Consider the following 56,967-nt stretch of genomic DNA (forward strand, 5'->3'; position numbering starts at 1 on the left):
TTTGGAAGCACCGACAACGAAAAGGCACCACATTTGGAAGCACCGACATCTAAAAGACAGCACCGCCATCGAAGAGGCAGCACATTTTGGAAGCACCAAAAACGAAAAGGCCGCACCGTCATCGTAAAGGCACGGACCGCCAGACCGGGTCATGTCAATATCAGACATATAGACCATGAACTCAGTACACACAGGAAAAAGGAATGTACACGCAGGAAAACGGAACGTACACGCTGGAAAACGGAATTTACACTCAAGAAAACGGAATGTACACCCAGGAAAACGGAATGTACACCCAGGAAAACGGAATATACACACAGGAAAACGGAATTTACAATCAGGAAAACGGAACGTACACGCAGGAAAAACGGAATGTACGCGCAGGAAAACGGAAGGTACATGCAGTAAAACGGAACGTACACACAGGAAACGGAACGTACACACAGTACACACAGGAAACGAAACGTACACACAGTACACACAGGAAACTGAATGTATACACACAGTACACACACAGGAAACGGAACGTACACACAGTACACACAGGAATCGAAACGTACACAAAGTAGTAGTATATGAATGGGGCTACTGGGACTGGGTTCTGGGTGTGGAACCGGAGCCGGTGTCCGCCATATTGGATTCTGACGTCACGGCGGCCATCTTGGATGGTTGTGACCTTGACCTTTGACCTTGACCTTGAATTTGATCCTCAAAAATCGCCAAAATCCTCAAAAATTGGGCAAAATTTGCCCAAAATTCCTCAAAAATCGCCAAAATTTCCATTTTATTGGAAAAACATTCCACCAAAAAATCTGAAAAAATAAAAAAAAATAAAACAATTCCCTTTTCGAGGGAAAAATTCCCATTTCGAAGGAAAATTTCCCGTTTTTAGTCCTTAAAAATCCCAGTGGCTAGAAATGTCCATATAGCGGCTTAAGCATCCATGTCTACAGCCGCAGATAAGCCTCTGACGTCATATTGGATGATGACGTCACCGTTGCAGTTTCCGTTACGCCCGCCATCTTTAACTTTTTCATTTATTATCCGATTTTAATGAAATTTTTTTTAAAACTTATAAAAAAATTCAATTAATAAAATGTTAATAAAATATTTATAAAAAATATACTTTTACGACACGGAGTTCGGAGACCTTGGTTCGAACCCGGTGAGGGCAAAAAAAATTAAAAATGGCGACAGGCTCCTTCCTTAATGGTGGCTGCAGGCAGACTGACTCCCACCACTTTTCTTAAAGCAGATATATCGTCACCTAGTATGACGTCATGTCCGCCATCTTGTCTTCGTTGCTGGAGACCACCATCTTGTTTTCGTTGGCGAGAGTGCGCTGACGCCATGTTAGTTTAGTTCTTATCCGCTAGAGTGCAGTAATCATTTATTATTGCTGTGACACCCACCATTTTGAAATTTGGACGCCATATTGAAAATCCGTAATTATTTAGCTAGAAATTCGGGAAAAATTTCTAAATTCGTTAAATAAATCACTCATTAATTTACATATTGATTCGATCCGCTCCTGTCCTTGGTTCGATACTTGATCGATGCAATAATGTTTAATTTTATGTAAAAAATAATAATTTCAATAAACCATGTTCAACATTCGTAAAGAGACTCTAAATCCTCTACGACCACCATCCTATCATACATCAAGACCACCATATTGGAAATGCGTAATTTTAATGCTAGAGATCCGGGAAAAAGTTCAGAAATCATTAAATAAATTTCCGATCAATAAACTGATTAATTAGATCGACTAAGGTCCTTGGTACGATCCCAGGCCGATACAAAACAACTTTAATATTTTAAAAAAGCACCACTAAAGTGTAAGGTTCGAGGAATTAAACACCGCAAGTTCTTTTACAAACATAATATTTATTACATAATTTCTATTCTACTACAGGATCACTTACGAAAGCCAGCAATCTTATAATCATTTAGTTCCGCAGCGGTGTGAAATGACTAATTCTTAGCTCCAATCGGTTTATACTAGACAGAGTCCAGCCAGAACCTTTACAGACATAGTCCACCTCTTCTTGACAGAGTTTCTGGATACCGTTTTTAACAGTTTGCTTCACATCGTTAGAACTGTAAATTACTGCAGCCGATGTCTTGAATGCACACTTATTCACTTTGTCATCGAACGGATATGGCTTTCCATATATACAGTCCAACCACAAGTTATATTTCAAAGGTCCGTTTGTTGCTACATCATCAGTAAGCTGATTGATTATCTTCTGTCTGATATCGTCAAGAAAATTACAAATGTCCTTCGACTCACCGAACGTATTTAGATAATAGTAGTCTTTCAAAGTTCCACGAAATGCAGACTGCGCCAAGTAGAAGCCATTATCGTTCACTTGTAATGCTCCGAACACAGTCTTAGGTTTAGTTCCATGTTCAGACGTCATAACAATCGGTTGCTGGGCATCTGTTTTTTTGGTTGTACGCTTTCGTGTCTCCAATCTAAAGCGAGGAGCCGAAATGTCGGCAGGTAGTTCAGCAGTAGGAGCACAGACTCCACCTTTACATTTTTTCGCATGATGTCGCAAACTATCAATTCGAGTAAACCATTTAAGGCACTCATCACATCGAAACTTCATGCGAGAAGGATTCTTGGTGCATTTGCTCCGCTCATGTCTTCGTGCATCATAGGAAAATGCGGACGACGTATCACAGTACCTGCAAGGATATCGTGGTGATGAAGACGATCCTTTCAGACCCGATCCAGATACAGACGTTGCAACAGTAGTACCATTTCCAGGCATTCTCTTATGCACATCGATGCATCGTTGTTGCGCCGAAACCTTTACTTTCTGCCGCACAGCAGGACCTTTGCATGCCTTCATGTGCGTTTTCATATTATCTTTTCTGGCAAACTGCTTATGACATTTCTCACAAACAAACATTTTACGATATAGGTTATTGGCACATTCGCTCCTCTCGTGTCGCCGGGCATTGCTGTTGTTTGAGAAAATCTTGTCGCAGTAACAGCACCGATGTTCGCTAGTTGTCAAATCAGCATCCATTGAAGTCTCCATCGAGGTCGTATCGTCGATCGTCGTGGTTTCCTGCACATCCAGCTCAGTAGTCATTAAGCTATCTTCTGCTGGTGGTATCACATCTGTTGAAATCTCCTCCAATGTCGACGTCGTCGTCGTTGCCAACGGGATCTGCTCCACCATTGTCGTCGCTGACGTCAAGGTTCCCGTAGACGATGGTACAACGTCCATCGAGTTCGGCGTTAAAGTCGGTAAATATGCCATCGAGTTCTCAAGAACAGGTAATTACACGACTTATGCACCAGATGAAATAATCTAGGTGATCCTTACACCGTCGACGACAGTAACAAACTGAGCGACCTGCTGTCTAGGACTCGCTTATATACATGCACCGGATGGAATAATACGCAAGTCAAATCAAGAACCATTTACTATAATACTAGAGTCAAAACAACATTAAAAATAGAAGGACCATCAACGAAAAGGCAGCACATTTGGAAGCACCGACAACGAAAAGGCAGCACATTTGGAAGCACCGACTACGAAAAGGCAGCACATTTGGAAGCACCGACTACGAAAAGGCAGCACATTTGGAAGCACCGACAACGAAAAGGCAGCACATTTGGAAGCACCGACAACGAAAAGGCAGCACATTTGGAAGCACCAACAATGAAAAGGCAGCACATTTGGAAGCACCGACTACGAAAAGGCAGCACATTTGGAAGCACCGACTACGAAAAGGCAGCACATTTGGAAGCACCGACTACGAAAAGGCAGCACATTTGGAAGCACCGACTACGAAAAGGCAGCACATTTGGAAGCACCGACAACGAAAAGGCAGCACATTTGGAAGCACCGACAACGAAAAGGCAGCACATTTGGAAGCACCGACAACGAAAAGGCAGCACATTTGGAAGCACCGACAACGAAAAGGCAGCACATTTGGAAGCTCCATCAACAAAAAAAAAAAGGCAAAAAGGAAGCACAAGTTACGAGATCTATGTCTTAGTTAGAAATCAGAATACAAGAAATAAAAACATTAAATTCTTATAATTTAAATAATTTATTTTATTGCTTTACACTATACAAATGCAAGTAAAACAAGCCATTATTGTATGTAGCCAGCATTCCTCAGTTCCTTGAGTATGAAGGATATTTCTTTGATGCACGAATAGTTTCCTGCACAAAGCGAACCATGTAGAAGTCTTAGCCGGTCAACCAATATGTTTGGATCTTTCCATGATGTGTAATCATTCTCTTCTACCACCATCTTCCTTGCACCTTTATAATTATTATGATCTCTGGTGTCTTCCGTTTTACCACCAACCGCAGGGTAACTTTCATGTTTGAGACGGTGATCATCACAAGCTTGATCAGATTTATTTAATATATCACGTCGTTTCCATCGTTTCGGTCTCAGGACACCGCCACATTCTTCAATCTTGGCAGCTTTAGGTGCTTCATCATAGTCTATGTCTTTGTAAACAGCCTCAGAGTCACTGTAACAATCACCGTAGAAGGAATCGTCTTCACCCAATTTACCGTAATAATTCGATGTTGATGATGTTGAAGTGTCTTCATCGTCTTCATGCTTCCTTTTTAGGAGTCCATCATTTTTACAAAGTAGGAAAGATCTACTTGAATTCGGCTGGAATATATTCTCACTTTTCACGTTAAGGATTCTTCCATTGTCTTCATTCTTCCGTAAATCATCAACCTCCTTCAATTTAAGTTCGTTGTCGAGATCGGAAGAGCCAAGAAAATTATTGGCGTAATGCAGATCACTCTTCCTTAGGCTAGTAGATTCATCGTTGTCCTCTAGCCTGTACGCAGGCTTGGCGCTACAAGTTCTGCCATGTCTTTTTAGGCTCTCTCTCCGCGTAAACGACTTGCTACATCTAACACAACTTATCATATTGCGCAGTGGATTTTTAACACAGTCATTCTTCTCGTGTTGTCTTTTATTCTTTCTCAAGATAAACTCTTTACTGCAAAACTTACACCTATGTTCTTTCGATACAGCGTCAGATCCCAAATCGGAATTCATATTAGTTACTGAGACTAACGTCAGATACCAATTGAGTGTTTTAAATTAGATCCAATACTTAAATAGAAATATTTTCATATTTCATCAGCGAGAATTAATATATCTCATGCAAAAGTACTTTATGCATGTAGTTCTGCTTTTCAACAACAGATGTCGCCACATGTTGCTTGCAGGTAAATAATATTTAGTTCTTTTATACGGGATGCGGGATGCTCACTAACGATCGCAAAAGAAGGATGGCTTCGCTAGACTCCAAGGAAAAGGAAGTTCGTCTTGCATGTTGGTGCTCCACAGATGTCTCATGGCGTAATATTAATTTGACTGAGTAATGATATTTTTTAATTCCACCTGATAAAAATATTGCAAGTTTTGATTTAGTAGCAGAAATTATCGAATTAAATGTAACTCCAAATAAAATGACATGTCTCATTAGTCAAAAAAAAATCCATGCAGACAGCGGTTTCTCAGAATAGTCAGAAACACTTGAAGAAACCACAGGAATGATTGCAAGAACACGGGAAAAACCATCAAAATACTGACAAGAATAATCAGGAGCACACGGGAAAAACCATCAAAATACTGACAAGAATAATCAGGAGCACACGGAGAAAACCATCATAATATTAACAAGAATAATCAGGAGCACACGGAGAAAACCATCATAATATTGACCAGATTAATCAGAAGTACTCGGAGAAAACCACCACATGTTTTCTTTGATATCATAAAATAACAGGAAAAAATATTTAAAAATAAAAATAAATTAATAAAAAAATGCATAAACAGTTTCTGCTAGCTTGTAAACTTATCATTGTTGAGCAAAGATAGAGTTCTTGTACAAGCCAGAAATTTATGTATTTTTTTATTAATTTATTTTTATTTTTAAATATTTTTTCCTGTAATTTTATGATATCAAAGAAAACATGTGGTGGTTTTCTCCGAGTACTTCTGATTAATCTGTTCAATATTATGATGGTTTTCTCCGTGTGCTCCTGATTATTCTTGTTAATATTATGATGGTTTTCTCCGTGTGCTCCTGATTATTCTTGTCAGTATTTTGATGGTTTTTCCCGTGTGCTCCTGATTATTCTTGTCAGTATTTTGATGGTTTTTCCCGTGTTCTTGCAATCATTCCTTTGGTTTCTTCAAGTGTTTCTGACTATTCCGAGAAACCGCTGTCTGCATGGATTTTTTTTTTGACTAATGAGACATGTCATTTTATTTGGAGTTACATTTAATTCGATAATTTCTGCTACTAAATCAAAACTTGCAATATTTTTATCAGGTGGAATTAAAAACTATCATTACTCAGTCAAATTAATATTACGCCATGAGACATCTGAGGAGCACCAACATGCAAGACGAACTTCCTTTTCCTTGGAGTCTAGCGAAGCCATTCTTCTTTTGCGATCGTTAGTGAGCATCCCGCATCCCGCATGAATGAACTAAATATTATTTACCTGCAAGCAACATGTGGCGACATCTGTTGTTGAAAAGCAGAACTACATGCATAAAGTACTTTTGCATGAGATATATTAATTCTCGCTGATGAAATATGAAAATATTTCTATTTAAGTATTGGATCTAATTTAAAACACTCAATTGGTATCTGACGTTAGTCTCAGTAACTAATATGAATTCCGATTTGGGATCTGACGCTGTATCGAAAGAACATAGGTGTAAGTTTTGCAGTAAAGAGTTTATCTTGAGAAAGAATAAAAGACAACACGAGAAGAATGACTGTGTTAAAAATCCACTGCGCAATATGATAAGTTGTGTTAGATGTAGCAAGTCGTTTACGCGGAGAGAGGGCCTAAAAAGACATGGCAGAACTTGTAGCGCCAAGCCTGCGTACAGGCTAGAGGACAACGATGAATCTACTAGCCTAAGGAAGAGTGATCTGCATTACGCCAATAATTTTCTTGGCTCTTCCGATCTCGACAACGAACTTAAATTGAAGGAGGTTGATGATTTACGGAAGAATGAAGACAATGGAAGAATCCTTAACGTGAAAAGTGAGAATATATTCCAGCCGAATTCAAGTAGATCTTTCCTACTTTGTAAAAATGATGGACTCCTAAAAAGGAAGCATGAAGACGATGAAGACACTTCAACATCATCAACATCGAATTATTACGGTAAATTGGGTGAAGACGATTCCTTCTACGGTGATTGTTACAGTGACTCTGAGGCTGTTTACAAAGACATAGACTATGATGAAGCACCTAAAGCTGCCAAGATTGAAGAATGTGGCGGTGTCCTGAGACCGAAACGATGGAAACGACGTGATATATTAAATAAATCTGATCAAGCTTGTGATGATCACCGTCTCAAACATGAAAGTTACCCTGCGGTTGGTGGTAAAACGGAAGACACCAGAGATCATAATAATTATAAAGGTGCAAGGAAGATGGTGGTAGAAGAGAATGATTACACATCATGGAAAGATCCAAACATATTGGTTGACCGGCTAAGACTTCTACATGGTTCGCTTTGTGCAGGAAACTATTCGTGCATCAAAGAAATATCCTTCATACTCAAGGAACTGAGGAATGCTGGCTACATACAATAATGGCTTGTTTTACTTGCATTTGTATAGTGTAAAGCAATAAAATAAATTATTTAAATTATAAGAATTTAATGTTTTTATTTCTTGTATTCTGATTTCTAACTAAGACATAGATCTCGTAACTTGTGCTTCCTTTTTGCCTTTTTTTTTTTGTTGATGGAGCTTCCAAATGTGCTGCCTTTTCGTTGTCGGTGCTTCCAAATGTGCTGCCTTTTCGTTGTCGGTGCTTCCAAATGTGCTGCCTTTTCGTTGTCGGTGCTTCCAAATGTGCTGCCTTTTCGTTGTCGGTGCTTCCAAATGTGCTGCCTTTTCGTAGTCGGTGCTTCCAAATGTGCTGCCTTTTCGTAGTCGGTGCTTCCAAATGTGCTGCCTTTTCGTAGTCGGTGCTTCCAAATGTGCTGCCTTTTCATTGTTGGTGCTTCCAAATGTGCTGCCTTTTCGTTGATGGTCCTTCTATTTTTAATGTTGTTTTGACTCTAGTATTATAGTAAATGGTTCTTGATTTGACTTGCGTATTATTCCATCCGGTGCATGTATATAAGCGAGTCCTAGACAGCAGGTCGCTCAGTTTGTTACTGTCGTCGACGGTGTAAGGATCACCTAGATTATTTCATCTGGTGCATAAGTCGTGTAATTACCTGTTCTTGAGAACTCGATTGCATCTTTACCGACTTTAACGCCGAACTCGATGGACGTTGTACCATCGTCTACGGGAACCTTGACGTCAGCGACGACAATGGTGGAGCAGATCCCGTTGGCAACGACGACGACGTCGACATTGGAGGAGATTTCAACAGATGTGATACCACCAGCAGAAGATAGCTTAATGACTACTGAGCTGGATGTGCAGGAAACCACGACGATCGACGATACGACCTCGATGGAGACTTCAATGGATGCTGATTTGACAACTAGCGAACATCGGTGCTGTTACTGCGACAAGATTTTCTCAAACAACAGCAATGCCCGGCGACACGAGAGGAGCGAATGTGCCAATAACCTATATCGTAAAATGTTTGTTTGTGAGAAATGTCATAAGCAGTTTGCCAGAAAAGATAATATGAAAACGCACATGAAGGCATGCAAAGGTCCTGCTGTGCGGCAGAAAGTAAAGGTTTCGGCGCAACAACGATGCATCGATGTGCATAAGAGAATGCCTGGAAATGGTACTACTGTTGCAACGTCTGTATCTGGATCGGGTCTGAAAGGATCGTCTTCATCACCACAGTATCCTTGCAGCTACTGTGATACGTCGTTCGCATTTTCCCATGATGCACGAAGACATGAGCGGAGCAAATGCACGAAGAATCCTTCTCGCATGAAGTTTCGATGTGATGAGTGCCTTAAATGGTTTACTCGAATTGATAGTTTGCGACATCATGCGAAAAAATGTAAAGGTGGAGTCTGTGCTCCTACTGCTGAACTACCTGCCGACATTTCGGCTCCTCGCTTTAGATTGGAGACACGAAAGCGTACAACCAAAAAAACAGATGCCCAGCAACCGATTGTTATGACGTCTGAACATGGAACTAAACCTAAGACTGTGTTCGGAGCATTACAAGTGAACGATAATGGCTTCTACTTGGCGCAGTCTGCATTTCGTGGAACTTTGAAAGACTACTATTATCTAAATACGTTCGGTGAGTCGAAGGACATTTGTAATTTTCTTGACGATATCAGACAGAAGATAATCAATCAGCTTACTGATGATGTAGCAACAAACGGACCTTTGAAATATAACTTGTGGTTGGACTGTATATATGGAAAGCCATATCCGTTCGATGACAAAGTGAATAAGTGTGCATTCAAGACATCGGCTGCAGTAATTTACAGTTCTAACGATGTGAAGCAAACTGTTAAAAACGGTATCCAGAAACTCTGTCAAGAAGAGGTGGACTATGTCTGTAAAGGTTCTGGCTGGACTCTGTCTAGTATAAACCGATTGGAGCTAAGAATTAGTCATTTCACACCGCTGCGGATCTAAATGATTATAAGATTGCTGGCTTTCGTAAGTGATCCTGTAGTAGAATAGAAATTATGTAATAAATATTATGTTTGTAAAAGAACTTGCGGTGTTTAATTCCTCGAACCTTACACTTTAGTGGTGCTTTTTTAAAATATTAAAGTTGTTTTGTATCGGCCTGGGATCGTACCAAGGACCTTAGTCGATCTAATTAATCAGTTTATTGATCGGAAATTTATTTAATGATTTCTGAACTTTTTCCCGGATCTCTAGCATTAAAATTACGCATTTCCAATATGGTGGTCTTGATGTCTGATAGGATGGTGGTCGTAGAGGATTTAGAGTCTCTTTACGAATGTTGAACATGGTTTATTGAAATTACTATTTTTTACATAAAATTAAACATTATTGCATCGATCAAGTATCGAACCAAGGACAGGAGCGGATCGAATCAATATGTAAATTAATGAGTGATTTATTTAACGAATTTAGAAATTTTTCCCGAATTTCTAGCTAAATAATTACGGATTTTCAATATGGCGTCCAAATTTCAAAATGGTGGGTGTCACAGCAATAATAAATGATTACTGCACTCTAGCGGATAAGAACTAAACTAACATGGCGTCAGCGCACTCTCGCCAACGAAAACAAGATGGTGGTCTCCAGCAACGAAGACAAGATGGCGGACATGACGTCATACTAGGTGACGATATATCTGCTTTAAGAAAAGTGGTGGGAGTCAGTCTGCCTGCAGCCACCATTAAGGAAGGAGCCTGTCGCCATTTTTAATTTTTTTTGCCCTCACCGGGTTCGAACCAAGGTCTCCGAACTCCGTGTCGTAAAAGTATATTTTTTATAAATATTTTATTAACATTTTATTAATTGAATTTTTTTATAAGTTTTAAAAAAAATTTCATTAAAATCGGATAATAAATGAAAAAGTTAAAGATGGTGGGCGTAACGGAAACTGCAACGGTGACGTCATCATCCAATATGACGTCAGAGGTTTATCTGCGGCTGTAGACATGGATGCTTAAGCCGCTATATGGACATTTCTAGCCACTGGGATTTTTAAGGACTAAAAACGGGAAATTTTCCTTCGAAATGGGAATTTTTCCCTCGAAAAGGGAATTGTTTTATTTTTTTTATTTTTTCAGATTTTTTGGTGGAATGTTTTTCCACAAAAATGGAAATTTTGGCGATTTTTGAGGAATTTTGGGCAAATTTTGCCCAATTTTGGAGGATTTTGGTGATTTTTGAGGATCAAATTCAAGGTCAAGGTCAAAGGTCAAGGTCACAACCATCCAAGATGGCCGCCGTGACGTCAGAATCCAATATGGCGGACACCGGCTCCGGCTCCACACCCAGAACCCAGTCCCAGTAGCCCCATTCATATACTACTCACAGTACACACAGGAAACGGAACGTACACACAGTACACACAGGAAACGAAACGCACACACAGTACACACAGGAAACGGAACGTACACACAGTACACACAGGAAACGAAACGTACACACAGTACACACAGGAAACGGAATGTACACACAGTACACACAGGAAACGGAACGTACACACAGTACACACAGGAAACAGAACGTACACAGAGGAATCGAAACGTACACGCAGGAAAAACGGAACGTACACGCAGGAAAACGGAAGGTACACGCAGGAAAACGGAATGTACACGCAGGAAAACGGAACGTACACGCAGGAAAACGGAATGTACACGCAGGAAAACGGAACGTACACGCAGGAAAACGGTTCGTACACGCAGGAAAACGGAATGTACACGCAGGAAAACGGAATGTTCACGCAGGAAAACGGAATGTACACGCAGGAAAACGGAATTTACACACAGGAAAACAGAAAGTACACGCAGGAAAACGGAACGTACACGCAGGAAAACGGAACGTACACACAGGAAACGGAACGTACACGCAGGAAACGGAATGATCACAGGCTCCAAAATTCATTGGCTCCAATATTCATTGACTCCAATATTCATTGGCTCCAATATTCATTTACTCCAATATACATTTACTCCAATATTCATTGGCTTCGATATTCATTGGCTCCATCAGTCATTGTCACCATCAGTATTTTGGCTCTAAATATATTTAGCTAGAATTCTTCGAATCTAAGAGACTATGAGGCCACATGGCTACGAGTCTAAAATGATCTATATATTTACGAGTTATACACGGCTTGCGAGGCTAGAGCTACGAAGCTTCTAGTTCACAAGTTTACGTGACTGCGAGGATACAGGACTACAAGTCTACATGAGTACTTGACTACGAAGCTACTCGTCTACAAGGCTCCAATTGCAGCATCTGTCTTCGTCAGAATTTTCTCTCTTGCTCCAACTGCACCACCACCATTATGTTATAAGATTACATGGATACTTGCTTACGTAGCTTAAGGTCTACGAGGCTCCAATGCATCATGACTACGCGACTTCAAGCAATGAGGTTACGAGACTACGTGAATACGAATCTTCAAGTTTACGAGACTGCGAGGCTACAGAGCTACGAAGCCTCTAGAAAACGAGTTTACGTGTCTGCATGGATACAGGAATACAAGTCTGCATGAGTTCTTGACTACGAAGCTACTCGTCTACAAGGCTCCAATTACTACATTTGTCTTCGACGGAATTTTCTCTTTTGCTACATCTGTTCCATCAGCATTATGTTATAAGATTACAAGGCTACTTGCTTACGTAGCTTCAAGTCTACGAGGCTCCAATGCATCATGACTACGAGACTACGTGCCATGAGGTTACGAGACTATGCGATTGCAAGTCTTCAAGGTTACGTGATCGCGAGGCTATAGGACTACCAAGCTTCCAGAACGTATGGTTACGAGACTGCATGACTAATTGGCGGCGCGGCTACGTAACTTCATGTCTCTAACTGACTACAATAGCACTATTCAGTGGTGAGAGTTAATTTATCTCATGCAAAGGTACTTGCTGCAAGTAGTTCCGCTTTTCATCATCAGATGACGTCACGTGTTGCTTGCAGTTAAATAATATTTATTTCTTATATGCGGGATGCTCACTATCGATCGCATAAGAAGGATGGCTTCGTTAGTCTCCAAGGAGAAGGAAGTTCGTACTTCCTGCTAGTGCTTCTCAGATTTCTCACGGTCCGCCATCTTGGATTGCGACGTTACGGCGACCATCTTTGATGGGTGTGACCTTGACCTTTGACCGAAACCGCAGGAATGATCGCAAGCACTCGGATTAATCATCAAAATATTGATAAGAATAATCAGGAGCACACGGAGAAAACCATCACAATATTGATAAGAATAATCAGAAGCACACGGAGAAAAACGACACATGTTTTCTTTGATATCATAAAATTACAGGAAAAAAAATTTAAAAATAAAAATAAATTAATAAAAAATTTAAAAAAATTAAAAACTGATTCTGCTAGCTTGTAAACTTATCATTGTTGAGCAAAGATAGAGTTTTAGTACAAGCCAGAATTTTATGTATTTTTTAATTTTTTTTTTTTTTATTAATTTATTTTTATTTTTAAATTTTTTTCCTGTACTTTTATGATATCAAAGAAAACATGTGTCGTTTTTCTCCGAGTGCTTCTGATTATTCTTATCAATATTGTGATGGTTTTCTCCGTGTGCTCCTGATTATTCTTATCAATATTTTGATGATTAATCCGAGTGCTTGCGATCATTCCTGCGGTTTCGGTCAAAGGTCAAGGTCACACCCATCAAAGATGGTCGCCGTAACGTCGCAATCCAAGATGGCGGACCGTGAGAAATCTGAGAAGCACTAGCAGGAAGTACGAACTTCCTTCTCCTTGGAGACTAACGAAGCCATCCTTCTTATGCGATCGATAGTGAACATCCCGCATATAAGAAATAAATATGATTTACCTGCAAGCAACACGTGACGTCATCTGATGATGAAAAGTGGAACTACTTGCAGCAAGTACCTTTGCATGAGATAAATTAACTCTCACCACTGAATAGTGCTATTGTAGTCAGTTATAGACATGAAGTTACGTAGCCGCGCCGCCAATTAGTCATGCAGTCTCGTAACCATACGTTCTGGAAGCTTGGTAGTTCTATAGCCTCGCGATCACGTAACCTTGAAGACTTGCAATCGCATAGTCTCGTAACCTCATGGCACGTAGTCTCGTAGTCATGATGCATTGGAGCCTCGTAGACTTGAATCTACGTAAGCAAGTAGCCTTGTAATCTTATAACATAATGCTGATGGAACAGATGTAGCAAAAGAGAAAATTCCGTCGAAGACAAATGTAGTAATTGGAGCCTTGTAGACGAGTAGCTTCGTAGTCAAGAACTCATGCAGACTTGTATTCCTGTATCCATGCAGACACGTAAACTCGTTTTCTAGAGGCTTCGTAGCTCTGTAGCCTCGCAGTCTCGTAAACTTGAAGATTCGTATTCACGTAGTCTCGTAACCTCATGGCTCGTAGTCGCGTAGACTAGTTGTAATGGAGCCTCGTAGACTTGAAGCTACGTAGGCAAGTATCCATGTAATCTTATAACATAATGCTGTTGATGCAGTTGGAACAAAAGAGAAAATTCCGTCGAAGACAGATACGGCAACTGGAGCCTTGTAGATGAGTAGCTTCGTAGTCAAGTACTCATGTAGACTTGATGACCTCTATCCTCGCAGTCACGTAAACTCTTTTTCTAGAGGCTTCGTAGCTCTGTAGCCTCGCAGTCTCGTAAACTTGAAGATTCGTATTCACGTAGTCTCGTAACCTCTTTGCTTGAAGTCGCGTAGTCATGATGCATTGGAGCCTCGTAGACTTGAAGCTACGTAAGCAAGTATCCATGTAATCTTATAGCATAATGGTGGTGGTGCAGTTGGAGCAAGAGAGAAAATTCTGACGAAGACAGATGCTGCAATTGGAGCCTTGTAGACGAGTAGCTTCGTAGTCAAGTACTCATGTAGACTTGTAGTCCTGTATCCTCGCAGTCACGTAAACTTGTGAACTAGAAGCTTCGTAGCTCTAGCCTCGCAAGCCGTGTATAACTCGTAAATATATAGATCATTTTAGACTCGTAGCCATGTGGCCTCATAGTCTCTTAGATTCGAAGAATTCTAGCTAAATATATTTAGAGCCAAAAGACTGATGGTGACAATGACTGATGGAGCCAATGAATATTGAAGCCAATGAATATTGGAGTAAATGTATATTGGAGTAAATGAATATTGGAGCCAATGAATATTGGAGTCAATGAATATTGGAGCCAATGAATTTTGGAGCCTGTGATCATTCCGTTTCCTGCGTGTACGTTCCGTTTCCTGTGTGTACGTTCCGTTTTCCTGCGTGTACGTTCCGTTTTCCTGCGTGTACTTTCTGTTTTCCTGTGTGTAAATTCCGTTTTCCTGCGTGTACGTTCCGTTTTCCTGCGTGAACATTCCGTTTTCCTGCGTGTACATTCTGTTTTCCTGCGTGTACGAACCGTTTTCCTGCGTGTACGTTCCGTTTTCCTGCGTGTACATTCCGTTTTCCTGCGTGTACGTTCCGTTTTCCTGCGTGTACGTTCCGTTTTCCTGCGTGTACCTTCCGTTTTCCTGCGTGTACGTTCCGTTTTTCCTGCGTGTACGTTTCGATTCCTCTGTGTACGTTCTGTTTCCTGTGTGTACTGTGTGTACGTTCCGTTTCCTGTGTGTACTGTGTGTACGTTCCGTTTCCTGTGTGTACTGTGTGTACGTTTCGTTTCCTGTGTGTACTGTGTGTACGTTCCGTTTCCTGTGTGTACTGTGTGTACGTTTCGTTTCCTGTGTGTACTGTGTGTACGTTCCGTTTCCTGTGTGTACTGTGTGTACGTTTCGATTCCTGTGTGTACTGTGTGTACGTTCCGTTTCCTGTGTGTGTACTGTGTGTATACGTTCCGTTTCCTGTGTGTACTGTGTGTACGTTTCGTTTCCTGTGTGCACTGTGTGTACGTTCCGTTTTACTGCATGTACCTTCCGTTTTCCTGCGCGTACATTCCGTTTTTCCTGCGTGTACGTTCCGTTTTCCTGATTGTAAATTCCGTTTTCCTGTGTGTATATTCCGTTTTCCTGCGTGTACATTCCGTTTTCCTGAGTGTAAATTCCGTTTTCCAGCGTGTACGTTCCGTTTTCCTGCGTGTACATTCCTTTTTCCTGTGTGTACTGAGTTCATGGTCTATATGTCTGATATTGACATGACCCGGTCTGGCGGTCCGTGCCTTTACGATGACGGTGCTGCCTTTTCGTTGTCGGTGCTTCCAAAATGTGCTGCCTCTTCGATGGCGGTGCTGTCTTTTAGATGTCGGTGCTTCCAAATGTGGTGCCTTTTCGTTGTCGGTGCTTCCAAATGTTCTGTCTTTTCGTTGTCGCTGCTGTCTTTTCGTTGTCGGTGCTTCCAAATGTGCTGTATTTACGTTGGCGGTGCTGCCTTTTCGTTGTCGGTGCTTCCAAATGAGCTGTCTTTTCGTTGGTGGTGCTGTCTTTTCGTTGTTGGTGCTTCCTTTTTTGTTGATTGCGCGTAGCACAAAATGTAGTGATTGAATATTTACTAGTTTATCACCTCTTGGTGTTACTAAAATATTTTACAAGGTTACTTGGTCCTTTAGAATGTATAAAAATGTCACGATGGATTATGAAGGTCGTGTGGTCCTGAAATGACTAGTCTATACGTCTGATAATGACATGACTCGGTCTCATGGAGTGAAGACAATTGATCTATATGTGTGGGTTTGTACATGAACGGCTTGTATGTTATTCAGATTATTGAAAAATTAGACTTTCATAATAGGCTAATCGGCACTGTATTAATTCGTTGGTCCGGTATATTGACTTGAGTTGATTTTCGTAGAGTGAATGATTAATAAACTCCGCGAAAGGTAATGGAAAACAGAACCTAACATTTATTTAATAATTAGTTACAACTGTCTCTGGTCAAGAATCGAACCGTAGACAGGGATCCATCGATTCAATTTGTAAATTAATAATTGATTTTTTCGGAGACTATTGGAATTTTTCCCGCATTTCTAGCTAAATAATTACATGATTTCAAGATGGCGGTCAAATTTCAAGATGGTGGGCACCTCAGTAATAATAAATGATTACTGCACTGTAGCATGTTAGAATAAAACTAGCATGATGGTAAGACGAGTACACACAATATGGTGTCCTCCAGCAGACGAAAACATGATGGTGGCAATGACCACTAGCATGAACTGAACATAAAATGACGGATCCGTGATGGACATCAAGGTCAAATTTCAAGGTCAAGGTCAAAGTTCAAGGTCAAAGGTCAAGGTCAATTTTCAAGGTCAAGGTCAAAGTTCAAGGTCAAGGTCAAAGTTCAAGGTCAAATTTCAAGGTCAAGGTCAAAGTGCAAGGTCAAGGTCAAAGTTCAAGGTCAAGGTCAAAGTTCAGGGTCAAGGTCAAAGTTATGGTGAACAGAACATTATACTAACATGTCTCCAGCATACTCTAGCAGACGAAAACAAGATGGTTGCCTCCAGCGGACAAAGACAAGATGGCGGACATGACGTCATACCAGCTGATGGTAAATACCTAGTTATTGGTGGTGGTAGGTCTGTCTGTAGGTGGCTTCTGTGGAGGAAGGATCTGATTTTTTTTTATTTTTTGCCTTCACCGGTTTTGAACCAAGGACGGGAATCGATATAATGAATCAGAATTCTATTAAGTTAATTTTTTGATGAATTTTGGAATTTTTCCCGATTTTCTAACATAAAAATTACGGATTTACAAGATGGCGTCTAAATTTCAAGATGGTGACTAAATTTCAAGATGGCGACCATAACGATAATTGCAACATTAATAGGATCCAATATGGTGGTCGTAACATAAAGTGTAAGAATGACATGGTACTCAACCAAGATGGCGGGTGTAACGAAATATGCAACATTTATATAATCCAAGATGGCGACCGTAACGATAACTGCAAGAGTGGTTTTTAATATTTTTTTTAATTCGATCAAATAATTTTTTTAATGATTTTTAAATTTTTTCCCGATTTTCTAACATAAAAATTGCGGATTTTCAAGATGGCGGGCGTAACGAAAATAGCAACGGTGACGTCATAATCCTAAAAGAGGCTTAACTGAGGCTTGAGTTAAGGATGCTTAAGCCTCTATCAGGAATTTCGTGGTTTTTAATGCAAAACGACTTTAGTGGTTTTTCGAAATCCTAATTTTCCCTCGAAACGTGAATTTTTCCCTCGAAAACGGGAAATTTTTTCTTAAAAAGGGATTTTTTGAGTCATTTTGAGTCAATTTTGAGGAATTTTGAGGAATTTTGAGTCAAAAATGGCCGCCGTGACGTCACAAATCCAAGATGGCGGACAGACAATCACAATCCGCACAATCCACAACCTGAATCCTGTCCCAGCTCCGGCTATTATATACTACTACAATGAATTATAAATTAAAAGTTCAATAACACAAATTTATTATGCATGACACACCCATACAGGGCACTAGTGGTGACATTGGCTTTTATTTCATCTCGAAGCTTCGATCAAAAGGGTATGGTGTTAATGTGGTTGCATTAACATGACTCGTTAAGACTCTGTGGTCTCTAGTTAAACTAATTGCGTAGGCATGCTCGGTGTTCTATCTTGAACGAAATTTCTGTGCAGTGTATCGCAGCATTGATGGTTACGTGAGGGTCATTCCTTAATGTACGTGCTACGACCAAGACAATTATCCCAATACACACCCTAACAAAACACTAAAGACCCATTGCACATGGATAATCATTATGTAGTATGCATATAATTAAGGTGGCACGCGACCTTAAATTAAACTAAAGCCACACGAGCAAAAGGCAATCCCCGAAAGTCCTCGGGAAGAATTAAGCTAAAATTGGGAGATCTAACTTACATGTTTTGTTTAACCAGTGGCCCAGTGCAGGCGAAACTGCAAATGCCTGAGTGGCTAGAGTCTGTTAGCTGAGGTCTGGGGTCACTACCCACACCAAGACTAAATATAATAAATTTATGTAAAAAAATTAAATGTCCATATGTGGGCACACATTAATAAGCTATGTGGCCAGTGATTTCAAGCTGGCCAAATCAAACAAGCCGCAAGTCAAACACAAAAGGATTTGGAAAAGAGTTACACTACAACTGAAGATGGATGGTGAAACAAAGGTTGAACCTCCGCTTCAATAAGTCCACTTCTTGCGATGTTGCCGATGCAGCGACAACCTACTCACACTACAGCTCACAGAGCCCCTGCCTCCCATACCACACCCACGACGATCGCTCTTTAGCACGGACCTCCTATGCAGTGACTCCGACAGCGATGTTGCGGCGACGTCCCGGCGGCTCGTGGGCCCTGTGGCTGACGACTGTGACCACCATGTCGACCAGTAGCTTCAGGGGACCCCCTTCTCTGCTCAACACTGCCTTCTCCATCGCCATCGCCAACCATCTTCATCGAGTCACCGAAACCCCGTGCAGCCTCCATCAGTTTCATGGCACCATTATCTGACGAAACGCCCCCAGCAGCCCACAACACCACCACCCAACAAGAAGCCGAACTAGCAAGAATGCAAGCCATTGGCAGAGTCCAGCCTTACCACTTCACACCATTTTCTGCTTCCTTCCAGCCCACCAGGGCCATGTATGGTGTTTTTTTGTGCTTTGTATTTTATGATTAAATGATATTTTTGAAGTGGACCTCAGTAAAGTGGGGTTCCCATAAAAAAATAGGTTTGTGGTAAATTATGAAAGTCGTTCTTATTTGGCCTAATTGAAATAAATTACGATATAAATTGTATCATTATCCAAGCTTAATACCTACCTTGTCATTTTTGCTAAAGGGGCATTAAAATATTATATTTGGTTTTTAATTCTGAGGAGTGTATAGTCACAACCTCTGGAAATAGGCGAATAGTTACTTAAGTGAGAAGTACATTAATAACACATAAATTACAATACATACATTTTACGTGTTATTGATTTAGTTTTCCTAACCTGATAAACCTTTTAATTAGCAATTATTCGAGGGGGAAGTATCATCAGGAGTTAAATAAGGGTGTGCGTTGGGGCCCCTGTTGTTCACGATAATGATTAATGATACAGGAGAGGGGATGAAGGCAAGAATGAGAGTATTTGCAGATGATTGCATAATGTATGAGGGGGTGGGGGAAGGGGGTCATCTGCAAGGTGACGAGCAAACTGGAACAATGGATGGAGCAGAATGGGATATCGCTGTATGTTGAAAAGACGAAGGTGGTTAGGTTCACGAGGAAAATGAAGGTAACATAGGAAGTATATATTTGGAAGGGGTGGAGTTGAAGGAGGCCAAAGAGTTTATATACCTGGGGGTGACCCAACAAAATAACCTGGGATGGGCAAAACAGGTTCAACAGATGGTGAGAAAGGGTAGGAGGGCACTAGGGCTGCTTGACAGGACCCTGCAGGAGGCAAAGAGGAGGTTAAGGGAGAAGGCATACTCCACATTGATCAGGCCATTGATTTAGCATGGTGGTGTGATCTGGGACCCTTACCTAGGGAATGTGGTAAGGGAGCTGGAGAAGGTGCAGCATAGAGCTGCGAGGTGGGTAATGGGTATTTGAAAGAGTAGGGAAGGGTAAGAGGGGCAAATGCGTAGTCCGACTGAGATGATTAAGGAGCTAGGGTGGGAAGCATTACAAGGGAAGAGAAGGGTTGAAAGGTTACTTAGACTGTATAAGGTGATAATGGGATAGGGGGGCTGGGTGCAGCTGGAGACTAAGATACACAGAGGTGGGAATAAATGGTGGAGAGATCACGGGTGGAAGCTCCAGAGGGACTGGAGGCTAACGGAAAGGGGTAGGTAGGTATGCTTTTCTTGGCAGGACATGAAAGGAGTGGAATGGGTTGGTTGGATGGGGGAAGAGAGAGAGAATGAAAAGGGAGGACTCCTTGCCACCAGGTGAAAGCCCAATTACGAGCATAATAGTCCATTATATTCAATATTCCTGACATCAGACAGGTAATATTTATACTATGCCATCCATGTTTGATAGGTCCCTAATTAATTGTTTGAAAAACAAATTGTAATTTTTAAATTGTATGCAAATTCTTTATGTTCTGAAAAAGGAAAGTAAAAAAAAAAATCTTGTAACAGCTTAGAAAACTGAGTTATTTTACTAGTGAGGATTTAACTGTAATACTTTTATAATTAGCATCCCCCAAAAATATATCTAAAATGTTTAACATTACAATACTGATTTAAAAAAAAAAACTATTGATTCAACGTTTTCTCGTCGTACCCAATCGGAAAAAGTTTTAAATTGAACATTTCTATGAGTTAATCGAAATAAAATTTTGCTGTGAAAGATTGGCAAAACTGTTATAATCTAGGAAATTGTCGTCTGCTTGTGCGGTATATTTGTGTTGTGATGTGTTGTAAAATTTATTTTGGGATATTAATGTAAACATAGTTTTCGTTGCCTCTTACATAGTTTATTAATTAATGACTTGTGATAATACATTTATTTTAGTTAGCTTAGATCTACACAATGGGGGTAAGCATTTTCGCCATTTCTACATTTTTGCAGTTTCGAGTGAAGCTGGATTTAAATGATCCGCATGCCACGTCAATCATGTTACCTGCAGCTAATTAGTTGGCCTGTAAAAATGTCATCCTTCCATCTGTCAAAACCTACCCAAGCTTAAGTTTCGACATACGGTCCGATGGAATTATAACCTCAAATACATTGTTAAGATTATTTCAATATTGTTGTCTGTTAATTGTCCATAATGTTCAACCCAAGATTCGGTGTTTGGTAGAATACGACCGGCGTAAACACTTGGCTTTAACTGCAGAAAGCAAGTTTAAGCACAAGTAATTTGTAAAGTTTTCTTTTATTTACTAATGCTACCATACCACATTATATTTAACATATTAAGTGGATAATTTGTTCAGTATTCTCGGCGATAATAATGTAATCAGTGTAAGAATTTTGCATACAGTATTGCTCAAAACATTTGAAACCTCTTAAAGTTGCCATGTTGTCAATTAATATGCAAGTATATTGCTGGAACCACAATAGCGTAACAATGGCAGTGCAAAGATTTCTAACCAATCACGTTTGACACAGTTGTGATGTCGGCAAGAACTAAATGGCAGATGTTAAATAATTCCTGATTAGAAATATTTTCTATTTTCTTCATGTCACTGGGATGACATTACTGAAATGTGTCTCAGAGTTTTGATTTGAAAGCTGGTATAACTGGTACACTGGTATTTCTATTATCTTTTCAAGGTTTCTTTTACAAAATTTATCTGCGAAATTTCAGAAATGTGTTTAAGCAGATTGATTTTTTCAATTGAATGTTAAATTTGAAGGAAATTAATTAATCTTTTGAATAATTCTATTTTAAAAATCTGCAAGCTTTGATGGCTTTCATATGTTTAGTGCATATGTAACAGCACGAAACTTGCATACAATCTTTTATTTTTGGTTGTAGTGCAGGTAAAACTGTATGTTCCCAAAAACTCTGTTTTTTCATCGCATCGCCTACTTTGCATCGCGCAGTCACGTTATTGTGATTCCAGCATGATGTTACTTGAAAAGTAGGGCATTATTTATGTTGCGGATGATTTAACTAGACCAGTGAAAACTTATAAATATATTAACTTCGTGAGATTTAAGGCCCTGTCACAAAGAGTCGAAAGTCTGCCGATGGTGATTGGGCATCTGATTGGCTAAGCTGCCTGTCATGTGACTCCAAATAAAATTTAGTTCTGCAGTCTACCAGCACTACTCAAACTATTGGTTACTACCAATGACGCAAAACAATCAAAAGCGTGATTGATGTTCACAGGTGTAGTAACAAATGGAAACATTGTAAATTATTGAAATTTTAATATATAATGCTGTTATATTCTATACTAAAAATTTTAATTCCCGTAGCAATAACTGATAACGGCTCATGATAACATCATGATCACTATGCCGTCTGTTTTATTACAAAGCTTGTTGCCAGCCCATCAGAAGTTTAATAATGGCACGGGAAGCTTTGTGTGAATCGGCAAGGTGCTCCTCTCATTTTGCCAGGGTCTTTAATCTTGTCTGTTTCACCATCCTTGTAGCTCATATTCAGATTGAAATTTCCTAAGGGGCTTCAACCTTTAATCCCAAGGTGGGACAAGGTAGGTAGGATCTGTTAAATATGAAAATTGTTGTGGAAGAAATTAGTTTTTTTAGTAGGTAGAATTGTAAACCAGATTTTTCACAAGTGGGGAATGCGGCTGGCATTGCTGTGGGCAGTGGGGGTTCTCAGGGTGCTCCCGAATCCCCTGCTGCCCCGCTCTCACCTTGTTCCACCTCGTGCACTCGTCAGGCTGGTTGGGACAATGGGGCTGACCCTCAGGTAACAGCAGCTGGCTGCTATGAGCGTTAGTCCGGTGCCATTCTTTTTTGAGCCCTGATAGCATATTTACCTTACAGTATTAATTTATTCTTCATGTCATTAATTGCGAACCAAATTAAACACACGTTAAAATGCCATATCGTGTCTTAAAATGTTAATTCATTATTTTTCTTCTTTCTGTAGATAAATGTAATACATAAAACTAACTGTATGTGAAATTTTTATTGATGCACCTAGGATGGTAGAATTTTTTTTTTTTTTTTTTTATTTCAATTGTAGTGCTGAATTTAGATAATCTTAAAGTATTAATTTTAAGTTGTTACTAATTGGTAAGTCTTTCATTTCTATTTTTAATTTTTTTTAAAGAAGTCCATTTATTCATTTGTCTGAATGTTTTGTTCTAGCTGGACCAATTAATGCTGATAATTGCAGCAATTCATCTGCTGTACTGCCCATACACAAAAGTTGAAGAGAGTTTTAATCTGCAAGCAATGCATGATATTTTGTATCATAGATTTAACCTAACACTAGTAAGTTGACAGTGATGTTGAATTTAGGCTAGCTAACAAAATGCTGGCTTTCGTTTAAGGTTTAAGAGGATGGTTGCTTAACCAAACAAGATTGGTATTCCTTAGTTCTTATATATACCATGTTTCGAAATACATATTGGTATTTAGGAAATTTTTGTATTTGTTTCTGAATGCCACTATTTTGACATAAATGTATTAGGCAGGTTATCATTTCTTAAAATGTGTTGCCTATCATATTTTTTTTTTATAATTTTTCTATAGTAACTTTTTTTTCTTATATTCTAGGAGCACAAGTAAAGCAAACATGCTACATAACTGCATAATTTTTATTTTTTGGTTTTTGAAACTAACTTACCTATCACAATTTTTTCTGTTAAATTAGTTTAATAGTCTTCTGGGGTGAGTTTAACCATCCTAGATTCTTTAGATAGTTAAGTGTGTATTCAGAAATAAATGACAAAGGTAACTTTTGCACTTATTCTCTTCATATATATATATATATAGAAAACAGGGTTTGTGTGAATATGTTAATTACACGTATGTTCATTCATACGTAGCAGTACTAAGCAAAATCACAAATCTTTACTTGCATTCGAAATGCCCATTAAAATACACATTGCAAACTGTGTATGTGACATGCTGTAATGATACAACTCCATGTTTTATCATCTCATAATGTAAATACATTGATTTTAGTTGAGATGTAAGAACAATAGAAATGACTTAAAACTCAAAGCAGTGTCATGTATATAATCAATAGTCAATACCACAATGTAATACAGTGTAATATTTGTGTTTTGGATTTTCAGTAGTATTTAGCTTGGAATGATTAACTTATCGGAAGCTCTTTGAGCATTGGCATTTTTAAAATCTGATGGGGTATTATGATAAGTTAGCAACTAATGGAAATAGGTACAAATATTTTACTGTTGACAATTAGACAAAACTGTACTTCCCAAAAAAAAAATTTTTATTTAAAACACTCATAAGAAATAAATGTGATCTGAAATTTCAACTCCTTCCAAACACAGAAATGTTTCTCTTCAACTTGGATATTATAAAACACCAGATTTCCAGAAACCGAGGATTTGCTACCTTTTTTTATCGAATAACTTCAAAATTTTGTTAAAAACAATGTCATGCAATTACGATCAAACCTCAACAAATCTGAAGGGACCATTATTTTGTCACTTTGCAATAATGAGGTTTGTTTTAACCAAACTATACAAAATTTATTATAATTACTATATAAAAATATAAAAAATACGTACTACCACCATTAATTTGGAAGAATAATATTTCTAACCTTTTTTTCTCCAACCTACACTGAACCAAAGCAATGACATCAGAATTATTATAATTGATAGATCACATTGATTCGTTATATTATTTGTGACATGTGTACTAAACATCCTTTACCACATGTAATTGTTTACTCTTGGAGGAACAAAATCCACTTTGTATTACATATTAACCTTAACTATGTCATTTCTAGGGACTGTGAAAACACTTTGTATTAATTAGAGTTTTGTATTACCAGGGTTTATATTAAGGTAATGAGGATTCACTGTAAAATGCCAATCTGCCTGTAATCCCTGTTGTAAGTGATGGTTTGATCAGCCCGAAGACTGTCAAGGGGCCCCGTGGTTGTGTGGTCAGATACTCGCTTTCCATTGGGGCAATCTGGCTTTGGTTCTCGGCAGGCTCACGCCCGGGTTTTAAGCAAGAGGACGTTGCCGCATCTCCCGCTTCCCCCAACCATCCAGCCCTTCAATACCCCATTCTCATCTATTTGCCATCATCGTCTCTGGAAACCTTGACGTTCAACTTCAGTCCATTCATTCGTCAAAATTGCTGCCGTGGAGAAACGACTGCATTGGGACTAGGGCAGACGATGCGAGATGCCTCCCCGATGACCCTCGACTGCCTTCTGCAATGGGGAAGCGAAGGGGCACCACAACACCCAATCCTGAAAACGACAAGGAAAAAGAAAAAAATTTCCCTCCGGTGGAAAATCCCCAATCCGATAGGGAATCAAACCCATGTAATTTGACTCTCCAGCTAGGAGTTTTAACTGTATAGCTAGAAGTAACTGTACTTAGGCTAGTTTACAAATGTCATTAGTTACTTAATTTATTTATTTTTTGTTTTTAATTTTTCAGTACGACCATCACGAGTTCCGGGGCGTTGTTCCTAGGACTTTCCTCGGGGCAATGACTGTGGCTTTGGCATCATCTCCTGCGGTTTACATAGCACATGCTGTTGGAATGACCAAGTTTCTGTCTCAGTACATAGGTAAAGTGCTCTCGAACTTCTTTGTTCCATTTTGTTGTAGCCGGCGGTGGCTGAGTGGTCAGATGTCATGTTTTCCCGCCCCCTGGACTATCCAGGTTCTCTTCCCAGCTGGGTCAGAGCCAGATTTCCTTTTCGAGCGGGAAACATTTGAGCAGATGAGTTTTCTCAGGGTACTTCCATTTTTCCCATCCAAGTATTCCATCGATCATCCTTTCTCACCATTATTCCTTGTCGTCTCTAATGACCTCATTGACAACATGACTTTGCACATGACATTCAATTATCTGGAAAGTAGCTATTTTAAAATGAAACCATTTGGCGATTACAGATTAGGTCATAACTGTTTCAGCGGGTATGTTCACACTATTGAGTTTTATTCAGATTACAGGCAATTATTGATATGTTTCACTCTAGACTCTGCCCAGCAATGGTTTTATTTTATTCATTATGTATTCAAACCTCCTTCACCCCTTTTAAAGACTCTAAATATTGAACCCTACAAGTATATTTTACTTTTTAACCATTTTGAAGTGAAACCTCTTTGCCGAGGGGGCTACAGTTTTCGAGCGTTAACAAAAATTCTGATCGAATGAGGGGAGTAGTTAGGTAAATGGTGGGGGAACCGTTAGAGGAGGAGACAGCAGGGTGGAGGTAGAAATGACTCGGCATACTTGCAGACTTGCATACTTGCATGACTTGCATACTGGCTTGCTTGCATACCTTACACTTGCACACTTCCATTCTTGCGCAATAGAACATTTAACGCTTGCATACTTGTATGTGTGTATTAATGTGCGACCTCAGCCGATAATATACTGAGAAAGATGTTTCACTTTTGTCGCACGTGGATTCCACGCGCACACTTGTTATTTACAGTTTTGTTTGTGGGGGGGTTCTATGACGAGGAAGAGGGGCTTGCGTTGCAGTGAGGGCGACGCTGGGCCTGATGGTGCTGGGCAGCCTGCGCTTGTTCCGCCAGAGTGTGCAGTCTGTGTTCGGCGGCCAGCTGGCCAGCTGGTTCGTCGCGGTGACCGTCACGCAGTACCACTTCATGTACTACCTCAGCCGGCCGCTGCCCAACATCATGGCGCTGCCTCTCGGTGAGCGGCCATCGTCCGGTGGGTGGAGGCAAGGTTTCGTGGTTTTATTTTTAGTCCGGTTTCGTTTTTTCAACAGAAGTTTTCGGTGTTACTGCTTTTAATTTCATAGAAGCCATTCTGTGATACTTACTCTACCAAAGTAGGGGTAGAATTTATATGCTGCATTTTTACAGTAAAATAATTTTTTTATAAGTCGGTCTAAAACAGACACATTCAGAATAAAAATAAATTAGCCAGAATTTATGGTTGGAAATTGATTCAATAAGGGATGCACAATAAAACAAATTGGTTTTAATTGTTTCTGATTCATGCACTTGGTACAATTATTGGCCTGAAAATGACATACCTTGATTTTTAAACATAAAAAGATTTCTTTTTTTAATGTTTTGAATTAAGTATTGGTTAAGTGCTACTTAATGACATGCTATATCTTGCATTTCGGTGCAATAAAACTGAAATAACACCGAAAAGCTATCAGTACACTATATAACACTGAAATGCATGTTAATACACCATAAAGCATTTGAATGCAACCAAAAATCATGAAATTAATATGCAAATTCAATCAAAACTCAATTAAAACTACAAAGACGTAATATTTTAATACCGTATATACTCGCACAATAGTCGCAGCAATTTTTACCAAATTTTTTTTTTAATGTAAAACTCGTTAATGACGAGAAATTACCATTTATTTGTTTAATTAACATGAATATGAAGTTTTCTGATGTGTAAATTCTCTTTCAGTTAAATTTTCAATCATTTTTTTCCATTGCCGCTCTGTTTGGTTATGTTGATGCATGTATAGTGTGGGCGCACGTAGTAGAATATGGATATCAATACGTCACCGCTGTATTTGGTTATGTTGATGCCTGTATAGAGTGCGCGCACGTAGTCAAGTACGGATATCGATAGGTCGCCGATTGCATTCAGCGCGCGCACTCTGCCTGGTTCCAAGTAAACTATATTTGATAGCCCGCACTCACATTCCTTCCTCCCATACGGCCACGCCACATGAAAGCAGGCTGTTCCATTGTGTTTACGGCTGTTCCGATCGTGCCTGTCGCCGTCAATAAATTTGTGTGCGATGATTATGCGCTGGCGACGATTATACGAGTAAATACGGTACATTGAATTTTAATGAACGTAAATTATTTAGCAAGGAGTTTGTACCAAAATTATGTACTTAATAGATTGGGAAGTTTTTTTTTGCTTTTTTTTATTCTTGTTTTTTTTAATTTATTGTTGCAACTATTATTAACAACTAATTTTTATATTACAACATTGGTACCTTTTTAAAACACACCAATGCTTACTCTTTTTTTTGTCCCTAGTAGTTAGACTTGCTTGTTACAAATTATTATATTCTAAAAGTGCATCATGTAGCTGTCAAAATGACACTGTTTTGATGAAGTTAGTGTCATTTAACATTTAAGAGTCGTATTTGTTAAAAAAAATGTTAGGTATCTTAATGAATAAACAAGAGTTCACAAAAATAAAAACAATAACACCGAAATCTCCTCTTAAAAATTAAATTTGCCTTAAAATAGAACCATAAAATCTTGTCTCTAGCCATGAAATGCTCATTCTCAAGCTGTGGCTTAGTATTTGAAAAATTAAAAGGATAGTTCCGAATTCTCCCATTTCAGGTGGTTACAGAAGTCACAAACAATTTAGGAAAATGGAGGGATAGTCAAAAAAACCTCGCAAAATAAACAGAAACCTTGATAAAATTCATAAAAATAACTTACAACAGTCTTTTACTAACTTGCATTTTGTTTTCTTATGCTTCATTTGAGTGGTATGTAGCACATTAAATATGATTAGTTGAAGATTGTTCACTTAATTCATACGGAAATTATTTATGGTAAAGGTTTTATCTTTCAAACATTAAAAAAAATAGGGGTCTTGCGAATGTTAGATCTATTTTGTTTTATGTTTTTATGTTTAATTTTGCATATTATATAGGAACAATAGCCATGATATATACAAAATAAAAAAAAAAATAAAAAAAAGGTGTTGAAAAAAATTCAGAAATTTTTTTACTCTGAGACACTCAGTACCAACATTTTCTCCCCAAAATCCAGCTGCAGCATATTCAGCTCACCGTTTGACATTGCTCTCTCTGTTAATGGCTTTTACAGTATCGTGTTTGAGCACAACCCTTTGAAATTGTATAGAATGGACTAGAGTTTTAATTTGCTGGTAGACACGAGACAAATTTTCTCTTAACCCATCTTGCCATCCAGTGTGTGTGCATATATTTTGCCCTTCACTGCATGTGCTGCATCAGTGTCAAGGTATGGGATGAAAAAAATTAAACAATCTTCTCTGGTTTGGTTTCCACCACAACCCTTAATACCCACTGCCATGTGACCAAAATGTAAAAACAGATTAGTGGCATCCTTGGAATTCCTTTATTCCCCACATTATTGAACCCTTAAAGTCATGAATGAATTTTAAATGTTTTTGAGAGTAGAATATCTCAGTGTAATGTAATGATGTACAAGTAACAGTATTGATTAATTAATGTGTTTGGGTATTATTGCCTTGAAATCTGGATAACAGTTATTATTGCTTAATGTATGTTTTAATAGTTAAATTCACAGTTATTACTGAAAAGTTTCGAACATTCACAAAAATTCCTAAGAAGATTTATTTACTCTATAATGTTTTTGTACATTTTTTAATCATTGTCTTTAATGTTTTATGTATCTGATTTTATCTGAATATGAAACACACAATCTTAACTGATATCAGTAAAGATGTTAGTGTTTCCAAAAAGTATAATTTACCGGAAAATTTTCTGCAAAACTGGAAAATTTTCCAACGTGGTATACTTCCAATGAAACACATGAATAAATTTTATCACCTTTTCTTTTAATAAATACAGAACCAAATAAATTATACAATTTGTCTTTCTTTATAACCTAGTGGCTCACTTAATATTTTTTAGTTGGGTAAGACCCACGCTCTCTTTTACCAACTGATAGAAACAAAATATTTGTTTTTTAAACAGTACCCACCAGTCAGCAGGAATGAAATTGTAGAATAAAATTTATTAACCTATCTTAAATTATGTAAATCTATGTTGTTTATGGAAAAATAGTAAAATTACCCACTGGAAAAATTTGTAGTTAGTTATTTTCAGAAAATGTTCCGAATGGAAAATTTACTTTAGAAAAGTTTCATACTCGCATCTCTAAATGTCAGAACGTATTGTAAATCTGATCCTTGGAATCATACTTTTGAACCCAAGAATAGTCCTAGAAAATTTCGAAGCATAGGCTTCTCCTTTACTCCCTTATAAATATGCACTTGATCATGGTTGAATTTGAAAAAAACTGTGGCTTACATTTTGATAAAATGTTCTGTAGCGCAAAAAAAAAATAATAATAATAATAATACAACTGTTCTTTGAATTGAACAAATCTTCCATTAATTCAACAGTAACATTAAATATCATGAACATTATTATTGCTAACAAAAATGTTCTTCGAAATATTTAGATTATTTTGACATTGTGCTTTGCTTTGTAACACAAATTTTACTTTGACTCTATAGGAAAATATTTCAATGACTAATGCAAGCTTCTATTAACTGTGAATGTATATTTCAAACAACAGTTTTGTTTGCAGCAAAAAAAGTTGCAGTGGTTCAAATTTAAACTAAATATTTTTTGTCATAACAAACCTGTTATCTTCTTTTTATTTGTTTTAATTTGTGACATGCTTGCCAATAGCAGAGAAGCCTTAAATAGTTGGCACAATACAAAAACTAATACATAAACATAAACACGAAATAAGACAATAACAATTACAGTAAGATGGATATGACTACTAAACTATAACAGACACTAGATAATTCAACACTTAACATGTTTGCAAGCTCATATTATTAAATTTAAATTAAATCATGTCTAGTAAAAAATTTAAGTGAGACTTCTTTAGAGTCAGTAGAATAAGTAAAAATTGGGGGGTGGGGGGGGAGGGGGAGGATAACAAGTGAAGTGGTAAGTCGAACAACTTCAAGACTCTTCGCAGAATTTCCTGTTTTTTACAAATTTTTTGAACATCCAGTGTAAACATCTGTGGTGTATTTTATTGAAGGTGAATTTATGTATCATATTTTATCTATCAAATCACTTGCCGGAAACACTTGAGACGGCAACTGGCATGTGTGCATTGTAGAAAAACTTGTGCACCTGCGTATTTGTATTCTTGCACACAAGCTTACTTGCCATTTGAAATGCTTGCTCACTGACGTACTTGCTCACTCAAATACTTTCGCACTCGCATGCCAGTATGCTTGTATACACTATTTGCATTTTTCTACTCGTTTCGAATATTTTTGTGTCATAAAAATTTTCCCTATCTGTCTATCTGTGAAGTTTTATTTTTGAACAAACGTAAAGGATGTCCACTCTTTTTTTTTTTTACTTGTATTTGTATAATTAGGGACAAGATTATATGGTGAATTGCGATAAAACTGAAATAACACCAAAAAGCATTATAATACACAATATAACATTGAAATTTAAGTAAATACACCATAAAGCACCAAACTGCAACTACTATCATGAAATTAATCAGCATTTCTAATCAAAACTTAACTCTGATCACAAAACATAATATATTCCATTAATGTAATGTATTCAGAATGAAGTTTTTACAAAAAAGTAGATTTGAAAAATTTATTTTACTTTTTTTTTTGATCGCACAACTGTTACTAGTAATTCATTTTTATATTACGACATCGGTACATTGCAGATTTATTTTTATTGTTCTAAGTGTATCATCTATCTTTCAGAATGACACATTTTTGGTAAAATAAGTCTCGTAAAACATTTATGTGTCATTCTCAAATGTGTCCAATAATATGCCATCTTTATGAATAAACGGAATTAATGAAAAATGAAAACTATAACACCGAAATCTCATGTTTTAAAAAACAAAATTGGCCTAAAAATTAAACCATAAAATCTTGTCTCTAGTAAAAGTAATAAATCTGTTGAGATGTGTGGTGCGTTATTGTTTAAAGTGCACAGCGTAGTACACAATGGCAGTGGCAGTGTAAAGTGTTTGAGTGGTGTGGGCCGCAGCAGACGGCTTCCTGACTCTCCTCTATCATTTCAGTTTTGTTTGCTCTGCACAGCTGGATCAGGCAGCGGCACGCGCACTTCGTCTTCTCGTCGGCCGCGGCCATCGTTGTTTTCAGGGCGGAGCTGGCGCTCTTCCTGGGGGTGGTCCTGCTCGAGGACCTAGCCGGCGGGAGGCTGCACCCGTTGCGGTAGGTAGGTCGTGCTCTCCGGCTGTCTCCCCCCCCCCCCCCCCCCCCCCCCACGTCCGCAAGTCGCGTCTTCCTACAGTTATAGGCAATTGCAAGGCTCATCACATTCTGCTGATACGGCCGCTTGCGTTCAGGTTTTTTTTTGACCTGGATTCTTATTTCCTAGCATTACCAGCGTGTCAGAGATGTTAGAATTGGTCAAGGAAAGCCAGAGGATTGACTCAAAATCGTGGTAAAGCAGTGGCGTAGCTAAGGTGACTGGCGCCCCTGGCCGAATTTGAAAATGGCACCCCCTCTTGGATTAAAAGAGAGGGGGGAGGGTTCAGTAACCGCGAAACCGTCGCGGCAGTGTACCCCCTCCCCCCCCCTGCTCCGGCCATCCCTGCCACCCGCTTGCTGTGCCGCTGTGGTAAAGCCATGGAAATTCCTCAGTGTTAGAAATTTGAGGGTAGAATCTCATGCTCCCATATGCCATCATAGAGACTATGAAAGAATTTTTCTTCGGATGGTGTTTTGTTTCTTAGTAATATCTGTTTGAAATAAAGTGTGGAGAGAAGTAGGTCATCTATGGGGATGGTGGAGTTTATTTAATTCTTTAAAAACAAAATTGCAAAAAAATAAATTATTAATGTGTAAACATCCAATTAGTTGGGATAATTTCGTGAAAATGGAACTGACATCGATGAAAGAAAATATCTCGCAAAGATGGCAGACCCATGTGTAGCAACATAAACCCGTATGTAGTCACGTCCGTAAACATTAGGGCACGTACCAAACGTGCCAAATGAAATTGATTGTGAAACTACCTTGGAATATATTTGTTGAACTAAAATAGTCATTGTAAAAAGAAATCTCAAGTTTAAAATATCAAAACTGTCATTATAATGATTGTTATACATATTATCCTTCTAAATTCCCATTAGGCTTAGTAACACAGTGGTAGGACCCGCACTAGGTAACCTCAAGGAACGTGTTTTGAATCTTGTCACTGGATTTTTTTTTACTCGTTTTAATGTAGTAATGATAATGATGATGATAATGAATCAGCTCAGTAAGGTTAAGTTTTGTTTGTAGGCAGTATTTACAGACTGATTTCAGTTGTTTAAGCAAAAACAAATATTCAAACATAAAACTTAGTGTTATAATACATGTTAATATTTTAGTAGTAATACCATAGAAGTATGTAACTTATAACATGTGCTGAAACGTTACAGTATTAACAGTTTAGTGATCTTTAACAAGATGGGAAGTATTTTAGTAAAATTTCTTGCCGAAAATCAGGTCCAAAGCCAGGGTTTTATCAGAGCCGTTTCTAATAGTTAAAAATTGTTTCATGCTGCTAATTATTATCTGTGTTCAATGGTGGCAAGCAACATTTACGATTCAGGCAGCAAATTTTAGCGGAGAGCGCAAAAAGTGAGTGGATTCACTTCCAGAAATTGTAAAGTGACTATTTTATTTACTAGTTTATGTATCGCACTCATCATTATTTTAAATAATTCTACTGTAAATTTTATGTCCGAATTTTGTATTAAGTTTGTTTGCAACATGTGTTTTTTTGTTACCAAGGTTAAATGCTTACACATCTTTGGTGAGTACTAAAAGGCTCTCTATTTTTTTTTTTTTTTTTTTTTTTAAGTCTGGGAAATGTGAAATTTTGGTGAGGGAAAATTTTATTAAATATTTGTATGAACACCCTGATTATGTTTGCATAACTGTGTACATACACTTTACAGCCATAAGACAGCTTAACACACCTATTTTAATTTATCTTTGTATGACAGTTGATTTTTTGGGTATTCCCATTAAAATTATATTTAAATTTCATAATCCAGAGAAAAATTGCTATTCTGTTATGGTTGTGGTCCCTAACATTCCAGATTAAAGTGTTTTTACTGTACTCTGCTGTTTTTTTTTTTTTTTTACCATCCAACAATCATTTTTAAAATTTATTCCAAATTATTATTAATCATTAATGGCGTGTTTTTCCTTTGTATAGACTATACAATCTCTAAAATGAACCTGATCGAGAGCAGTTGTTTGTTTCTTACTTTATTGTTTAACTGAAATTGAATCTATTGCAGTTTCTTTTAAATGGCTATTTGTGTTAAAAACCACAGCATATTTGTGGGTTCCAGTGTTTATTTCATAAATTGTGCATATTGATTATTTATTATTATTATTGGACAAATTATTTATCTAATTATTGTTTATTAATATGTTCATGTAAAGTATTTTATGTTAGAGAAGCTGCTTGGCGAGAAACCCTTCATATATCTACGTCTGTAGTATGTTTTTATCCAAAGTTTACCTGAGCTTTGTTGCTCTTAGCAGGCTTAACGACGTTGAAAGGTAAGTTCCCAACAAGAATGAGGAGATTGCAATCAGAAAGCAAGTCTCAAGGAAGGCGTCTTCCGTGCGTGGGGCAATTCTGAGTCTTTTAGAAACCCACATGGAAGACAAGAAGATGCCCGCAACTGCCGCGATTTCTTCCTTCTTTTTTTTCCTTGTCCTTGGTGAGACCACTTCACTTATTTGTCGTTAGCAGCACCTGGGGTCCACGTACTTTGTAAAGCTGCGAACTACAAGATCTTCGGCTGCAATATTTTAGCATTCGTTCTTTCAGCCGCCTGTCAACTGTGATTTCCACCCAGTAGTCTTAGGGAGGAGTACCGCTACTGCTCAACCGACGATCGAGAGTCTTCAATACACCGTCTGTTTAGTGTACCAACAAACTGTTTGTAGGTCATCAATAGTCCTGGAAGTTTTTTCGTATGACCACATACACAGGCTATGGGTTGCTCGTTAATGTGCACAAATTATTTATTATTTTAAATTGTAATATCAAAGTAAGAATTTGATATTGATTAATTTTATGTTATGTTGTATTAAATGTTGTAGTAATTTTAGTAATTTCAAGACAGTCAAGTTTGAGTTCTGTTTCTTTAAGAATAATAAAACGTAACTGATTTTCAATTTTTTAAATGTTATGTTCACTATAACCTTTGAAACAGTATTGATATAGGAAAGTCCAGATGAATTTTGGAAAGAGATTAAAATATGTGCATTTATGTGTAACCATTGGTCATATGATAAGGTAACACAGTCCTGTTACTTACATAGGGACTAAATAGATGAAGATACACTGATACTTATATTTTACTATTTTATTTTTCTTCTCCTCTCTGATGTTGACAGTAATTTGCTTATTAGTAATTACTCTAGCTGGGGCAAAAATAAGTTGTAGCTATAAAAGTATTTGAAGCTGCAATTAAAATTTGCCATTTATTATTTTATTTACACAGTAAGTGGTAATTTTGGTGAAACTATTACATAGGTTATTTGGTTTTGGAGTTGTATGCTGAGGGCATTGCTTCCACCTGCTAGACCACTTTGAATCTTGACACTGCCGTCAAGATAACCAAGTTTTATCTTGATGCGGGAAATGAGAACATGATTCATCATTTTTTTGTGACGTGTGTCGGTTGGATTTGTACTAGTTGTACGCAGGAGCAACGAATAGATATTCCCGAGGTATCTATGTTCATACTGCAATTTTGAGTATACGCAAATAAAAATATTTATTTTGTAAACAGTATAAATATTTACATGTCATGTAAGTATTTTGTTTATAACAAGGAATAATTTTTGGTTTTAATTTCGGTCTTCAGTTTGTGATTAATTAGTCTGAAAATGCAACAAATGTTTACTTTTTTAAAATTCTCGATAGTACCAAACACGTTGTGACCAGCATGGTACCTTCCGGCAGCTGCTCGGTGGCTGCGGCCAGCACCTGCCTATTGCAAGTAGCTCAGTTGCACTTGCACAGCATGTACTTCGAAGCAACATTTGAACACGACACAGTGCACGGGCGTAGATCTCTGAAGAAAGGGGAAAGGCAGAGTTGTCCGAGTCCTCCTGGAATTAAAAAAAAAAAAAAACCCTCACAGTGAATGAAATTGTAATTCTAAAACGGGAATGAGACAAAAACTATGCATAAGTAAAATTGTAAATTTTGATGCTTATTGCATGATGCATGTAGGCCTAGACCGCCTAGTGAGATAGCTTGTGTCGGTTACCTGCATGTGCAAAACCCTTGGACCGCTCAGTCTGCGGGCTCTCTCCGACATGGTAGTTGGAAACATTGCAACCTTTTCCTTCTTTTCCTTCCTCATTTTATGCTGTCAAAATGTTTAGTTTCAAACGTGAAATTTTTTTCAGCTGTTATATGATTCAGCTGTTTCCTCAAACTTAAGCTTTAACCGCCCTTGTCCGTTTTGTTTCCGCCGACTTCATTTTTCTGAGCATTTAACTCACGTGTATTAAATTTATGCTGCTGCAAGCTAAAATTTTATTTCTAGAAAATGTCAGGGAATTTTTTTGGTAGATTTTCTGTAACCATCATAAACCTACCTCACCCATCCCCCCCCCCCCCCTTTTTTTTCACATTTTCAATTGGATACTAGAGCTACTCTTGATCTATATTATTCTGATTGCTAGACTTAGCATTTTTGTTTTGACTACCTAGGTAGGGCATGGGATATGCAGAGATGTGAACAAGAATTACCTCCAGGATTCTCGGTTAGTGTTTTCAAGTCTGTCGGGCAGTGTGTCACGAAGGTGTCGTTTGTGCGCAGGTTGGTGAAGCTGGCGGTTCCGGCCGGGCTGCTGTCCCTGGCTCTCACCGTCGCGGTCGACTCCGTGTTCTGGAACAGGGTTCTGTGGCCGGAGGGCGAGGTTCTGTTCTTCAACACGCTGCTCAACCGCAGCTCAGAGTGGGGCGTATCCTTTCAGCGCTGCGCACTGCTGTCATCAGTAGACACAAGATTTTATAGCTTTATTTCTAGCTCAGACAATTTCGGTGTTGTTATTTCCATAAAAGCTGTTTTGTAATACTTACTCCACAAAACAGTGGTAGTAGTATTTTATGTGTTGCATTTTTACGATAAAATAATTTTTAACAAATTGGTCTGAAACACCATCACTCAGAACAATAAAAAATAAATTAGCAAGCATTTGTGGTTTAAAAGTGATTAAATAAGTGATGCACAATGAAACAAGTTATAACGATTTTTCTGTTCCGTGTACTTTGGTACACTTTTTTTTGTCCAGAAATAACGACATCCTTGACTTTCAGACATTATAAGATTACTTTATTTATGATTGGATTTAAGTTTTAATTAAATGTTACCGAATTCCATGATATAATATGTGTTTAAGTGCTATATGACGTATTAACTCGCATTTCAGTGTTAGGCGGTGTGTTTTTTTTAAATTGAAATTCACCATATAATCTTGTCCCTAGTGTTTTCAAATGTGTTTGTGCGTTACTAAAAAAAAAGCTATGTTTCTAAGTGCTTAACGATTCTAGTGTAATTTATTTGTATACTGCGCGCCATACATCCGCGTTGTGGATGTGCTTGCTAGAGTGCCAAGAGGGTAAAAAAACAAGCCGTTTATATACCGCCACACCGTCTTAAACAAACAGGAAACTTAAACAGCTGTGTCAAATTTCTTTCTTGCAGCTCTAATGTTCACAGATATGCGGTTAGGTAGTTATGAATGTCTGCAACTTTAAAAAGCTTTGTTTTATAACACCAATAGATTTTTTATATTTAGCCTTTAACATTCAAAATGACCTGAAATCATAACTTTCCAACCTACAAACAATACCACCAAGTTAATACATTGTGACATATAAAATCCCATACATAGTGACTGAAGAAACATACGAGTTTTGACAGTTATTTTATTACATCCTAAGATGTTAATAACATTGAAAGAATGTATTTTTTTTAACTTTTTTCTAAGTAAATGCTAAATGAGCATCTCTTAACATATGTACTAGGCATCTTTAAATCATTTTTTTTAATTAAATAAAATTTTGAATCCAATATAAAAGAAAAATATTTTACGAATAAAGGATATTTTTCTAAACAAATCTAAACATTCAATGAATTTCACACGTCGCAAGAGTCCAAGGAAAATTAATGCATGAGATAGTAATTTAAAATTGAGACTAAATATATGCTTGATAAAAGATTAAAATTGTATGGATTCAAAATAGAATGTTGTAAAATGCAAGCAAATGAAAAACCTGGCAGATTCCGTTTTTCATAAACCAGAAATATTTTCGTGTTTGACATTTTATTTTTAATCTAACCGATGTTATACATAAAAATAGATTATTTTTTAATAAATTTTTATTCATAATCACACATTATTTGCAGGGTGTCTACTGACCCTGGAAAACCTGGGAATGATCAGGGAAAAATCAGGGAATTTTTGTTTGGTAGGTTGTAGTTGGCAATTTTTTTTTGTTTATTGATCAGGTTGCATTAACGTAGCATCAAGTGTATCCCCTCCCATTTTTATTTTTGAATGGCAAATAATGAACAGTTCCCACGTCCATTTTCGGATTCGGAAGTGGTGTAAAATCACGTGATACAAACTGGTTTAAGCTGGTCTGTTATCCTGCTGACGTATGTGCTGTGGCATATGCTTCCCACGTTCGGATTATACGGACAGGTGCATTTAATTTTAAGTATCTATGGATGCTCCCATCGTAAACTGGGCATTTTTGTTAGCTTTGAAAATACGTATCACAGACACTTTTGGTGAATATTCGCCATAATTGCTAGAAATTGGTAGCTGTGGGCTTCATACGGCCCATGGTGCTTTCAAAACTGGAATTTATGCTACACAATGGGACGTTGTTAATTTTTTTGAGGCACAGTTACTTTTTGTTTAAGCATGTACCTGCATGGAGGGAAGATTACATTAGAATAACTGGATCAGAGCTTTTTCCCAAGAAATTTTGTGCAATCAGATGGTTAGAAAATACTGCAGTTGCTGAGCGTGCCATGAAAATGTTACCCCACCCAAATAAATTTGTTAGTGAAGTTTCTATTTCATCTGTCTCTTTCAATGTAGTGAAAAGTACTCTTGAAGATAGTCTTCTAGAAGTAAAATTGACATTCTTCCACTCTTTAGCATCAGAGCTGGAATTGTTTCTTACAATGTTCCAAAGTGAAGCACCCATGGCACTTTTTCTCTATGTTTCACTGTTAGACATTTTGTTAACTTTGGCAGGAAAGTTTGTGAAACCAGAGGTACTGAAGAGCTTTAGGGACAAACGCAATGTATCTCGATTGGATGTAGATAACCAGGAAAATCTATTGACTGCTAACAATATCAAGTTGGGTTATGCAGTACGCCATGCCATCAAGAAAGAGAAAGTACCAGAAAATTCTGTCCTGTTACTGAAAAATTATGTTAGGACTTGTCCAAAGGTTATGGTAAAAAAACTTCAAGACAAAATTCCCCTGAAGTACAAACATACCAAGGGAATTTCCTGCTTATGTCCATCTGTGGCTTTAAATTCGGGTGTGAGGAAACAGCGTGTGAAGTACAGTTTATAATGTTGTCTTCGAAACAGGTGGCTATCAGGACATGAAGCTGATAACATTGAGTGATCATATCAGTTGGTTTGTTCCTCGCAAGATTCTGAAGCACTGTGGATGCTCATTCTTAAGGCACATACAGTAGCTGCTAAAACAGGCCTTCTAAATTTTTTGAGGATGATGTTGGTACTTTCCATGGAAATGCATCATTGGAAAGAGGATTTTCAGTGAATTATAATCTGCTGATTGAAAACTTGCAGGAAGAAACACTGATTGCACAAAGACAAGTGTACGACTTTGTTCAACGTTCTGGAGGTGTAGAGCATGTTGATATCAACAAGTCCATGCTACGGTATGTAAGAAATGCTAGTTGTAGGCGTAAGGAAGCCCTGCAAACAAAACAAAAAGAAAAGGAAGCTGCAGACAAGAAGAAGGCAGAAAAAAGAAGAGTTGAAGAGAAGATCAAGGCATTGCAGTTTAAGAAGGCTCGAGTGTTGGATTTGGCTCGTTCTGAAGCAAGTGCAATAGACGCAAAAGTTGAGTCACTGCGAAATTGATGGGAGCTTCCTTTTACTAATGTTTTTTGCAAAAGTAATTGTGTGAAATATTTGTAGCAGCATGTTTTATTTGCCATCAATTGAGTCACTTTGGCCACGTCTGGAAGAAGGTAATTTTTTTACTAATTTAAGTAAGTTGAAATACTTTGAAACCCGTCAATGTATTGTTATGCATTTTTTTCAGTTTCGTGGAATGTCGTAATTGTGTTAAAGAAAACCTGGAAAAATTCAGTTTTAGACCTGGAAAACCTGGAAAAATCAGGGAATTTCATTTACTAGATTTGGTAGACAACCTGTATTTGTTGCATAAAAAAAAAGCATGTATGTATGTTTGCAGAAAACAAGCAGTAAGGATTTGTGGTGTGATGTAATGCACAGCCTTGACAGCTAATAAATCTTAACTTTTGCTGGCTAAGATAGAATCTCTTTGGGGGGATAATGATGATGATGATGATGATGATGAGGATTGATGGATGGATGGATTGATTGGATGGATGGATTGATTGGGATGATGGATGATTGATGATGATAGTTAAATTTTGAGTCTAGTGTTTCCGTTTACTCAATTTGATTCTGTAATTTTGGGATACTGAACTGTGGTACCTCAACCAGCCACGCAGACATCCCCGTTCCTGTGGTACTTCTACTCGGCCATCCCGCGGGGCATGGCCTGCTCGGTGTTCCTGGTCCCCGTGGGGATGTACTACGACGCGCGGGTCAGGAAGCTGGTGTTCCCTGCGCTCGCGTTCGTCCTCCTCTTCTCGTTCCTGCCCCACAAGGAGCTGCGCTTCGTGATCTACGTCTTCCCGCTGCTGAACGTCGCTGCGGCGAGCGCCTGCCACAGGATGTGCGTGCTCGCAGACACCCAGAACAATGTTAAAACAATGTGTGACGGTTATCGCTAAGATTTCATGGTTTTATATATATGTGTATATACACACACTTATATATATATGTGTGTGTGTATATATATATATGTGTGTGTGTGTGTGTGTGTATATATGAGTCTGTTTCGATAAGAACAATTTTAATCTTTCATTTTTATTGTTTTTTTATGATAATATTGTGCATAACATTTAAATTTACTCAAATTTGGCATGTCATATTTTATGTAGGATTCAACTCAGCTTTGGTTCCATTCCAAAAATTATGGCGATTATAGTTGCAGTTTTTATTCTCATATTTGGGATTCAATTATTTTATATCAATTCTAATTTCATCGGATTCTATACTGTATACAATAATGCTTTAGTGCTTGTTAAACTCTTCCTGATTTTAATAGCTCTCAGATACAAAAAATATTTTTGTTATTTACTAGTGATGAGAATAAACCGAATTTCCTCGAATCCAAATCTTAAATTTAAATCTTAAAAGAGTGCCTCAAATACACCCCTCGAATCCGAATAAAGGTTTCTAGAGTAAAAAATTTAATAATGTGTTAAAAATAAAAATATGTTAACTGACATTTTATGATTCTTCATAGGACTTGTTGGGTGGTGAGATTGTTTGCTACATTTTAAATTGGTAATTCCTAATGATTTTCCAGTATTTTTCGTGTAAGTAACCTATACCAGTCAAAGCATTTCACTAAATCACTTTATTATATTTATAATTTATAATTAATGTAACCATTTGATAAAATGATAAATTACTTGAAGTATCACAATGCCTCCATACAGAATATTGGAAAAATGCAAGAAAATTTAAAAAAAAATCCAAGGTTTTTCTCCCCAGAAACAAGACTTTTCTTCTTAATTACAGATTGCTTTTATTTTGTGAAAACAGTTTTGGGTTTCATAAATTCGGCCAAAAAACAAAAATAACCTAATGTTAATTCATAAAGAGACATGGTAGGTACTAAATACAGCATTACATCAACTCTTCATCATTTGGCATAAACAGGGCAGAACCTACACAAACACATTTCTAGATAATGTTATAACCAAAGTACATGAAAACACATACCATTAAAAATAATTTCTTGGCATAATTTATAAAATTTCTAAGACGTAACTGTAAACAAACAAGAAGATAGGTTATGTTATTACCATATTAGTTTTTCACAATTTATTATTAGTATGTCTATAGGAAAACAACCAATCACCAATGTGTGAGTGTGAGTGATTGTGTGAGTGTGTGTATATATTTTTTTAAATTGAAAATTTTGTAAGATGTACAGTGTTGATGGCTTGCTACATTTGCAGACAAACTCATTAACATTTGTAATAAATAAAACTGAGGATGTTACCGTATTTAGTGAGATATCATTTCAGGATGTAGCACATGGAACAAGGGTGGATAATTAATTGTGTAACTAAGAAACCAGATTATAATAAGCACGCCACTTTTTAAGCAAGGATTTTGTTCAGTTCTAAAAGACACAAAACACTTCACATGTCCAAGATAAACCTCTCGTTATCTAAGATTGAAGCATCAAAATACTGTGTTTTCTCGCATAATCGTCGCAGATTTTATTCTAAAATCAAGTTTGAAAAGAAGGGGTGCGACCATTGTGCGGAAAAAAATTTTTTGTTAGGTAAAGTTATTCATAAAAACAAATCCCGTTCATGGAAAGTACGTTTAATTAAAAAAAGGCGAAATATACAAGAGCATGCCAAACAATCTATATTAATAATTCCTTAAACAAAAACCTTTCTTCAACTTTAAATAGAAAAACCAAAACTCTAACGCGAACGCGTGAACTAACGTGTCGTAGTGTACACACTTGCCACGAAAGAATGCGGGCTATCAAATGTAGTTAACTCGGCACCTGACAGAGCGCGCACGTTGGATCCAATCGGCGAGATATCGATATTCGACTACGTGCGCGCGCTCTATACGGGAAGCAACATAACCAAACACGAATTATGCGCTGGCTACATTTTTATAAGCGATACGCCGCGGTAATGCAGACAATCAGATAAAGGAAATACCGTTTAAAAACGTCTTAAAAAGAACATTTACACGTCAGACAACTTTGTATTTCCGTTAATTAAATAAATAAGTGGTATTGACCGAAATTAAATTTTAGATTATACCTACACCGCGGCGACGCAGACGATCAGATAAAGGAAATAACTTTTAAAAACGTCTTTGTAAGAAAATTTACACGCCAAACAACGTCGTATTTTCCGTTAATTTATTAAGTAAGTGGTAATGAACGAATAAATATTAGATTTCTACTTTAAAATACATTGTTTTATATGGAAAAGATACCTACACAAAGCATTTGTTATCTACTAGCGGGACCAAAAACATCATGCGACGTTTACGCGAGAAGTTTTTTTATCCCAATTTTGACAGCCTAAAATATGGTTGCGACGATTACGCGCGTGCGACGATTCTGTGATAAAACACGGTAAATGCAATGTCAACCAGTAGTCTGTGCACAAAGCTGGTTACACTGTTTTGTAAGAAAACTATTTTAAACTACTAACACTAACTATTGCTATTCTTTTGTTACAAATAAACATAATTTACACTTAAACACTTTTTTTTTCCTTTTAGAGATTTTCAAAGTGATTTTGTAAGTAAGTAAATAAAGTAATTTACTAAGTTTGGTCAGTATGGAAAAAGAAATCTTAAGTCTTATAATGATATTCATCCCTGATTAATTTATATTATGTGAATAATTCAGTTGATTTAATTTTCTTAGATTCGAGTTAATATGGTACCTAGTTCTGAGTAAGGAAACTACATAATTATACAATGTGATTCGTGACGAAGTGTAATAAACAAAGGATGTGATGCTGTGATGTTACGAAATACGTTATGATAGTGTGCAATGTGAAGGGTGTGCACTTTCAGTATTGACCAGCGGTAGTAACTGCAGAGAACATGTGTGCGGCAGAATGCATTGCCACTAAAGGTGGTATGTTTGATCGTCTACTGCAGAAGCTGGTGAACATTATAATGTCAATTATCCACTACTTCTTAACTCCACTTTTTCATGAATCAACTTGTATAATTCTGTTGTTTCAGGATAACCTTTTAAAATATTTTAATTAATGATTTACCAATGTAATCGTTTTGGTATTGGTATCAGCCGATACTCCCAATTTTCTGGATTTCCAATGTAATCTTATCCAAGCGGTTCTTAAAAAACAGATACACATGGGAAAAAAAGTACCATTTCGTGCATTCAGGTGTCGCCCATCTTTTCAATCTATCTGTTCATAATTCTGCAGGCAACTTTCCCTCACTTTTTTTTTTTTTTTTTTTTTTTGTGTAATTTAAGGCTATACTTGAATGTTGTGTTAGTTAATTAGTCAAAGGCATAATGTGTATGCACAAATTTTATGCAGAAAAATACTTTTGTCATCTAGCGAAATCCTTTTAGTAAAAAATTTTGTCTAACTATTGAATTTCTGCAGACTTGCGCTGTGATTATTTACAAAAAAAAATGTTGAATCATTTTTGTGACGTTTATTGTATCTGCTAAAGAAATGTGTGTAATTGAATCAGTACTACTTGTTTTCATTGGTAATGGGCAGTGGCGGATCCAGGATTTTGGTTTGGGAGGGGCTTGACCCAGCTGAGGCTAGGCTTTATCAAGGCAAACACTAAAACAATAGTGGACCCAGATGCTTTTGGAGGGGGCTTGAGCCCCTTAGCCCCCCCCCCCCCCTCTGGATCCGCCACTGGTAATGGGGGGTTTATTGGGATGGTGCAGCGACGTGCTCCCGTGCCCGGCAGCTTCCAGAACCGCGGCAAGTCGTCGCTCCACGGCCTGCTGGCGCTGGGCGTGTGCTGCCACCTGGTGCTGAACGCCATGTTCTCGGCGTTCCTGCTGTGCATCGCCGGCGTCAACTACCCGGGCGGGGCGGCCATCGCCCAGCTCCACCGCCTGGCCCGGGACGAGGCGTCCGTGAGCGTCCACATCGACGTCCTGCCGGCCCAGACCGGCGTCTCCCGGTTCACCGAGATCAACCCCCACTGGAGGTGACACTGTCGCTTACGTCTCCCAGTCCCCGGACGTTCCCACCACGGTCTCAGCTTAAAGACGGGAATTTTTTTTTTGTCGGGACCAAACAGTAGATACCTGCAGTGAAATTTCATTATAAGTAGAGACCTGCAAAACTCGCGGTTTCGATGGCCTTCAGGATGGACTGCACATGCCCCTGTACACTCGGGCAAACGACGCAAGTTGATTGGCCGCCGACTTGTAAGTCGTCTCAGCTGGTTGGTCTTGTCATTCGATCCTTCTTTGGTTGAGGGTTTATAACTGGTTGAGATTCGTCCAGATGGAACAGTAAGCCAGTAGCAAAATTATCTAAGAGGTGTATGTGTTTGAATTCTAGCCTATCACCGTATGAATCCGCGAATTTTGCAGGTCTCTAATTATGAGATACGTACCTAAAATGACCCCACAATTTTGGCACTCTATAATGAAAGTAATCAATAATGAACTGTTACTGAATATAAAAAAAAATTATGAGATACATATTTTACAAGGTTCCATTGCGAACAGATGAATGGTTTTGGGCATCTTTAATGTCTCATGTTTCTTGGTTAACACTGTTTTACCATAAATGTGTTTAATACCATTAGGTTTGTGTGTCTTAGCAAAAATTTGTTGACAATAGTTTTGGGCAGTAGTGTAGAGAAACCTACACCACTAGTTGCAATTTTTTATTTTTTTGCCTGTCTCGCCTTGTAGCTGAATCACATAAGATACAGTGTTTTCTCGTATAATCATCGCACATTTTATTCTAAAATCAAGTTTGAAAAGTAGGGGTGCGACGAATGTGCAGGAAAAAAAATTTTGTTAGGTAAAGTTATTCATAAAAACAAAACCCAATCATGGAAAGTACGTTTATTTAAAAAAAGGTGGAGTATACAAGAGCACGCCAAACAATCTATATTAATAATTCCTTAAACAAAAACCTTTCTTCAAATTTAAATAGAAAAACCAAAACTCTAACGCGAACACAAGCCACTTGAATCTAACGTGTCGTAGTACACACTTGCCACGAAAGAATGCGGGCTATCAAATGTAGTTAACTCGGCACCTGACAGAGAGCGCGCGTTGTATGCACTCAGCGAGATATCGATATTCGACTACGTGCACGTGCTCTATGCAGGAAGCAACATAACCAAACTGAATTATGCGCTGGCTACATTTTTATAAGCGGTACGCCGCGGCAACACAGACAATTAGATAAAGGAAATAACGTTTAAAAACGTCTTTATAAGAAAATTTACACGTCAAACAACTTTGTATTTTTCCGTTAATTTATTAAGTAAGTGGTAATGACCGAATAAATATTAGATTTCTACTTTAAAATACATCGTTTTATACAGAAAAGATACCTACACAAAGCGCTCGGCATCTACTAGCGGGACCAAAAACATCATGCGACGTTTACGCGAGTTTTTTTATCCCAATTTTGACAGCCTAAAATATGGTTGCGACGATTACTCACGTGCGACTATTGTGCGATAAAACACGGTATTTGAATCCTGCTTGGTAAACCTTGTTTTCTCTGCATAGTTAATGATTGGAAGGTGTAGCTAGTGGAAGGTTGTTTTTACTTCTTACTTTTCAGTTACAAATTAAAGAAACTTGATCTAGCTGTAATTCTTCCCCTGATAATGATAATGCAAAGTTCGTCTCTGGAGTTTTGATGTTTTAAATTTTACTAATTTTTTTCGTTGTTAGTGCCATATTTTCTGCAGTAGCCACGTTAACGTGTTGAAAACTATTTTACCCAAATATTTTCTACATTAGTTTGAATATTTATACCAATAACATGTGTTTGTTATTGATTCCCATATTTTAATATATAATTTAAACAAGAATTTTGAGGATCAAATAATTCCAAAATAAGATGTAGTAGTAGGCTACTTTATTTTCTGTGCCAACTATTTGTTTCTATTGCTTAAATACTACTACATAAACTTAGTCTAACATTGATTTAAGTTTCCAAGTCAACTAAGTGAACTGTTGTAAATTGATAATTGGTTTAACAACCTTGAAACAACAGTCAAAAAGCAGAAATAGGACTTATTTGATTTTGAATATAAATTGTGGTTTTGCATTATAATTTTCTTTGTGGATATTTTAAGTATTATTTGTTTAACGACAGTTCAAAATTAATTTTTGTTATGAAAGTTTTATAAAAACCATACTTAGCTGTGCTAATTAAGTTGGTTATGTATTTTCATACAATATTTTTTTCATGTTGGAGTCATAAATTTTCATGTTGTTTCACATTGTGCTGTAAATAAAGGTTTTATGTGATGAATTTCTCTTTTCCAGATATAATAAAACTGAAAACTTGGAATGTGGAAGTGATGATATGATGAGATTCACACATCTGCTAGTTGATGCAAAAAGCAAATATTCACCGAACTTGAAGCCCTACTCCAGTACGCACACGATCTTGGAAGCTGTCGAGGGTTTCTCACAGATTGCATTTAATTACAACAACTTTCCACCCGTCAAAATAAAGATGAAACCGATGATCTTCATCTTGAAGCGGACAGTGAAATTTGATGACGTGCATTTAGAAACCTTAGGTGTTGAATCTGAAGTTCCAGTGGAGGATAAAGATGTGGTTGATGATGAGGAAGGTAAATTGTCTGAAGAAATTATTGGCTTGCATGATGTTGTTGAAGGGGATGAAAGCGTTCAACTGTCGGAAGAAACATATGCTCGTAATGTTGAAGAGGACAGAGAAGGTGGGTTTTCTGAAGAAAGTGATGTTCAAGATTATGATGGTGATGTTTATGTGAATGATGGTGATGATGATGATGATGATGAAGAAGGAAAATTTAATGAAGAAACTTATTTAGTTGATACTAAAAAGGCTAAAGAAAGGGAAGAATCGTATAAAATTAGTGAAACTCTTGATGAATTGGAAGGCATTATCTCAAAATCTCAAAATAAAGTTGCACCAAAAAAAGTCAAAGATACCATAAGAACTATAATCAAAAATTATAAGCAAACTGGTGATGAAAGAATTGATCCATTACACCCTACTACTGAAGACTCTCTTCACTTAAGTACTGGGCACTTGAAAGATCACAAACGAGAGATTGATAAAAAACCTTTGCACAAGTGGAAAACTCGGGAAAACATTAAAAAGATGATTGAACAGCACGTAAATAAGCCCCATGACATTCTTAAGGAAGCTTTTGAAGGCTCAACATCTGAAAAAAGTTTGGTGAAGGACCAGAAACTGGATGAAGTTAGTGAGAAGCCAGACAGTTATAACAACGTAGTGAAACCAGAGAAATCCAAAGATAAAAACATAACTTTGCAAATTTCTAAAAAAGTGAGGACAGTTAGCAAAGCAGAATTAAAACCTCCTGCCATAATGACGGAAGTGAAGTTTTCTGTTCCTGTGCAGGTCATAACTGAAACAAAAAATACCACAGATGATGGAGAACACTTAGAAAATTCAGAAATTGTGCATGCTAAAGACAAACAATCGAAAACAAAGAAAGTTACACTAAAAGTGGTGCCAGGAGCTACTTCAGATCTACCAATGCTGCAGACTGAAAAAGAGTCAAAAGTTCTTGCAACAGAGAAAAACACAAGAAACTCTGAATCTGCAAGCGCAACAGAAGATCTTAATGTAATTGACTTTGCTGCAAATCATCAGCTCAAACTAGATTCGTTGAAGTCAAAGGACATGCCAAAGAAAACTCTGATGAAAAAGAAATTGACCATGAAGAAAATTGTTTCCAATAATGAACCACAAGAACGAACACCGTCGTTGGTAAATTATCCCGACACAGTGACACAACCTTTAGATACTTTAGAAGATGAAATGCGTGGGAGTCAAGTAGTTGATGAAAATGCATCTGTTAAAGTGGATTCTGTAAATTCAAAAGATTCTGTTGTGGAGGAGGAAAACATTGTAAACCCAAGGGAACAAACTAGCAGTCATAGTTCTTTGTCAGATGCAGCACACGAGGACAATATGAAAGTTGCAACTGACAAGAAGAAACTGGCAAGCGGAAGTGACAGTAATGTAAAAGAAAATGGTTTTGTGACCACCACAATGAAGGTCTCACGTATGAGTCATGCCAATAACACTCACGGAGTTTCCAACAGTGAAGAATTAGCGCAAGACGAAACAGCGGAATCTGAACTTTATCCTGCTCGACAATCACAAGTGTAAACATTTTTGTCATTGCCAAATTACTGTGCCACATCACAGTTATGTTTTGTCTCCTTTTTTTTAAAAAACCGTTGATTAATATTGGACCTGTGCAAATATTAGTTATTTTTCTTTTGAAACCTATTTTCTATACAAATTTCAAATTACATAAATATGCAAGTACAAATATTACATTTTTCATTCAAAAAATATATGTAACAAATGTGTACTGTACAATATTTATTTTGAAGCGATGACATTGAATAAAGTACAAATAATAGATTATTAATTTAAGTATTTAAAATCTTCAATATTTGTACAGGCCTGGTTAATAGTTTAAGGCATAATTTGGGGGAAACATTTAAGAAGTTATACATTTTGAAATTTTGTATTCCTATAAAAATTTCCAAATGGTTAAAACAAAAAGTTCTGTAGATTAAAATTATATTTCTCTTATACTTGTAGTATCCAATTTCATAAATTTTCATGTAAGTTTGAACTACCAACTAAAAATATTATATTACTAAATATATTTTACTACTTGATAATTTTTTAGCTTTCATATGAAAGCTAACCTGCATATCTGTTTGAGGATAAAACTAGACTGTAAAATATTGTATTTATAATTGTAAATATGTCATAGGCTAGATATTAGCTTGTTAATCTTGTTTTTATAACTCATGCCTCAAAAAAATTTCAGAATATGTATTTTGTGATAAATATTTTTTCATATTAATAGGTATTACAGGAGAACCCTGTTATAATGTTTTTCCTGGGGGCACAATTAAAACAAAAAAAAATTATAAGCAGGAAATATCAATTTAATATTTGTGCTTTAATTTTGTTCCAATGGACTCATCAAGCTGTATAATCAAATTTCATGTTAAAACCACTGATGGGTACTCTCAAGGCCAATTTTCCTTCAACTTCATGGTGCATTTAGCTTCTCTGTTCTTTGTATTTACATAGACATTCCCTCATTCCTGTAAAACTGTTTCAAAATTCACAACGATGGCGTTAGAGTGGAAATGCTTATGTCCAATTCCTTCACCACTCAAACATGTATTGTTTTTGTGGATTCCCATCAACGAATGAAATAGGTAAATTCAACTCAAGACTGCATAAAAAGCTTTTTTGTGCCATCGCGGAACAGTTGGCAAACTGAAATACTGTAGAGATACATACATAGGTACATCTGAAAAAACGCCAGAATTGCAAGGAATGGAATTATGTTATTTTGTTTACCTAGACACACAGCTGTGAATATATATGTACCTTTAATATATAGAATACATAGAGGTTTGAATTTTTTTTTTTTTTTTCATTTCTGGAATTTTAATAAACAAAATGTAATAAGCAAGAAATGCATAATTTGTGAAATGTTACGTAGGTACAGGATGTAAATACATTGTCCTTTTGGGGACAATCTTTGGACATTAAAAATATGATATAAGCAGGAAATCATTACAGGCAGAAACATTATAACAGGGTTTTACTGTTGCTGGCATTTTACTAAAGTGTTGGTAAAATAATAAAATACATTTACTTACTTCCATCAGACAAAAAGTTCAAATTTTTCACGAATCTGCAAAGTTTTGTATGATTAAAACTGAAAACAGTACCACCCTCAAGCTAAATATGCTAAAAGTATCTGTGTACAGGATGTCAATATGGCAAGCATTTATTTTTTGTGGGCATCTTAAACTGAATGTATAACTATGTTTCAAAAATGCTGTAATTTATACTCAGTGCTTTTATAATTATTTTTCACTACAGAATAATAGCTATGTGAAAAATAAACTCAACTTTAATGTTTCATTGCAATGGTGGTGCTGCATAAATTTAACTTCTTAAATTTCCAATTTGTATTAGTCAGACTAAAATAAGTTTCCTTGGTAAGTTAATGGCATCGCATAACACATGTTATTTTTTTCCTATAACATACAGCAAATCTGCCTGCAAGCCTGATTTTAGTTTACATGATTTGATTCAAACACATGGTTTGTAACACAATTGGAGCATCTGTAAAAGTTCAGATACACATCTTTTTTTTTATCTTAACATGCAGATTAATACTTTTTAATGAATAATGACAAACATGTAGGTATTTCTCAATTACAGGCTAAAGAGAGAGTAAAGCCAATATAAATAATGAAGTGGAAATGATCAAGAAACCCAAGCATCACATATTAAGAATGTTTCTTTTTTGAAAAACATATTTAAAAAATTGTTTCTTAGTCTGAATCAAAAATAGTTTTTTTTTTTTTACAAAAAAAAATTGAAAAATAATCCTTACCTTCTTGACTGGATTTCTTGTTAGTAATTAACCATCAAGTTATTCCTATTGCATTTTAATTCAAATGTTCTACTTCAACCATGTCTGCAATCACAACCTTCTAATCATTAAGAACCACCAGTGATTGTACGAATATGTGTACATGGCATTCATAACCACATTTCATTTTCTGAAATAGCAATTTTTTTTTCCCTAACCTAACTAAAACTAAGTGTATTTGTTTGGGAAGGGTCTGGGTTAGGGAAGACTTAAGTGTGTCCCAGGCCAAAGCCTTTACGCCTATCATGCTGTGTTTCAGCCATACAGAAAGGGTAGCATGCATTGTGTGCATTGTTCAATTATTGGCCAGCCATGGCAGCGATTGGTGCCATGACCCGTGTCTTAAACCCTAGACTATGACTAGTTAAGTGGGACCCAGGTAAAACCTTCATAGACACAGAGGAAACCCTTGGCTCATTCACGCGGGGTTAAGTACCTATCGCAAGCTTTAAGCAGACAGGTTCTATACAGAACAAGAAGGATGGTCCAGGAAGAAGAGTTGGTCGGGGCAGAAAGTTTCTACTGTGCTGAAATAGCTGTGCTGCACATTAGCAGTTTCTTTGTTGTTCCTTTTGTAGGGCATAATAGAAAGGTTGTGTTTTTGTTGTGTTAGCTATAATGTTAAGTAATATTTTATTTGGGTTGATTAACTTCATTGGCATTGACATTTATGTTTGAGAAATAATTAGTCAAATACAACTGAATATCACAAGATCATGAAATTATCTGGAAAAAATACTTGCCCAAAATGTTTGTTTACAATTTGCAGCAGTTTGCTTCTAAATCAAATCAATGTTTACATTGAGTGAAGTTTATATTGTACATAGTTTTATCCAAGTTTAATGTATTTTAAAACATCCTGAAAACGGGTCTCTTATGCCACACAGTAGAGCATCATAAAAGAAAACAATGAAAAACAGAAATAGAGTTTCTATCGGAACCTGCATTTCAAACTTAACCCTCAACTAGAAACAAATTTTTTTTTCTCTATTGCTTAGCTCTGTAGAAACGGTCATAATACTTTGCAGATTTGTTTGTGCTGAATTTTTGTGTTTTTATAACAAATGTTTTGAACTACATATTGAAATAATCTTCACTGATTTGGAAAAGAAATGGGGTATACAAAATATTTTTATCTAAATTTTTCACAGACTGTAAAGGAGTTTTGTTTCTCTTAAGGAGCAAAGTGACCCTTTTTTGGATTGAATTTTCAGCATTTGGGTGTACTGAAATAATCGCTTTTGTCTTAAGTGAAGAAGTAAAATAAACTATATTTGTTATCATATAACTGTTAAACTATGTAAATGTATACTTACAATAGTCTGTGTTATAAAAGTGTTGGGTACCTGATCATTTTATTACTATTTAATGGAGAATTCGTGTGTGTTTTGTGATTTTTTAAAAATGTATTTTGTGCATTGTATTCTACTGCCAATTTTTGGTGAAGTTTGTTATTTTTTACCGTTGCTAACTATCACTATAATCCATTCAGCATTAAATTTAACCTTTCTGAAGCCCTGCAAAATTTCTCGATTTATGCTACAGACATTTCAAACATTGCTGTGTGATTTTTGTGCAGCTTGTTTAAATTTTATGCATAGACTATAGGCCTGTGCGTATAATAGTTTTTAGATGCGAAGTGAATATCAAATTGAATGTTTAAAATATTCACAAAGTCTAATCGAATTTCGAATATGGTTCTCAGTGAAGCAGTATTACACTTATTTTATAAAGTACAGGATTGAAATTAAAAATTTATCATTTAACATTTGTAATGTTTCAACTGATTAATTGATTAAACCAATAGGTTCTTTTTTTTTAAACAACTTTATTCAAGCAACACATATACAAGCCAAAAAAAAAACCTTAATATTTTCATGAGCGAATGTAAGTTTTCAAATGTTTTAAAATTTCGTATTTTTTACAAAGTTTCGCGTCAGACACAAATTTTGCGTCCCAACCGAAGCTTCAAATAAAATATTAAAACGAGCTTCGATTGGTTGGCTTAGTCGACGCTTCGCACAGGCGTAATGAACCAGCACAGCCATGGTGACGTCAAGACTAGACCTTGCTGTGACTTGAGTCTACAAATGTGGTGACAGCATTTTGAACCAGTGTTCTGTTGTATTTAATTGTTACCTTAAGCTGAAAGTTTTTGTAATTATTTCATTTTATAGAATTGCTCGAGTTCACCTAAGTAAATTGTATGTAGCATCCAGTGTGTGAAGAGAATTGAGGCACTGAGATGAGAAATTGAACATGAACCAAAAGTACCACAAATTGTTCATAATACAAACAAAATAAGTCAGTGGTACTGTATTTATACTCTTCAATTAGTTTTTCTTTTCCTGAAGGGAAAAAAAAAGCATTACTGGCACTTGTCAATGCCTTAATTATTTTATGCCTGTTTTTAAGAGCTTAAAGTTACTTATGGCGTTGTTGCCTGAAGTCCACACTCTCTCTGCAGTACTTAAGCTATTCTTGCACAACTATTTTTAGAATGTGTACGTAGCTTGCGCCTGTTTTTCTCCACTTATATCTTTCAGCACAAAAGGTTAAACTAGTGATGGATTGAGTTACACTTGTCTTGAATAATTTGATCTTCTTGCCAGACATTGTAAAAAGACAAGTTTCCCATCTCACAGCTTCAGAATCAAACATGTCATGTCAATAACGTGCATTTTGACAAAAGTTACTTAATTAATTTAAATGTGCCATTTTGAGGCATTTAAACTGCAAGAAGTATTATGTTGCATCTTTGTAAACTATTGCCAACATACAGTTCTCCACTGTGTTTTTTTTTTAAATTCACATCGACAGTAAAAATTACAGAATAGTGTAACTTTATTGTACCAAAAAGATTATGTTCTATTTCAACCTTGTCTGCAATAACTTCTAGTCATTAAGGACTCCACCAGTTATGGTATGAATACGTCTATGTAGCAAACTTGAGCACTTAGCTGCAGTACAATACCTGATTATTTTATTTTCAGTTGGTGACAAAATAGTAAAGCATAAAATACATAAAAATAACTTGTGTAAGATGGATAATAATTTTTTTTGAAGTTTTTTGATTTAAATTACAGTGCGAAGACCAAAAATTAACTTTTTTTTTTTTGTTTAGTTCATTTTAATAATTAGTCTAAAAATTTGAGAGAGAGGTAAACTATATTGTGTCCAAGTTTTACTGAGGTTTAGTGAAACTGCTTGTTGTTAAGTTACTATGTGGAAAAAGTTTTAATTTATGTTTACTGTGTGTGTATTAAAGACTGCCATGCTAAGAATTTAAATATTTAGTAAGATGTTATTCAACAATTTGAAAAAGTAAATTTTATTTATACTAATATAGTGCCTCATGATTTACAAAAGTGTGTATTTAGGAGAACTTTTCACTACCAGTCTGAAGTAGTGTTTTATTTAAGCCTTTTTCAAGCAATAAATTTTATTTAAAAATTTGAATTAGTTTAACTGCATTTTAAATTCATTTGAATGCAGTTGAGTAATAATTAATGTAACACTTTCAAAATAATAGTGATAAACTGAAAGTAGTGTTGGGTAGATTCTAAATCTGTTATTGGCCAATTCAAAAGATTCCAGTGGAATTGAAGTAGCCAGTAGCTGGGAATCTGTTCAATTCGTCTCCTATAGCAAAACTTTTAAATTGTGACTTTCATATTACTATGGTATCATATTGTTGATACCTTCAATAAGGAATTTTGTCTGAGATCAATTGGGATCTCCTAATTTGGTATTCACCAACTAGAGAAGTGTTGGATTATTTAATGATGAGTATGTTTATTTAATTATATTTTAGGTTCAGTTAATTTAATAAGAAATCTGTCTGAATAATGGAGTTTGAAAATCAAAACTAGAATTGTAATCAGTATATTTTAGGAATAAACCCAACACTAAAAAGGTTTGTGTGGTTCACTATAGAAAACTCCAGAGAACTTGAACTTCTTGGACTATTTTAATTAACAGGTTTGCCATCTAAGAAATGTTTACTCGTTCCTTGCCACGGTAGGCTATCGTGTGGTATAGCGTGTAACACTCCAGACTTTTGGCTAACTCACATCTTGTACACACGTACATGAACTGTTGAAGAAATTGTTTGGGCGCTAAAAAAATATTTAAATTCCAAAGAAAAATGTTACTGCTTATGATTGTTTAAATAAAGTGTGTCTGATGCAAACTGTTTTTGAATGTTTTTTATTTATTATTATTATTTATTCATTACAAAAACTGCACAACTCACACTGGTTGCTATCTTCCAACCACGGAAAAACTGGTACAGTACGAAAATACAAATGGGTCACACTAAACAACTTCACTGACTCAAAACAGATTGACTGTACGTTGTTAGGTACTGAAAGTGTAAAAATTACTTATCTACTGTTTGCAAGAAAATTCCTTCGCTGCTTACAACTCAAAGTACAAGTCGAAGGTCTCTGTCCTCCGAACGAAATTACTCTTTTCATTGTTATGGGCTGTTTATCAACAATAACTGTGGCCAATATTCCCAACTAAAAAAATTGAAAACCAAAAAAGGTTAAACAGATACTGTAGAGCACTAACCATGCCGTAAAATTCTCTGCCTCTAAATTATTGTTAAGTCTGAGCCACTGCCAGACACTCTACCTCTCGGTACAGTGTACTGACACCGAGTAACTCCATTGCCGCCCTTCTCTTCCGATAAAGTCAAGTGTGCCCAAGCAACCCAACCAACTCACGAGTCTCTCCCACACACACAGGCACACTCTTTCTCTCACAACTGTATAAATGATAAAACCATTACATCAGCCCGATTGTTCTAAAACCTTCTAGAAATATCCCTGTATCCAAGCATTGATGAATCAAAGAAATACAACAAATACTTAAAAATTACATTAAGCACACAAATAAACAAAAAAAAGGCTCCATCGCCAAAAGATACCAAAATACAACTAAGTGACACAGACAACTCTGAGTGGTGGGGATTTGAAGGCGGGGAACCAAGCTACAGGACAGTGTTGCCAGTTCTTGTGTTAAAGCACCTTAGAGACTTTATTTTATGAACAACCCTCGTGCATACGTGTGTGTTTGTATAAATAAACTTTTGAGTTGGTGGTGGTTTTGATTTCTATATCTCATAAAAAAAAAAGTATATAACACTTTTCTGGAGTCACACCATAGTAATGGCTACAATAGTTAGTCTTTCTTTGAAATCTACTTAAAATTGACCAACATAGTAAACTTCAGAGGTTATCAATATTGAATTTTCTAATTTACCTATTTCCTCTAATGTTTCTTCAGATCTTTTGCCTCTAATATTGAATCCTTCATATATTAAGAATTTGATGGTGTTTGAGGGTTTGATTGGTCCATCCCTAGTATTTTTT

The 56,967-nt window shown here is 36.8% G+C and overlaps 1 protein-coding gene across 1 annotated transcript; it reads left to right on the forward strand.

Annotated features, from left to right (window-relative positions):
• Positions 1 to 20,926: 20,926 nt before the first annotated feature.
• Positions 20,927 to 55,786, forward strand: LOC134535867 (uncharacterized). Its single transcript, XM_063375207.1, has 9 exons — positions 20,927 to 21,118; positions 23,375 to 23,500; positions 25,663 to 25,795; positions 26,722 to 26,895; positions 32,031 to 32,184; positions 36,822 to 36,966; positions 40,765 to 40,991; positions 44,840 to 45,085; positions 47,406 to 55,786. Exons 1-9 carry the CDS (start codon positions 21,113 to 21,115, stop codon positions 49,273 to 49,275), a joined length of 3,081 nt encoding a protein of 1,026 aa, XP_063231277.1. The 5' UTR covers positions 20,927 to 21,112; the 3' UTR covers positions 49,276 to 55,786.
• Positions 55,787 to 56,967: the final 1,181 nt, after the last annotated feature.

Source organism: Bacillus rossius, chromosome 10 (genome assembly GCF_032445375.1).
Source record: "Bacillus rossius redtenbacheri isolate Brsri chromosome 10, Brsri_v3, whole genome shotgun sequence".
Taxonomy (NCBI): domain Eukaryota; kingdom Metazoa; phylum Arthropoda; class Insecta; order Phasmatodea; family Bacillidae; genus Bacillus; species Bacillus rossius.

Excerpts from the sequence above, each read along its gene's own strand:
- LOC134535867 (XM_063375207.1), top strand. Across the intron at positions 26,896-32,030 it reads CATCATGGCGCTGCCTCTCG|TTTTGTTTGCTCTGCACAGC; the intron begins GTGAGCGGCCAT and ends CTATCATTTCAG. Across the intron at positions 45,086-47,405 it reads GAGATCAACCCCCACTGGAG|ATATAATAAAACTGAAAACT; the intron begins GTGACACTGTCG and ends TCTCTTTTCCAG.